The sequence below is a fragment of the Nicotiana tomentosiformis genome, chromosome 8, assembly GCF_000390325.3.
Source record: "Nicotiana tomentosiformis chromosome 8, ASM39032v3, whole genome shotgun sequence".
Classification (NCBI taxonomy): Eukaryota; Viridiplantae; Streptophyta; class Magnoliopsida; order Solanales; family Solanaceae; genus Nicotiana; species Nicotiana tomentosiformis.
The window spans coordinates 108,771,035-108,832,136 of NC_090819.1; the positions used below are offsets into that span (position 1 = coordinate 108,771,035).

The following is a 61,102-nucleotide window of genomic DNA, read 5'->3' on the forward strand; positions in this document are numbered from 1 at the left end:
CGATAGTCCCCGTTATGACTTATGATGAGTAGAGAAGGCTTGAGAGATTTTATAGGCTTCGGCCTCCATCATTTAGTGGTGCTGAGTCGGAGGATGCCTAGGGCTTCTTGGACAAGTGCCAGCGAATGCTTCGCACGGCACGTATTCTGGAGACCAGTGGGGTCTCGTTCACTACTTTTCAATTTTCTGGGGCTGCCTTCAGATGGTGGGAGTCTTATGAGAGGTGTGGGTCGGTTGGTGCAGCACCACTTACATGGCAGGAGTTCTCTGTCCTCTTTTTGGAGAAGTTCGTGTTGCAGTCTCACAGAAAGAAGCTGCATAGATAGTTTGAGCAGCTTCGGCAGGATGGCATATCTGTGACCCAGTACGAGATGAGGTTTTTTGAGTTAGCTCGCCACGCAGTTTTGTTGGTTTCCACTGATAGGGAGAGGATCATGAGGTTCATTGATGGCCTCACGTATCAACTGTGGTTGCATATGACTAGAGAGAGGGTATCTGGTGCCACTTTTGATGAGGTGGTTGACATTACTCAGCAGATAGAGATGGTTTGTAGCCAGGAGCGGGGTGAGAGGGAGGCCAAGAGGCCTTGAGGTTCGGGCAGTTTCGGTGGTGTACCTTCTGGGGGGCAGTCCTACCATAGTATGGGTCGTCCTTATAGGCCCGCTCAGATGACTCGTCCAGCTCATCGTGGCGCATCAGCTAGCCACGGTTCATATAGTGCTCATTTAGGACAGTCTTCATTCAGTGCACTACCAGCGCAGAATTCCCACTATGCCTCGTCCGCTCAGGCTTCTACAGGTAGTTCATCGGGTTATCCAGAGCAGCAATTCCATCACATGAGGGGTTGTTTTGAGTGGGGAGACTTTGGTCATATCAAGAGAGATTGCCCTAGGTTGTTGAGTGGGGCTCCACAACAAACTTCTCGGTCGATGGCAACAGCAACAGTAGTTATGCCACCCACTCAGCCAGCTCATGGTGGGGCCCAAGCAGCTAGAGGTCTCCCTAAAAGGGGGAAGCCGAGCATGGGGCAGTCAGGCCCGATTCTATGCTATCCCTGCCAGACCAGATATTGTTGCCTCTGATGCAGTGATCACAGGCATTGTCTCAGTATACCATAGGGATGCCTCTGCATTATTTGACCCTGGTTCCACTTATTCATATGTATCATCGTATTTTGCTTATTATCTGGATATGCCCCATGAGTCCTTAATTTCATTTGTTCGTATATCTACTTCAGTGGGCGATACTATTATTGTGGACCGTGTATATCGGTTGTGTGTAGTGACTACTGGGATTGGAGACCAGAGCTGATCTCTTATTGCTTAGTATGGTGGACTTCAATGTGATCTTGGGTATGGATTGGTTATCTCCATGTCATGTTGTTCTAGATTGTCACACTAAGACCGTAATGTTGGCGATGTCGGGGTTGCCGAGGATCGAGTGGAGAGGTTCTCTAGACTATATTCCCAGCATAGTGATTTTATATTTGAAGGCCCAACGGATGGTTGGGAAGGGTTGTTTATCTTATTTGGCCTTTGTGAGGGATGTTGGAGTTGATACTCCTGCTATTGATTCTATCCCGGTGGTGCGAGATTTTTCGGATATGTTTCCTGTAGACCTGCCGGGCATGCCGCATAACAGGGATATTGATTTTGGTATTGACTTGGCACCGGGCACTTAGCCCATTTCTATTCCACTGTATCGTATGGCAACGACTGAGTTGAAGGTATTGAAGGAACAACTTCAGGAACTCCTTGATAAGGGGTTTATTAGGCCTTGTGTGTCGTATTGGGGTGCTCCTGTCTTGTTTGTAAAGAAGACAGAAGAATCTATGCGAATGTGTATTGATTATCGTGAGTTGAATAAGGTCACAGTGAATAACAGGTATCCATTGCTACATATTGATGACCTATTTGATTAGCTTTAGGGTGCCAGGGTGTTCTCTAAGATCGACTTACGTTCAGGCTATCATCAGTTGAAAATTCGGGAGCCAGATATCCCGAAGACTACTTTCAGGACTCAGTATGGTCATTACGAGTTCCTTGTGATGTCTTTTGGGCTGACCAACACCCCAACAACATTCATGCACTTGATGAACAGTGTACTTCAGCCCAATCTTGACTCCTTCATTATTGTATTTATTGACGACATTCTAGTGTACTCCCGGATCCAGAAGGATCATGAGCAGCACCTGAGGACTGTGCTCCAGACCTTAAGAGAAGATAAGTGTATGAAAAAATTTCAAAGTGTGATTTCTGGCTAGATTCAGTGGCATTTTTGGACCATGTGGTATCGAGTGAGGGGACAAGGATAGATCCGAAGAAGATTGAAGCAGTGCAGAGTTGGCCCAGACCATCCTCAGCTACAGAGATCCAGAATTTTCTTGGTTTGGCAGGGTATTACCGTCAATTTGTAGAGGGTTTCTCGTTTGTTGCAGCATCTATGACCAGATTGACCCAGAAGGGTGCTCCATTCAGGTGGACCGAGGATTGTGAGGAGAGCTTTCAAAAGCTCAAGACTGTTTTGACTACAGCCCCAGTGTTGGTGTTGCCTACTGGTTCGGGGTCCCATACGGTATATTGTGATGCGTCACGCATTGATCTCGGCAAGGTGTTGATGCAAAATGATAGGATGATTTATTACGTGTCTAGATAACTAAAGGTGCATGAGAAGAACTATCATGTCCACGACCTCGAGTTAGCAGCTATTGTCCATGCCTTGAAGATCTGACGGCACTATTTGTATGGTGTCCCATGTGAGGTTTTCACCGATCACCGAAGTCTACAGCATCTGTTTAAATAGAAGAACCTTAACTTGCGGCACCAGAGATGGTTGGAGTTGCTTAAGAATTATGACATCATTATCCTCTATCATCCCGTAAAGGATAATGTGGTGGCCGATGCCTTGAGTCGCAAGGCGGAGAGTTTGGAGAGTTTAGCATATCTACCAATAGCATCAGAGAGCGCCAATATGATGATCCTCATTTGCTTGTCCTTAAGGGCATGATTCAGTACGGTGGTCCCAGAGATGTTACTATTGGGGATGATGGGGTATTGAGGATGCAGGGTCGGATTTGTGTGCCTGACGTGGATGGGCTACGTGAGTTGATTCTTGAGGAGGCCCACAATTCGCGATATTCCATTTATCCGGGTGTCGCGAAGATGTACCAGGACTTGAGGCAGCACTATTGGTGGAGCAGAATGAAGAAAGATATAGTGGGGTTTGTAGCTCGGTGCCTCAACTGTCAGCAGGTAAAGTATAAGCATCAGAGACCAGGCGGATTGCTTCAGAGGTTAGAGATTGCAGAGTGGAAAGGGAGCGGATCACCATGGATTTTGTAGTTGAGCTCTTATGGACTTCGAGGAAATTTGATGCTATTTGGGTGATTGTGGATCGGCTGACCAAGTCCGCGCACTTCATTCCGATTGGAACTACTTATACTTTGGAGCAGTTGGCTGAGATTTACATCCGAGAGATTTTTTGCCTCCACGGCGTGCCAATGTCCATCATTTCAGATCGAGGCCCACAGTTCATATCGCAGTTTTGGAGAGCCGTGCAGCGAGAGTTGGGTACCCAGGTTGAGTTGAGCATAACATTTCACCCTCACATGGACGGACAGTCCGAGCGCACTATTTAGATATTGGAGGATATGCTACGCACTTGTGTCATTGATTTTGGGGGTTCTTGGGATCAGTTTCTGCCACTCGCGGCTACTACCAATCAAGCATTCAGATGGCTCTGTATGAGGCTTTGTATGGGAGACGGTGTAGATCTCCGGTGGGTTGGTTTGAGCTTGTAGAGTCTAGGCTATTAGATACTGGCTTGGTCCAGGATGCTTTGGACAAGGTTAAGACAATTAAGGAACGGCTTCGCATGGCGCAGTCTAGACAGAAGAGTTATGCCGACAGGAAGGTCCGTGATGTTGCTTACATGGTTGGGGAAAAGGTGTTGCTCAAGGTTTCACCCATGAAGGGTGTTATGAGGTTCGGGAAAAAGGGCAAGTTGAGCCCTCAATATATTGGGCCATTTGAGGTACTTCAGAGGATTGGGGAGGTGGCTTACAAGCTTGCCTTGCCACCTAGTTTGTCGAGTGTGCATCTAGTATTTCATGTTTCTATGCTCCGGAAGTATGTCAGCGATCCCTCTTATGTTTTGGCTTTCAGCACAATTCAGTTGGATGGTGATCTGACTTATGATGTGGAGCCGATGGCCAATTTGGATCGGCAGGTTGAAAGTTGAGGTCAAAGGGCATAACTTCAGTAAAGGTGCAGTGGAGAGGTCAGCCAGTTGAGGAGGCTATTTGGGAGATCGAGCTGGAGATGCGGAGCAGATATCCACACCTATTTGAGACTCCAGGTATGTTTCTAGACTTGTTTGAGGACGAACGTTTGTTTAAGAGGGGGAGGATGTAACGACCCGGCCGGTCGTTTTGAGAGTTGTAGTTATGTTCCCCCATTTACTGCTCATTTTGTACTTTATAGCTGTTATGTGACTTGACGGGGTAGTCGGTTTGGGTCCGGTGTGATTTCAGGATGAAATGAGACACTTAGTCTTAAGATTGAAAGCTTAAGTTAAAATGATTGATCAGATGTTGATCTTTGAGTAAATGACTCTATAACAGAGTTTTGATGGTTCTGTTAGCTCCGTTAGGTGATTTTGGACTTAGCAGCGTGTCCGGATTGTGATTTAGAGATCCGTAGTGGAATTAGGCTTGAAATGGTGAAAGTTAGAATTTTGGGAAAGTTCGACCGGGAGTGAACTTTTTGATATCGGGTCGGATTCTGATTGCGGAAGTTGGAGTAGGTCCGTAATGTCAAATGTGACTTGTGAAAAAATTTGGGATCAATCGGACGTGTTTTGATAGGTTTCGACGTCGTTTGTAGAAATTAGAAGTTCAAAATTCATTAGGCTTGAATCTATGCACGATTCATGTTTTTGGCGTTGTTCGAGGTGATTTGAGGGCTCGACTAAGTTCGTATGATGTTTTGGGACTTGATGGTATGTTTGGTTGAGGTCTCGGGGGCCCCGGGTTGAGTTAGGATGGTTGTCGGATAGATTTGAAGTTAAAGGGAATGCTGGAGGTCACCAGCTTCTGGTGCAATCGCACCTGCGGAGTAGGGATCGCAGGTGCGTTCTCGCATAAGCGAGAAAGGAGCCGTAGAAGCGGCCAGGGAGGAAGTGAGTAGAGGTCGCAGGTGCGAGGTTGTTTTTGCACCTACGATGCCACAGATGCGGTTGGAATTACGTAGAAGCGGAGTTGGGCCGGTCTGGGCAGGGCAGGGCACATGTGCGAGAGGTTAACCGCATCTGCGAGCCCGCAGGTACGAACGAGGCTCCGCAGATGCGGAGTTGAGAGAGAGGCATGTTTCCGCAGAAGAGGGTAGATGGCCTCAGAAGCGTCTCCGCAGGTGCGAAACCTGAAGCGCGGCTGCGGGCCTGGGGGACTTAAGTGATTTCCACATAAGCAGAGGATTTACCGTAGAAGCGGTTCCGCAGGTGCGAATATATGGCCGCAGGTGCGAAAAGCCTGGGCAGATTATTAAAACAAGGGTTCGCGATTTCGGCTTCATTTCAAATATTTCAAGCACGATTTAGGCGATTGTAGAGAGGGTTTTCGAGGGAATTCTTGAGATAAGTCCCTTGTGCTTATTTTTGATCAATAATATTGCTTCCCCATTGATTTTCCCACCTATTTGGTGTGTATTTAAGGTGTAGATTGAGAGTTTGAGGCTAGGGATTTGGAGAGTTTGATTTGGGGATTTGGGTGACGATTTGGTGTCGGATTTTGATAAATTTGGTGTGGTTAGACTCGTGGTTGAGTGGGCTTTCGGGTTTTGTGACTTTTATCGAATTTCGAAACGTGGGCCCGAGGGCCGGCTTTGAGCCGATTTTTGATTCTGATTAATAGCTTAGCATTTTCTTATGGAGTTGATTCCTCTAGCCCGTATTTATTATATCGCATTGTTTATGGATAGATTTGAGGCATTCTTAGGCTGTTTTGCGAGGCAAGGGTGTGTTGGAGTAGGAATTTGCTCGAATTGAGGTAAGTAACCTCATATTACGTGTTATGTATTTGGTTTTGAGCTGACGCACGTGCTAGGTGACGAGTGTGTGGGCGTGCACCGTAAGAATTGCTACTTGGTCAAATTCCGTGGAACCGTGTAGTTGTATAATCTATTGTTATCTGTACATTTTTCATGTATTAGAGCAATTTAACCACAAATCATGTTTAGACTACGTGTTGGCATTGTAAGGACCCACAGAGGTCGTGTACATGTTGAATTATCTGCTAAATTATTATTTTATACTCAGTCACAGTTTATTTGTATATTACATCTCAGTCTCCATTATTCATTTGTATGCATTATATCATTGTTGTCTGGGCTACTTATTGCGATTTCTGAGAGCCCGAGAGACTGGAGAGGTTAATGACTAAGTGAGGCCGAGGGCCTGATTATGAGGTATTGTACTATAGCACGTGAGTTGTCCGTGCAGCACGTGAGTTGCATGTGCAGATCCAGATGTTATACTATATAATGTGAATTGTTCGTGCAGCACGTGAGTTGTTCGTGCGGATCCAGATATTATATTATAGCACATGAGTTGTCCGTGTAGCATGTGAGTTGTCCGTGCGAATTTATAGAACTTGGGCTGAAGGAGACCCTCCGGAGTCTGCACACACCTCCAGTGAGCGCAGGTACCTACTGAGTGCGAGTGTCGAGTGCTGAGTGAATGGGAAGGCTTAGTGACTGTGGCCCTGAGAGGATGCATTTGATTTCATTATTGTTGTACTTAGCTTCCATGTATCATTGTCTTGAAAATTCTGAAAGATATTACACTCTGTTTCACCTGAACTTGTCATGGAATAACTGTTGACCTAATTTATCGAACTTGAGAGCATGCCTACTTTCTTATGTTGAAATCACTGTAATTGAACTATAACTGTGAACTCGTCACTACTTTTAGTTCTTTATTTAGCATTGTTACTTGATAAGTTGGTTATACTCATACTACACCCTGCACTTAGTGTGTAGATTCAGGTATTCCCGGACACAGTGGGTGTTGATTTTCGCGCACAGTTGATCTTCTTGAGATTTCGAGATAGTTGCCGGCGTTTCACAGACCTTGTTTCTCCTTCCCTATCTTTCCACTTATTGTATTTAGATTCATATTATCATAGACACTATTTTTCGGACTTGTGATGTATAGATGCTCATGTACTCAGTGAAACTCCGATGTTGGGAATTTTCGCGTTGTATTTTGGATTTTCTATCTTGTTTATGAGAAGTTGTTATCATTTAAACTGTTTTAAATCTGTTTTCTGTTAAGTGTTGGAGTTATTTCATAAATGTCGGCTTGCCTAGTACCACGATAGGCACCATCACGACATGTTAGGATTTTGGGTCGTGACAATTTTATCCTTAGGCTTAATACCTTGTATTGCTATTACTTGTTATCAGTACTTCTTTCATCTTTTCTTTAGCTGAAGGTCTATCAGAAACAACCTCTCTGCCCTTCCAAGGTAGGGGTAAGGTTGCGTACATCTTACCCTCCCCAAAATCCACTATGTTGTTATTGTTGTTGTTGTATCTTATCTTTAGCCAAGTGATTTGCTAAGACAACTTCATTCCAAGGGATTTTAGGTCTATTTCGTCCTTATTTAACACGTTCACACACCATAGTCTATCAAGTTGATGGTTATGTGCCAACACTATCCCAAAAATAACAACAATAACATATTCAGTGTATTCCCACGGTATGAGGTATGAGAAGAATAATATATATGCATATCTTACCCATACCTCTGTGGAGGTAGAAAAACATTTTCTAGCACCTTACCCTTAACAATCCAAATTAGGATAGAAGAGTACCTTATATAGTCAGCCATCAGCAAAATCGTGTCAAATTGTCCAAATGTTTGATTCTATTGGCCTATTGGGTCATGACATGCCTCTCAAATTATGGCTCATACCATGGCCCAAAAGCCGAAATAAGTTCTCCGCTTTACAATCATTTCCATTTTGGGATGGACTTTCAACCTTAGCCGAAAAAGAGACATTCCAATGAATATCTGCCACGTTTATCCTCGAGATTCCTAAGGCACTTTGTCTTTAACGGCTGTTAACGAACCTACCCACGCTGACTCTGGAAGGAAACCAATACTCGAAATCAAACCGTCCGCTTATCAAGCGCCAAACATCCAACGGTCAGGTAGCATTTTCGAAACTGTTCAGAGAGCTATCCGGTCAATCACAAGTCTCCAACCAATAAAATCCGAAAACGTGTCAGTCAACTCACGCATGACAGCTACTACATCCACCGGATTACCTGCAACAGCCGGTTGCCAACCGCAATCATCTGCCTTTATTCTCTGTTCTTTGGTTTCCCCATTTTCCCTTTTAGGAGCTTCTCTTTTTTGGGAAAATTTCTTTTCCTTCGTTGTGAGAATCATTACAATCATTTCGGGTCTTGCTTGAATCGTTTCGGTATTCGGGTCTGGTAACTTTGTTTCAATTTCAATATAGTTTTGATGATCCTTAAGTTGGTCCATAAAGATCCCTCTTTTAATTAGGTTCCTAAATTATGCCTTCAAATGGGTTGGTGAAAAATTAACCATTTTTGTGCGTTTTAATTATTTTTGATCGGTTGATTTTTAATGATATTAGGCGGTTAAGAAAGTGGGTTTGTTTCTGCTTATTGTGATCTAGGAAGAGCTCAAACGGGTCTCAAATTGGTCAATAAAACTGAAAGATTAAGACTTTTAATATTGCCAAGAGATTGAATCCTCTTATTTCCTTCGATTTGGGGATAAATTGAATTTTGACGGAGTATTCAATTTTTGGGGTTTTTAAGGAATCTTTTTTGGCTCTCAAGATTTGGTTAAGGAAGTAGAGTTGATGATCTTGGGATGCATATGGCTGCGGGCACTGATTTTTCACCGCCATTTGGTATATTAGAAGAGGGCTACAGTAGTCAGGAGAATACATCTTCTGCAAAAGATGAATTGCGAGAGGGATCAGGCGAGCTAAAGCAGACAATTGGTAAACCACCAAGGCACCTATCTGTCGGACGACATTCATTAGGCTCTGTTGCATTTGTAGCAGCGACGGATTTGGTAAGTTATTAGTTAATTAATGCTTTGGTCTTGCAGCTACTGTTTTATCTCCTAGCTGATTTACTTTATGCTACTTTATTATTTAGTGTTTTAGTCTAAGCAAATTTTTTATCTGAAACAACTTCTCTGCCTTCAAGATAGGAGTAAGTTTTGTGTACACACTAACCTCCTGACCCCGCTTGTGTGACTATACTGGGTTTTTTGTTGTTGTTGTTGTATCTAAGTAAAAATTTAGTTAGAGGTTTGTCCGAAGTCCTTTAGTGAAGGCAGTTTATTTTATTTTAAAATCTGGTTATATAGCAATGAATTCTAGTCTGTGTAGTTCAGAGGATGATTCCTTCTTTCTGTCCTATTGAGAGGATGATCCCTGACCATCTCTTGTGGTGTTAGATCAGAGAGATGACCACATCTAGTTCGAGGTTGGCGTAACCTAACTTGATGACACTCTTATAGAGTTTTCCAACCTGAAATGTTTTGTAAAGCATCTTTCTTGCTCGGTGATCAGTCAATGAAATCATTCTGGATTTGCACATGTATATTGGAGCATAACCTTGTTGGCATGAGCTTCAATATATAGATAGCAACTTGCTAGGTGCTTTCGTATAAGTGACCATTCCAGCACTCAAATTCCCCATCCTTTCTTCTCTTCCTTTCTTGTGCAGGACTTTACTTTGCTGCTCTATGACTTCTAGTTTTGCCCCATATTTGTTGTATTTTTTGGGGCCCTTCACCTTGTTGCTCTATGACAAGCCTTGTTCATCGTCTAGTCCCCCCCCCCCCCCCCCGAACTTTTTTTTTTTTTGGGGGGGGAGGGGGGGGGAGCACATCTGTATCAGCATCTGAACTTCTACAAGTTGCAGTAAATTATCCTTTGATGCTGGCTAATAACAGCATTAGTACCTTCTATCAATCTTCCTTCCTGTCAATTAGACTATTACCCTCTTACTTTCAAAAAAATCTACAGTAGCTTAGATTGTGCAACTAATGTTTTTTTCCTCTTACATTTTGCTAGGATCTTGAAATCGGAGTGAAAGTTTCACTGTACCCTTCAGAAGAGAACTCAAATTTTTTGCCAGTATTCCGTTCTGGAAGTTGTGCTGAGAAAGGACCCAAACAGTACATGGAGGATGAACACATCTGTATAGATGATCTACTCAATCATGTTGGTGACATGACAGGTCTAACTTCACCAGGGGCGTTCTATGGGGTGTGTAACTTCTCTACTTGTCTTTTGGATGGTATAGCTGTAATGCCACCTGTTATTAACTCCTGCACTTCATCAGCCTAAATGAACTACTTTTTCTGCTGGATATTCTCTCCTCATTCACTCAGCCTTAGGTCGAAACAACTTCTAGTTTATTTTCTGTCGGATGAAATTAGGAATTAGCTTAAGCATGTCGTAATTCGAGCAAATTACCGAATTTGTTTGATCAGTACGAGTGTTAAGGACTTCAAAATGATCTTGGCTGTGTACTTTTATCAAATCAATCACATTAGCAAATGGAGATATCAGGGGTGACCATTTTGGGCTTTATTTTCTTTTTAGTTATCATGTGGGAAGAGACTGTTGTGGTAAGCAAAAAATGGCCAAGTATATGTTGAGGGAAAAAGCAGAAGGAACACGAAATAGCACAGAATCAGGAGCTTGTTCAGAGCTCACTAAAAAATATTTATTGAACAGTAACATATAAGGCAATGTACAGAATTATTCCTAAGATGATTTTATGAATCTTATGCTATACTGCAATATCTCCATTCATATTTTTAGAACTACAACAGTCTGAGTTTTCATAATCCAGAAAGGACTCGTAAACTCTTCCTTTTGTTGTACACCAAGCAACTAATGTATCAAAATTATTTTATGTTTTAGAACATCGAAAGCTTTTTAGTGCATACTACTTCAAAGAACTCTGAATATTCTGGACTTTTTCCTCATATCTTTTAAATGTATCAAAATTCTAGAAATTCCAGGACAAAAGAAAAGAGAAAGATTCAAGAAAGACAAAACTGACTCAAATTTACACTGCATGTGTACTAAAGCAATCTTCAAATTCTTAATTGTTGGCTAAATCGGCTTTATTGTGTTTATCTAGGATGCATGATAAATGATATGCACATGTAAAACATGTACAGATGCAAACTGTTTGCATTCTTTTAAAGTGAACAACTTTCTAAGCAGGTATTTGATGGCCATGGGGGTACAGATGCAGCACTATTTGTTAGGAATAACATTCTCAAGTTCATACTTGAGGACTCCTGTTTTCCCCTGTGTTTGGAGAGGGCACTCAAGAATGCTTTTCTGAAAGCGGACTATGCCTTTGCTGATGATAGTTCCCTCGACATATCCTCTGGCACTACAGCACTGACAGCTCTAATGTTTGGAAGGTTAGTAAGTCTGCATCTTTATCGTCTTAAAGTTCTTCCATCTGGACTTCTCTTGTTGAAATGAAAGATCCCCCAGTTCTAGTGACTACTGATCTAGTGACTGCTGATGTTTCTGACACTTCTTAGAAAAATGTACTTTCGGAAGGGAAAAATAAGATCAGAATCTCTTTCTTTGTTATTTGTCAAGTTTTTGTTATTTATGGAAATGAATGAGGATATTTCTTGGACCGGCTTGTGAAGTAGAATAAAGGGAACTGCATTGATTTTGTTTCCATATTTAAAGTTCAAAACTATATATATATATATATATATATATATATATATATATATATATATATATATATATGTATATATCCTTCATTCACACTAATTCTAACTTAACCGTCAATATGGGCCTAAATGTGGAAATTAATGCAATATTAGGCTACCATAAATATGCTTCACGAACTAGTGCCAGTGTACAAATTGCTTGGTCTGTTTCGTTTCTTCTAGATTCCTACATCAAGTGCAAATGGCTTAATTTGTCAAGTTTCTTTATCATATGTACTTGATCAAATTTTCATTTCAACAAAGTTCGTTGCTTATTAGTGTATAACACGATTTGATCTTTTGCAGAACCATGATGGTTGCTAATGCAGGTGATTGTCGCGCTGTGCTGGGGAAACGAGGTAAAGCAATTGAGCTGTCCAAGGACCACAAACCAAATAGCACGTCTGAAAGACTTAGAATAGAAAAACTTGGAGGAATCATATATGATGGATACTTAAATGGACAGTTATCTATAGCACGTGCGTTGGGAGATTGGCACATGAAGGGCCCAAAAGGATCTGCCTGCCCATTGAGTGCAGAACCAGAGTTGCAGGAAACGTTGTTGACGGAGGATGATGAGTTCCTTATCATGGGTTGTGATGGTCTTTGGGATGTTATGAGTAGCCAATGTGCCGTTACACTGGCCAGGAAAGAACTGATGCTGCATAATGATCCTGAAAGATGTTCAAGAGAATTGGTCAGGGAAGCCCTCAAGCGCAACACATGCGACAATTTAACAGTAATCGTGATTTGCTTCTCTCCAGATCCTCCACCTCGGATAGAAGTTCCTCAGACTCGAGTTCGTAGAAGCATATCAGCAGAAGGACTGAATCTTCTAAAAGGAGTACTGGAAAGCAACTCATGAGAAAATTCTGGGAAATGATCAGAACGTCCCTCTTATCAATAGCCATTTGGAAAGACAGATCATAACTGGTGAGGGACATTTCTATCGCCCACCCCCACCCTGCAGCAGCAGCTTCCTCATTATGGAAATTCACTCAGGCTTATTGGGAGGTTTTAATTTATCAAAGCCCGTTGTTGTGGATGTGTTGTATCAATATAAGATATACTTACTGTATAAGTTCCAGCTCCTTTTTCTTGCTGTACAGATTCCAGAACCAACTCCTTGTTTATCTCCCTTCTAGTGCATTTACTAAGTATTAACTATTAATAGATTCTTTAACGCTTAAAAAATAAAATGTATTCATTTTTGAATAATATTTTATACTGCACTATAGAGCTTTCTTATGATGCAAAAGCTAATCCAATCTAATAACGGTATGCTGGAATTACTAAACACGTGTAGACTGTCAATGGCTTTGATGCCACAAGTGAAAATACAGAATAATAAATTTTCACATAAGAGACCAAATGCTACCTACATACCAGCCTAATCTGACATGTCCTCAGCAAATGTGCCAGCAACAGTTAGACTTGTTTGGTACGAGAGATAAGAGATAATTAATCTCGGATTAAATTGAGATGAGTTTATTTCACATTTAGTTAGGATAAAATCGTGGTATAACTAATCGTGAGATTAATTATCCCAAGATTGTAGTATTTTTTTTATTCCCTGGGAGAGTGGGATAACTAATCCCGAAATAATTAATCATGAAATAACTTATTTCCCAACTGAACGACTCAAGAGATTAGTTTCCTTACAATGAGTAAATTCCTACGCATTGTATGTCGCCACAGTCATAAATTCAAAATTGGTTGAAGCTTGTCAAACAAGAAGCATTGGTGTCCTATATGTTGGGAATAAACCCCCCACATAAATAATATTCATGGTAATAACAGTGGAACAATAATGTAGTATCGAAATACGGTAATCAACAAAAATAAAAAGAACAGCAAGGACACAGGGATTTTAATGTGGAAAACCCTTCTGAATAAGAGGGAAAAACCACGAGCCCGATAGGAGCAAAGTAATCAACTAATAATGATGAATTTTACACTCAGTAGTCCCGAGTAAAGTACTCCAGGGACCACTACACACTCAAGAGAATAACCTTCTTTTAAGATTCTCACCTCACTACAATATCGCTCACACTCTCTATCTTCCATCACATACTACACCTCCTATGAATACCTCACATTGCTCTCTATGCTCTCAGATATATTTCTCTCTGAGATTGGTATGTTAAATGAGAAGCTGAAGCCTTCCTTTTAGAGGAAGAGTGAGCGTCCACTCCAACCAATCAAATTGATTAGTTTGCAAACTATTGTTGCCAACTTGCCGATTTGCTTTTGTTTCAAATCTAGATTTACTATCAGATTTGGTGTTTCCTTTTTTATTTTTATTTTCTTTTTCTTTTATTTTATTTATGGGGATGGACCCCACAAATCTCCCCCTCCAGACTCATCCTCCTGAAGAGGTAACACCGGACTTCTAACTTGAGTGCATGCCGACAAGTTCTTTGCACAACTCAAACTTGCCCCTTGATACCACCTTGGTCAGCATATCTGCAAGATTCTCACTTGTGGAAATCTTCGGGACATGTAGAGATTCACTCTCTATCTTTTCTCATATCCAATGATATCTCACATCAACGTGTTTGGTCCTTGCATAGTACATGGAGTTCTTGCTTGGGTCTAAGGCACTTTGACTGTCACAATAGACGACATACTCCTTATGATGCAAGCCGAACTCTTGAAGAAATCGTTTTAGCCATATCATCTCCTTACTAGCTTCAGTAGCGGCAATGTACTCCGCTTCAGTTGTAGATAGTACGACACACTTCTGTAACCTCGACTGCCATGATATAACCCCTCCCCCCCCCCCCCCCCGAAAATGAAAACAAATATCCAATAGTTGATTTTTTTGTTATCAATGTCACTTGCCATATCAATATATGTATAGCCCTTCAAGATTGGATCAGATCCTCCAAAGCACAAACAATCTCCTGTGGTACCTCTCAGGTACCTGAGTATCCACTTGACTACTTCCCAATGTTCTTTTCCAGGATTTTCAAGAAACATGTTGACAACACCAACTGCGTGAGTAATATCAGGTCTAGTGCATACCATTACATACATCAAACTTCCGACGGCAGAGGAATAACGAATTTTGGTCATGCTCTCATTTCCCTCCATTATTGTAGGATACATCTTCCTGCTCAACTTTAGATGTCTATCAAGAGGTGTGATGACTGGCTTAGCACTCTTCATGTTGAAGCGTTCCAGTACACGTTTAATGTACTTCTCCTGAAACAACCACAACTTTCTGCTTGTTCGCTCTCGGACTATCTTCATCCCTAGAATTTGTTGTGCTAGGCCCAAGTCCTTTATGTCAAAGGACTTAAACAAGTCTCCCTTCAACGATGCGATCAACTCCTTGTCTTTTCCTACAATTAACATGCCATCCACATACAACAATAAAATAATAAAGTTATTGTCAGAAAATCTTTTGAAGTATACACATGGATCACAATATGTCTTTATGTAAGTTTGACTTTTCATGAATGAGTCAAACTTCTTGTACCACTGCCTTGGTGCATGTTTCAACCCATAAAAACTCTTATTCAATTTGCACACCATGTGTTTCTTTCCAACTACTTCAAATCCTTATGGGTGCTCCATATAAATCTTCTCTTCCAAATCTCCATGAAGAAATGCAGTTTTCACATCCAACTGCTCCACTTCAAGATCTAGGCTAGCTGCTAAGCTCAAAATTATTCGAATAGAAGTCATCTTGACAACATGTAAGAAGATTTCATCAAAATCAATACCTTTCTTCTGTTCGAAGTCTTTTACCACCAATCGAGCTTTGTATCTGACTAGCTTGCCATTTCCATCTTTCTTGAGTTTAAAGACCCAATTGCATTTGAGTGGTCATTTACCCTTTGGAAGTTCAACCAACTTGTACGTGATATTTTTCTGTAGATATTCCATCTCTTCTTGCATGGCTCTCATCCACTGGTTCTTTTCTAGATGAGACAGTACCTCCTTACGACTTTCTGGCTCCCCTTTATTATTGATTAACATACTTTGTGGAATGGTACCTGCATGACCTTACCCTTGGCCTTTATGATCTTCTCGTAGGTTGAAGTTCTTCTTCTTCTTGCGTGGGGTACTCCACTTGCTCGACATTATCATCAAGTTGCTCCCCCTACTTAATAACATCACAAGGTTGCTCCCCATGGCCGGCAACCTCGTCGGTCGTACTTTATGCACTTATGGGATAGTTAGAAGTAGAATGAATGGTAACAAGGTTATGGATTATACCATTCTTTGCCTTCTCTGACTGGTCATCTGCAAATCCAACTTCACTTTCTCGAAAGACTACATCTCTGCTTCTGATGACCTTATTTTTTACAGGATCCCACAATCTGTACCAGAACTTTTCATCTCCATATCTGATGAATATGCAGGGAACGAATTTATCATCCGTCTTTGTTCTCTGCTCCTTTGGTACATGTGCAAAAGCTCTGCAACCGAATACCTTCAAATGTGAGTAGGACACCTCTTTGTTGGTCCAAACTCTCTTTGGAGTGTCAAAATCTAATGGAACTGATGGACTCCTATTGGTCATGTAATAGGCTATCTGAACTGCTTCACCCCATAATGACTTAGGCAGTTTACCATTTTGAGCATACTTTTCACCTTCTCAATAGTGGTGCGATTCATTCTTTCAGCTACACCATTGTGTTGTGGGGTTCCAGGAACTGTCTTTTCATGTCTGATCCCATGACTTGAACAATACTCTTAAAATTCCCTTGAAGTGTACTCACCTCCATTGTCAGTTCGGAGATGCTTTAGCTTTTGGCATGTCTCCCTTTTTACCAGAGCATAAAAATTCTGAAAAACTTAAAACACCTGATCTTTGATTTTCAAAATATAAACCCACAATTTTCGTGAAGCATCATCAATAAAAGTAACAAAATATTTGTTACCGCACATCGATTCAATTTCCATTGGACCACAAACATCATAATATACCAAATCAAGTATATTCAATTTTCTTTCAGACGATGTATGAAATGAGACTCTATGCTGCTTACCAAATAAACAGTAGTCACAAGGTTTTACCGTTGTACCTTTGGCATAAGAGGTAAGTGATTTTCTTGCAAGAATTTGCAATCCCTTCTCGCTCATATGACCCATTCTTTTGTGCCGCAAATCTGCAGAAAATCTCATTTTGTGTCGCGTTCAATTCACCTCGGCATATTTCTGCATTTGTCATGTACAACGTGCCACGAGCAACTCTCTTTGCAAACACCAATGATCCCTTGGTGAGTCTCCACTTTTGATTTGTAAAATAGTTCTCGTGTCCATCTCGGTCTAAAGCAATTTCCGAGATCAAGTTCATCCGCAAATCAGGTACATGTCGCACGTCATTTAGAACCAATGTGCATCCGACATTTGTCTTGATAAAAATGTCACCGATCCCCGAAATCTTTGAGTAACTCGTGTTACCCATTCTCATAGTGCCCAAATTACCTGCTACATATCTGCAAAAAAATTCTCTTACCATTGTGGCATGGTAAGAAGTTATTGTATCAACCACCCATTCCGACTTTAGACCTGCCAAGTGCATGTATTCCTCTTCATCATTTATAAAGAGGACAATATTATCATTATTTTTTATCATGGCGGTTGTGTTGTCATCATTCTTCTAGCCACTGCTTTCACCTTTGCCCTTTCTTAGATTTGGGCAATCTCTTTTGAAGTGATCGGTTGATCGCAATTGTAGTAATTTCTGGCTTTTGATTTAGATTGGTTCTTGGACTTCCCACGACCTCCATATCTACCATAATTGCTTGAACTTCTTTAGTAACTCCTGCCCCTACCTTCGGTGATGAGAGCATGTCCTTGATTTTCAGGCTTCTTTCTCTTCTTCTCATTGAGTAGAAGAGCCGATATGACGTCCTTCAACTCAATAGTGTTTTTGCCCATGCAAGATGGTTGTTGGCATATTATCATACGAAGATGTCAATGAGTTAAAGAGCAAGATGGCTTTATCCTCTTCCTCGATCTTTACTCCGAGGTTGACAAGCTGCGTGATTAATCTATTAAACACATTTAAATGTTACAAAAAAATTGTACCTTCACCCATATGTAGGGCATATAACTGCTTATTCAGGTACATTTTATTTGTCATCATATTGGACCTGTATAGGCTTTCCAACCTTGTCCAAATGCCACATGTAGTATCTTCATCAATGGTGTTATTTATCACATCATCTGATACGTGCAACTTGATTTCACTAGCAGCATTTTCATCCAAGTGAGCCTAATCCTCAGCTTCCACGATATCAGGCTTCTTGGCATCACTATCTAATACCTTGTGTAATCATTGTTGGATGAGCAGATCCCTCAACCTTAGTTGTCATGTTCGAAAATCGCTATCTTTGTTGAATTTTACTATCTCGTATCATACTCCGGGCATATTATTCACCGAGTATAGTACTATCGACCGTGAACAATATTTATGGAAACGAGCAGAACCTGTGCTCTAATACTAGTTGTTGGGAATAACCCCTCTCCCCCCACATAAATAATATTCACGATAATAACAGCGGAACAATAATGTAGTACCTATATACGATAATCAACAAAAATAAGAAGAACAATGACACAAAGATTTTAACGTAGAAACACTCTTTTAAGATTTCCACCTCACTGCAATATCGCTCACACTCTCCATTTTCCCTCACAGACTACACCGCCTGTGAATACCTCACACTGCTCTCTATGCTCTCAAATATATTTCTCTCTGAGATTGGTGTGTTAAATGAGAAGTTGAAGCCTTCCTTTTATAAGAAGAGTGACCGTCCACTCCAACCAATCAAATTGATTAGTTTGTAAATTGTTGTTGCCAACTTGACGATTTGCTTTTGTTCCAAATCTAGATTTGCTATCAGATTTGGTGTTTCCTTTTTTTTTTCTTTTATTTCATTTATGGGGATGGACCCCACACTATCTTAGCTGAGAGTTAGATCCAAATTATCGACGAAATCATGATTAGATTGGGAACAAATTTGTTTGTTTGGATAGTTGCATTAGCTGATGAGACAAAATTAATTAGGTGCACTAATGTCAACATAAGACATAACTTCCATTAAACTAAATTTTAGAAAACCAGGTGGCAATGTGCACACGAGGCACATCATTGTTTGCTGTGGATTTGGATTAGATATCCGAAATCCGAACTGATCCGTTCAAATTCGAATTTCGGATATCCGGATCGGATTCAGATTGGTATAATTTTAATTCGATCCGAAATTCGAAATTATTAGGGGATATATAAACACTAAACTTTAATTTTGGATAGCCAATACTTCCTTTACATCTTCCTCCAAGTTATTACCTTTACAATTGCTGGATTTAGCTACATTGGCACCATAGTACCCTCATAATTGCAGAAACATAATTTTTTCTTGTTGTATTGCCTCTTCTACAAAGAAAATATAAGTATGAGTTTTGCAACTCAAAGGCATAACAACTCGAACCTCTAGAGAAATATTTTCTTAGAGATGCAATGCTCATAAAAGGGATGAAAAACAAAGAGATGTTTGAATTAGCACAAAACACAGAAGAAGTAGATAAGGCATATGCATTAGCTGATTAGATTAATAATTGCCTTAATAATACGTATAATCCGATTCGAAAATTCGAAATATTTATCCGATTCAAATTTTAAAATCTAATCCGATCCAATATTAATTGGGATCAGATTCAGATTGCATTTTATAGAAATCCGATTTTTCAATTCGAAATGTGCTAAATCCGATCGGATTCGATCCATGCACAACCCTAGTCATATACTTCTAAACCATGGAGATGGGTCATGCTGTTGTCATGAAATTAGGGCGGATGCCATATTTTTGTGTAATTGACCATAAAATTCTAACGGTTGCCAAATTTTTATGTAATTAACCACAAAATTATGATTGGTATTTCTGGTGATTGTCAGAATTTTTGGTGCTACAAAATTATGACCAGCATGTTTTAAAATTATGACGCATGGCTATTCTCTCAAAACCTTTCTTAACAATGTCAATATATAAACAATAATTTTCAAAAGGTCCGTCCAACATAATTTCGCTAGGGAAATGCACAAAATTTTCTCTTTGAAACCATGTTTATATTTTGTTCTTGTTATAAAGACCTTTACATACATAGACTAAGCGACGCATAACTGCTTTCATCTCATCTCTCTCCTTCTCCCCCTCTTCCTAATCTATTTAGCTTAGCATATGATAAAAAGTTGAACTCATATATGTCTGGGTTGTTTTTATTTGACAAAGATACATTGGGTTGATTCAAGAAATAACCACATATTGTTTTCGTATTTTGAGATCATTTTCAGAAAGTTTACTAAACCAGAGATGTGTGCTTGAGAGACAAAGATAACTTTAACTTTAGAGAATGAATTCAAAGTCAAAGCTAGGCTAAATTAAACTAAAAAAAGATAAGAAAGTAAAATCAATCATACAGGTAATCAGTGAACTTTTGAACCCATGGTCGTTAGTTATAGAAGAAATTGAAGTACTTATAAAAAATTTATGACCAAGGTCTAAAGTTGTCTGAAAGATTTTTTTTATACAAAGTTCATTGAAAGATTTAGACCCGACTGACCGACAGTCTAAAGTTGTAAAAGAACTATGAAAAATACTTTAGACCTCGATTTAAAAGTTATCCAAAAGTGATAGCAAAATTTTCCATCCTTTCAACTTGTGTAGCTCATGAGTTATATTTGTAAACTTTTAAAAACATGGCAAAAATATAAACATTGGTCTCAAAAGGGGCTATTTGTGCACTTCAGCCAGGAAAATGCAATTGCTAATGGGCAAACTGGGCATTCAAAAAATTGGGGCTCATTTTGTAATTGTCATTTACGTGCAAACTGCAAAGCGAAAGAAGAGAGAGAGTACTCGGGAAGTCCCCCGCCACAATGAAAATGAAAAAACCTCTTTCCCGCCAAAGCAAAAAAACTCACAAAATACACGAATCCACAATTAGTTCGACATCGCAGAAGCCGTCTCCATTGCAGGAATGAAGAATTATAAGCCAGCACCACCGCCGTCGGCGACTCAAAACCCTAAATCCTCAATACATGTGGTGCATATTGGCGGCATTCCGGTGGAGTTCCCATACCAACCCTACGGTACACAGCTCGCTTTCATGAATCGAGTCATTGCCACACTTGATCGAGCACATAGGGAGGGTCGTTCTCACGCGCTGCTAGAATCTCCCACCGGTACTGGAAAGTCGCTGTCCTTGCTTTGCTCAGCTCTTGCTTGGCAACAGAAATTCAAGTCTAAGAGTCTTAATCTTTATTCTCATCTCACCCACTCCAAACCCGATCCTCAAGCCGTTGCTGATCCTATTGGTCATGGCGGCGGTTTTATTCCTGAAACGCAGCCCTCAGGTACTTCATTTCGTTCCGTTATTACTTTGTAAGATAAACAACAATTGAAGTGTAGGACTTGAAGGCAGAGGCGGATTTCGCATTTAATTTTTTTTGCCTCTGCAGGGAACCCGGATACAACATCATCGGCTGCAACTAATGGGGAGAACAAGAAGAAAAATGTGGCGCCTAAAATCTTTTATGCCACGTAAGATTAATATTTTTTCCATAGTTTTTTAGATCAATATCTGGACCCTATGTAAAATTGAACCCTTAGAGGCTTAGCAGGCCATAAGCGATGAACCAAGGCTTTAGCGTGTGAAGTTAACTCATTCTAGAAGCAGCAAACTCTAGGCAAAGTAATTGGCAGAATTTGTGTATTGAAAATCAGGTCATCTTTTTCTTCTTCTTTTCAAATGTGATTCTCCATCACACACACACACACGCACATGCACACTAGGATCAAGTAGGTGATTCAAAAGCTTCACTGACCATTGCGTCTCCAAGGAGGATAAAAACCTTCAAACCATATACTATGTTTTGCTCGCACCAAAAAGTGCTAGGTATAAATACTCAGTCTTCAATTTGTGTACTGCTATGTGTTTATCTGTAAAGCATCTTTGACTCTCACCGGCCACGTCATGCACATAGGTGCCATTCCTAAAAAAATTTCCACTCTATCCACATTGCATCCTCTCCATGTTGCTAGCATATCTTCTAATGTCCTTGGCATTACCCACATTATAATTTCATATGCCTGACTTTGTGGCCTGTCATAATTTAGTATACTTGGACCATTGTGACTCTTTCTGCACTTGGATAATATTCTTAGGAGGACACATGCACAAATTGCTCAAGTGATTCGGGAATACAGAAAGACAAGTTATCGGGTGCAAATGGCTGTGCTGGTGGGTTTCCTTTTTTCCTTTTAGTAAGCTATTATATTCTTTTCCAATCTTAGTTACCATGTAATCATGTTTATGGTTATACCTAAATTCCCATGGCTATCATTAGTCCCTAGTGCTTAGTTCAAGTGGCAAAGGTTGAGGGACTTGTGATTCAGGTCACAGGTTCGAGCCTTACGCCATGCGAACTAAGCTTGGTATATAATTGGAAAAGGGTAGATATGAAGGCTCATTGATCCTAAGGGTCGGCCGCAGACGAATATCTCGGCCAGTAATAAAGAAAAAATGCCCACGGCTATCATAAATTGTATAATGAATCTAATGGAATTAGGTTATTACTCCCTACATGTATATAGATGCAGACAGATACACACGTGTATATGCATACGTGCCTTAGGAATTACACTTGCTAAAATTTTCTTGTATATTCCTACCTATTGCTAATATATACGGTCATATCATGTGAGAATAAATTCTTCATTGGTAATTGAAAAAAAGAAAGAAAATGAACAAAGTTGCATACGCAGGAGGCTTGAAACTGCAACTGTTAAGGCTCCTTTCACTTGCAATTTCCTTTTGGGTGATAAATATGTTGCTAAGAAGTTTCAGAATGTCCCTTTATCTTTGTTTCTTTTATTCCTCAAATTTTTCTCTACGTGTACAAAGTAACCCATTTAGGAGTTTTGTCTACATTTTCCATTATGTTTTGAGGTGGTCTTTATGGCTAAAGGCAGTAATAAACATGTTTTAGCTGCTCTTACAGTATACATACTCTTGTTTTATGAAACAATAAATACCAAATGGAAGATAAGATGCTCAATTTTAATGAGACAATTTGTACATGTTGAACAACGACATGATTGACATTGTTAAGGTGTCCCAAATTGGTTGTAGGAACGAGTTGTAGTCTCTTTATATGGTTCTAAGAAATGCTCAATCCCTTAACACTTAAGCTAGCTTTTTTGATTGAGCTAGGTTCAAGGTTCATTTTTCTTGTCATGATATTAGATATACACCTATCCTTGTTTTTTTCCTAATGTTGGGTCCCCAAGTTATGTTATCCTCAGTTGAAATACACGAAAAGGGAAACTTTTTTGCGGTGCATGGGTCCTTTCCCTTGGATGACTTGAGTAATGGAGAGACAACTGGGCCCTACTGTGGTAGAATCTCGTGAACTGGGCCTACTATGCATCGGGGGGGGGTTAGAATGTCCCAAATTGGTTAAGGAAATTGGTAGTAGTCTCTTTATATAATCTTTGGTAATCCTCACCACTTGAGCTAGCTTTTGTGATTGACTCAAGCCCATGGTTCATTTTTCTTAGCAGTCATGATTGATTCCAGATACAACTTTAAAGTCTTATTTGTTCATATTTTTGTTGTGAAAAAGGAGATATTTGAGGTAGACTAATGAGAGGTATTTGGGGGCAATAACTGGTTTAAGCTAACAACCATAAATTGGCTGGGAAATTAGGATTTGCTGCCAAGAATTATGATTAGTGGCTACATATGAAAAGAATTCAAGTGAAACTATTAGGCAAACAACATGACAAGACGAGGATAATCCACAGTATGTAGGTGTGGTGCAAGGATGCCCTAATAGAGCTCAAAACCATGATCTATTTCATTGAGACGATTAAGCTGCAATCACAGTTAACAAATTTGAAAATGACAATTTTGAGGGAATTGTCAAGTACTTGTGCCTTCGTTGGCAAATATTGCAGATGGAAGTACTAATTAGAAGGACTCCAACTAAATGACTAAGATGCAACAATTAACAATAAATTATAATATAGAGTTTTGGATGTGAAAACTCGGTTCAAGGCACACTATGGAAGTTGTCTTCAAAGGTAGATTCAGTTGCTACCCAGGTGCAAATAGCAAAGTCACGTCCTACTCTCAAGATACAAAGAACCACTTAGGAATCTTTAAAGTATAATAAATCAAAGTACTGGATAACTCTCAAATTGTTTAGCTGCTTTTGTAGGAAATTAGCGTGAATATGAAAGCGACTTTAGAGGAGATTGAAATGATGAAAGGTCAAAGGATGAAGCCATGGAACTCAAAATCGTACGGAAGTCAACCGATAATTTCTTGGGCTGGTGCCTTAAGGTATTTAAAGAGTGAAATATAACCAATGCACCTTTTCATGAATAGATGTGTCTTACGAAGATTGGATCTTCAGTTAATGAACTAATGTGTTGTGCAAAGATTAGATACATATCTTTAGAAAATGTTGTGCCTTTTCAACAATAGGCATATTAAATTTTGAATCACTAACTAAAACCAATAGGTTTTCATATGTCAAAGTATAGAACTATCTTTGCTTTTGCTGACTTGCATGGCTAATATATTCTAGTTTGAAATGAAAGAAGGTTATCCCAGGTATTTCACAAGAAAAAGAGAAGCACTTAAATGGAACCAAACCAAACTGAATCACTTTGATAATCAAAGTAAAGAAGGATCCGGAAGCTCTTGTCGGTCTCCACTGCGTATTATAATTTGGATTATTTCATAATGTTCGATTAATATTTTGATCAAATTAGAGTTTGGGTTAGGATTTGTATGAGATAGATGATCTCGATGAGACTGATATTCCAAATATTTCCTTTTGGATCTTACTGAATTTGTTACCATTTGACAAAATATGCTTTGAAGTTTAATTGTAACATATTACTTCAAAGCGATTGCATCCAAGAATCACTTATTAACCAAACAAGTTTAGTGCCTTCCTAATATCTTATATAGCTACTAGGAGTGTTCAAGTCATAATCAACAATGTGGTATGTCATATATATGTAGTTTATAGATTCATTTTAGTTATGGAGGCTCTGAGCAGGATGATGGATAAAGTTGTTTTCAGTGGCTATCTGAGGGTTTCAATGTAGTAGTTGGGGAACAAGGGTCAATAAGTTGTCTCACATCTTTTGTTTGACAATGACACTTTAATTTTTTGTGATGCAGATAGGTGTCAGTTGGAACACTTGCGACATGTTTTGGTTTGGTTTTAGGTGATGTTAGTTCTCAAAATCAATCTTAGAAAGTGTGAGATCATTCCAGTTGGAGAAGTAGAGGACATTGAGAATCTTGCATCAATCATGAATTGTAAGGTTGGTGTTCTTCCTACTACTTACCTTAGATTATCGTTTGGTGCCTCAAACAAGGATCAAGCAACTTGGAATCTCGTACTACTGAGAGTTAAGAAGAGATTGGCAGGATAGCAAAAGAGATCTTTGTCCAAAGGAGGAAAGGAAGTGCTTATTAAGAGCATTTTTTGGGGTATACCCACTTACTTATGTCTTTGTTTCAGGCACCTGTTAGTGTCATAGAAAAGATGGAAAGACTACAAAGAAACTTTTATAGGATTCAGCAGACGGGGCAGAAAAATTTCACTTGGTAAGGTCGGAGATAGTGATGACTCATAAATGTTGGGGAAGGTTTGGCGTTAAAGATTTGAGGGTTTCAATAAAGCCTTAGGAAAATAGTTACGGAAATTTGGGTTTGAGGAGCATGCTTTTTGGAGAGAGGCGATATCATAAAAGTATGCCATTTGGAGAGAGGTGATAGTACCAAAGTATGGGGTAGTGGAAGGGGCTTGGAGGACAAAAATTGTTACTATGCCTTATGGTTGTGGTTTGTGGAGAAATATTATGAAGGGATAGAAAGAGTTTAGCCAATTTGTATCTTTTCGAGTAAGTGGATGGGAGGAGGGTTAATTTTTGGGGGCACAGGTGGTGTGAGGTCAATTCTTTGAGAATTACATTTTCAAACATTTATAGGATTTCACGTCAAATAAAGATGACATTCCAACAAGTCCAAAGAATACAAGATGAAGAGGTTTTTTAGGATTTGAACTTTAGGAGGAACTTTCAAGATTGGGAAGTGACAGAATTCCAAAACCTTGTAGGCTTGCTTCACGATTAAGCAACATTGCAAGATATCCAGGATACTTGGAGGTGGGGGGAGGGAATCAACATAGTTTTTACTTTTTTCTATCAAATCTTATTATGAAAAGTTGCTAGTCAGAGAGGAGGTTCCTTTTCCACATAGATTGATTTGGAGTCCAAATGTGCTGAGAAAAGTATGCTTCTTTGCTTGGTTAGCTGTTTCGGGGTTATCATGACTGTTGGGAAGTTGAGAAAGAGGAAGGTGACGTACATCAGCTAGTGCTTCATGTGCAAGGGTTCACGTGAGTACGTCGATCATCTTCTTCTGCATGGCCAAGTGGCCTCGAGGTTATGATGGGTAATATTGAGCTAGTTTGGTGTCTCGTGGGTGATGCTAAAAACCATGAAATATGTCATATTCAGCTAGATTCGTGGTAGAAAGAGAAGGAGACATAGGGCTTGGGATGTGGCTCATTTGGCATTTATGTGGGTTCTTCGGAGAGAAAGAAATAGGAGAGCTTTTGAAGAGATAGAGATGGATTTTGTACAATTGAAAAGTAGTCTTTTATCCCTTATGTCTTTTTGGTGCACCCATGAAGTTCCTATTTGTATAGAAGATTGAGTTGTTATTCGTAGAGAATCATATTTTTATGTAGGACTTTACCTTTTGGTATACCCCTTGTATGCGGGTTTTAGTAGTGTTATCAAAGGCGCGCTTAAAACGCGCTTTAGCCCTGAAGTGAGGCTCAAATCATGTTGAGCGCTTAGCCTTGCTTAGCGGGCTCTTCAGTGTTGTCATCAAGGCTCTAAGACATACTTTTCCTTACCAATGAGCATAATCCTGAAGAGGCGATACTAAACAATTGATATTTTATTTTAGAATAAATTTTCTTCAATTTCTTTATCCATATATTTAGTATTCATGCTTATTGATATTAGTCTTGGACTACATATACATATATGCATTTTTTCTCCATTTGCGCCTTTCTTCATTAAAGCCCGCGCTTTATTTGCGCGTTGCGTTTAAAACCCCAATAGACCTTAGAGCTTTTTTGCGCTTTTCGCTTTTGATAACACTAGTTTTATGCCCAAAATTTCTCAATAAAATTTATTACCTTATCAAAAAAATTGTAGCTTACAGAATATAATAATTTAAAACTACCTCCTCCCTATTCCGTTGAAAATGTCTTTCTACTTGCCAATTGTTAAATCCTTAATATCCTACAAGAGAGGGAATCCCGAGAAATATACATGTTAGAGAAAACTAGCCAATTTTTCTGTCACACCCCAACCTTGTGAGTGTGGCCGGTACCCGGTGCCTAAGGCCCGTGCTTACCAATCCTAATACCTGTAATATACTTAACCATATGTGGGATGACGAGGCCTCTGAAGAGTGATTACCTGATCAAAAGACATAACCACCTGCCCGCAGAAAAGGTCCAACATACGTATATATACAACAAGGCCGACAAGGCCAATATAAACACAACGGGTCCACTAAGAAGGCCGACAAAGCCACACAAGACTACTATATATAAGACGACTGTCTACAAGCCTTTAGAGAGTACATCAATATCTGGTCGGGACAGGACCCCGACATATCCAACTATGTCTACAAGCCTCTAGAGAGTACATCAACAACATCTGGTTGGGACAGGACCCCGACATACCCAACTATGTATATATACACAATCACCATACCTATCAGCTTACTAAACAACTTTGGAAGAAGGGAGCGTGGCAACATTCAACTGAGTCAAGTCACCTATTGCAAGGTATCGTGTGAATCTCTATCTGCACCTGCGGGTATGAAACGAACGCCCCAGCAAGGGGTCGTCAGTACGAAAGATGTACTGAATATGTAAGGAAGAGTACAGAAGTCAACCCGAAACTCATAAAAAACCTCTGAAGGCATACACTGTCACAATCCTGGATATATATGCATGTCTGTGGAAATCAAGCCACTAAACGAGGTCATATAATATAGTATCAAGCCACTCTGCGAGGCAAATCATGTCATAACATAGCGTACCCGGCCTCGAAGAGGACTCTGTCGTACCCGGCCTTAATAGGACTCGATAATGTCTTATGTCGTATCATAACGTACCCGGCCTTAAAGAGGACTCGGTCGTACCCGACCTTAATAGGACTCAATAATGTCAAAATAAGCTGTAACGGTGTGCACATATAACTATAAGTGCTGTACCCGACCGACTATAGTGCGGCTCGGTAAGAAAATAGATACACATATATAAGTGTAATGCAAGCAATAACTCTGAAGGGCCTTATGGATCTGATCGGAGTGGCTCAAGGTCGTTATCCTCCGATTATCGTTATGTAATTGTGTCTGTATCAATTGTCCGAGAGTCAACAAAGATCATCAAATTCAAAGGCTATCAAGGCGTGAAATGATCCCGACAAAGAACAATAGGAGTCGTGAACTATATCAATATGAAACAATGAGGTTCACAACCTTTAATCTTGAGAATAGAGTTCTTTTTGAAGTAACGACGTTATGGTTACGTTCTTTGTAGATCATGCCAAAAGAAAGAAAGAGTGAGCCTTAACATACCTTTGTCGTTAATTAACGACTCAACGTATATCTTCCCGAAGACTTCAATCTACATTAAGACAATAAAACTTGTAGTTAATGCCATAGAAGAACTTACAAACATGTTTCTAAGCTAGTAGGTCATTTATAGAAAATCGGAAAAAATTTCCCCTATAAAATTCCACTTCCATCCAAACCAGCATAAAAACAATAAGAACAACATCAACAATAACACACCCAAGCTACCACATTAAGAACCAGCCGAAACCTAGCTCAAAACCCTTCCAAAACAGTACACACGCACAAACAACTCAAACATACTTCCACCTTCACTTTCAATTCATAGTTTTTACATGTTTTCTTCTTCATTTCACTTAATTGATAAATGAATAATTTTAACAACATCAGCCACAACATAATCATATTATATTCCTAATTTCCAGCCATCACAAATCAAATTTATCACCTCAAAACAGCCCAACAAAACAGTAACCATATCTTAGGCTATTTCAATGCTATCTTGTAGTATTTTGCTTTAAACAGCCTCACCAACACTTGTAAAGGCTTAAGCACAAGCAAGGAGATAATTACTTACCTTATATAACAACTACAACTCGAAATCCAGGTTCCCTTAACTCACAACAACCCTTAACGTCATCACAACATCATAGAAGCGCTTTCCGCTACCTTTACGGGCTTGTTGATGTTAGATATAGGTGGTTTACCTTAGAAATCACCCTTAAACCATTGAGAGCTCTTAGAGAGCCTTTAGAGAGATATGTGGGGTGCTCTGGTCGAAAAATGAGAGATAAGGGCTTCCCCCGTTTTTATAACAAAAGGATAAGTTTCCACCGCCTAGGTGGGTCCCATAGGGGCTGCCTGCGCAGTCTCGCGAAAGCGCGAATATCTCTCTACTCCGATGTCGTATCTATGGACGGTTTAATGCGTTGGAAACTAGACTCGTAGATCTTCAATTTGGTGCATGGATCACCCCGTAAATCCAAGTACATTAAGAGAAAAACTCGGTAACATTAGACCCAAATTTTCAGTAAAATTATGAACGTAACTTGCGACAACTTTTTGCCAACTTTTGTTTCATAACGTGCTTGACTTCAAAACTTAGCACACGACTATCATACGATTAAAATACCTCGTAACATCACCTTCTTATGATGTTAAGCACCCTAGTCTCACCTAAAATTATGGGTTATAACATCCCCAACTTGTCGACTTCCGACGAAACTTATTTTCTTCAAATCATTTAACTTCTAAACCTTACAACATGTGCGATGCATGGTTTTATACACTCATGAACTTGAGAATAGTCTTGATCTCTGAGCTTATGTCGACTAAATCATGACACACTTTAACGTGTGAAAATGTGGGATGTAACATCTTCATTAAGGATTTTGGATCGTTTTGCTTCTATGTTTCTTTCAGCTTGATATTGTACTTGTTGTTTGCTTACTATTTATCTTCTTTCAGGCTTCACGAAAACACTACTGTACAAATGTGAATGTACGAGGTGAAGACAACATTGATGAGAAATGGTGATTTTCCATATATTCATAAAATCTGCTTTCCTATCTCTTTTGTCCAATGTTATAATGTTATGGCTGAAATTGCAGCAAGTTAATAGTGAAGGATCGAGAGGCTGGGTGCTCAGAATTCAAGTTAGTTAGTTTGACTTTCAGATGTTTCTATCGTCTATTCTTCTCTTGATTAAAAATTGAGATTTTAATCTAATTTCTGAATAGAAATTCTCATAAAGTCAAAGGTCATCCATCCCTTCAGAAAGGAGGGTGCCACGAGGCTCATGATATTGAAGATCTTGTTAAAGTTGGACAAATTGTTAAAGGTGACAAAGTCTGTGTGTAAAGTTTTCCCATTATTTTCTATGCAAGGAGTGAACTCATCAGCAAGCTATTCTACAATTTTTAGGCTGCTCATACTTTGCAGCGCGCTCCATGGCTGATGATGCGGAATTAGTGTTCTGTCCATACAGCTATATCATCGATCCAGTTGTTAGGAGAGCAATGGAAGTAGATATAACAGGGGCCATCATTATTCTCGATGAAGCCCAGTATGTATAGATATAAACCACTTGTGACATTTGTTGTTTTCCCTGGTGACTTGTTTGTGTAGAAAATAATGGAAAATTTAATTATACATATTAAAATATGCACAAGGAGTTTCGTAAAAACAGATGATTTTGACATAATAGCTGAGCTACAAATGCAGAGTTTTGCCTGCTATGAAATATATTAATTCATCTTTAGGTCTAGGAAATGGTTGTTTTGAACATCAGACAACAACTAATACTCTGTCTGATCCAAATCGATAGATCTATTTTGCTTATCAATTATTTTCAATTTGATCAATTTTTCCGAGTTGAAATTGTACTTATACCGTTTCATCTTTTGAAATAAAGTTCAGATATTGAGAAGTTCTTGAAGAAGTGCTTCAGCAAAAATTCTTTCCAATTCAAAATGATGAAAACAACTGTTAAAAATTGCTAGTAACTGATTGTTTTATTCAACATGAAGTAAAATAAGAGAATTATTTCGAGACAGAATGCTTAAACACGTATTGCATATCAGATAAAGTAGTAATGATTCATCAGAAGAATTGAAAAATGTATGTATTCCATAATCAAAATGAAGTATATACATATCATTGTCTTGACTAGTTTTTCGTATATTTGTTTTGGTTGGTGTCTGTCTGCAGCAATATAGAGGACATTTCTCGTGATGCTGGTAGTGTGGATATTGAGGAGGATACTTTTCTTCGTAAGCATGGACTAGCTTTTCTCCATGCCCTTACTTAATCTTTTTATTTGGGGCCAAATTGAAAGAAGACTTTCTTACATTTTTATTTTAGTTCATCTCTCACAGTTCTTGTTTTCTGGAAGAGTTGCAGATGGAACTGGAGCAACTCACACTATCTGATACTATGACTTACCAACCTTTGGTAGAAATGGTACAGGTAACTACTGCAAATTTTAAGTTCTGTTGACAGCTTATAGAGCTTTCCATCTATTCGTGTATTCATCATTTTTGCAGGACATACTGAATTGGATTGATAGGAAGAAAAATACTTTAGAAAGGCACGACTTCCAACACTATTTCTCATGGTGAGTTATGGTTCGGTTATTGTTCCTGCTTCAGATGTGAAGTAACAGAGAAAAACATATATGTAATGTGAACAGATCAAGTTTGTATTCATCATTATCAAATGTTGGAACATTATATAACAAAAGGAGTATCCATTACTTCTCATAATTAGACTGTTCTTGATAATTGCAAAAGGTAAAGTGATAGACAGGGACTGTTTTCTTGCATTTCCCATGTATTTGGCCAGTATCTTCATTCTTTAAACTTGATGCATACAGTCGTATGGAAATGCTTTAAGATGCTGAGGGACTTTATCACTTTCCATACTGCTGAGGATAACTCCATTTATCATTTTTGATAGGGAAGTATAATTTTTCTATTTTAAATTATACTTTACATTGCTTCATAGAAGCTATAATTTTTTCATGACTTTCTTTATTTAGTATGGAGTCTTAGGAAACTGAAAGGGACATGGAATCAATTACTTGACTTTTGAAAAGCAAGACTCTGTCAGTGTTTAGGTTTCCATTTCCGACCAAACTTTGGTTATGTCATGTTACAGGACATTGTTTTAAATGTTTGGCATGGGTACCCCACATATTCTAATTGTTCAGAGTCTAAGAAAGCTCTTAAGTTTTGGCGCACTTAAACATTTATTACTGCTGAAGCTGAATCAGGAAATTATAATTGTATATGGTGTAAAGCCTTCAAAGTTGATCTTCAACCCAATAAAAATATTTGTATATGCAAAAGAAAAGTACTAAAATTCTACAATTTGAGTACAAATTAGATCTAACCATATTCTCACACAAGGTGAAAGCTATTTCATATACTTATTTGAGACTCTGACTCAAGGTGATTCATGCTCAAACATTACTGCAGGTAACATTGTTTCTGCTGTTAACTAGTTTTCACATTCTACCTGTGCATGTTGTGCGCAAGTGTGTGTGTGTATATATATATATATATATATATATACATACATACATACCTATTTATCTCATCTGCTCCAACTTAATTTGTAGTTGGACGGGTGACAAGGCCTTGAAAGAGCTACAAGAAGCCAATGTGACGAAGCAGTGCTTTCCCATTTTACAAGAATGTGCCTCGAAGGTAAATTCTTGTTGATGCTGGTCTGTTTAGTCTTAAAATAATGATAATGGTTGTTAAGTCCCACATGGGTTGAGGGAATGGGTTGTGACCCCCTTTTTTGGTGTTGGACAATCCTCCCTTGTGAGCTAGCTTTTGAAGTTGAGTTAGGCCCAAGATCAAATTTTCACATGGTTCAGATCTAAGGCACATCGATCCCTGTTGTTGTGATTCTCAATGTCGGGTCCACATGTCATGTTATCCACACTCCAATTGTTCTGTCCTGAGCGTTCTGGGGTACTAATTCCCACATTTGTTGAGGAAATGGGTTGTGGCATCCTTATATGATTTTGCACAATCCTCCACCCATGATCTAGCTTTTAGGGTTGAGTTAGGGCCAAGGTCCATTTCTTCACAGTGGAGATATGAGGACAAGTGTAAGTATTTATATAATTGCACTTGCTCTCACCCTAATCTCTTATCATTTTCCCCCTGAAGGCCATCAAAGCTGCTTCTGAAGCTGAGCCAGAGACAGCTCATTTGAGTGGCATGGCAGCAGCTGTATTAGAGGGTACTGCATCTTATATCTAATTCTAAATGCTAAACTTATCTTTTAAAGGAACTTTATGTACATTGACAATTATGAGTATCATTCAGGACTATTCACCTCACTTCGTTACTTCTTCTCGGGAAACGGGCTTCATGTGTGTGATTATCAGCTAGCTTTACAACGACATGTCAAGAAAAGTCCTGGTAAGTACTGATATATGTGAGAAAGATGCTGCTTATTGTTCCTGTCTTCAGGCGCACTAGGTCTCCCATTTGATCTTATTAAACTAAATTGCACAGATCATTTAACATATTTTGCTGACAAAAATATTTTAAAATATTTACAGATATTTGTTATGAATTGTAACAAGAAATGCTTTGCATGTAATGATGGGCTTTTGTAAGAAGGACGTTTAAGTGTTCTTTCTTCAAAGGAACTTGATCTTCTGAATGCTTTTGCAGGGCATAAAAGGATCTGAGGGTTTATTTAAAACTTTCCTGATTACTAAAACTAGTAGAGATACTTGGTGATTCTGTTCTGTTTCGATCTGGTTCTGTATCAGTTAAAAGAGGTGAAAGCCCTTTAACTCCATCCTTGGAACACACGAGAAGGAAATGAGATAAATATGTTTATGCTCCAGACGTCCCTGACTAATGTGAAGCACCTCAAGCCTCAACCACCACACAAAAGAATAAAAATAGAAAAGAAACAAAGAGGAAAGGATGATTTATTTACTAGTGACATGAATACTGACACTGATGAAATTCTAGAAGATATAGTCACAATGCTCTAATCCTGAGTTAGAGATCTAATTCATTTCTTGATAGTTAATTTTATGCTGCTATCCCTCTATGAATGTGCAGGAACTGCTGTTGGTAGCTGGACGCATTCTTTTAGTTTATGGTGCTTAAATCCAGCGGTTGTGTTCAGAGAAATTGCTGATTCTTGTCTGTCAGTGATTCTAACATCAGGGTATGTGCAATATCACACATCACATGGCAACTTCATTCAAGCATTAATCCTTGTTGGTGTTTGGAAAATTTAGACAATTCCTTTTTGCTTGGGTCCAATTAGAAGCAAACTTAATGACTTATCTAGCAAAACTTTCAGGTCAATGGTGTATGGTTCAGTTTCATGAATATGTACATACGTCAAATGTTTCTTGTCTCTGTTTACTTTGTTTGTTCATGATCTATCCTTGCACATTCTTATTTGTGCCTTCTCCTGCCCTTCACTTGTGATGCCTCAGAAAGACAGTTATGAAAATCTGCTGCTTGAAGTTCCAGTTCCTTATTTGATGTGCTGCATCTTTATTTTTACTAGTATTAGTACCCGCGTGATGCGCGAACACAAATATCAAATTATGATTTGGGTTATTTGGATTATATGCAATTTACCTTAAAATTTAAACTCTCCGGATAAAAATTACATATATCATTAGATATCAATTAAGAAGCATGACATGAAACTGTTTCTCATATCTTGTATTGGATAACATATTTCTTTTTTATATTTGTAACATCCTTGATCTTAGCACTTGCATTTATTCCGTGGTCGATATTAAAGAGTACTAAAAATATCACGTTGTAATTTGTCTTGTTTGAGCATATTATTTTCACAAAATTCTTACTACCACTTTATGTTTTACTTCAAAGTCGAATAAGTCTTGTCCTTCAAAGTCGAATAATTGTCTTTGTTTACTTTGTTTGTTCATGATCTATCCTTGCACATTCTTATTTGTGCCTTCTCCTGCCCTTCACTTGTGATACCTCAGAAAGACAATTATGAAAAGCTGCTGCTTGAAGTTCCAGTTCCTTATTTGATGTGCTGCATCGTTATTTTTATTACAGGACTCTATCACCAATGAATTCATTTTCCTCTGAACTTGGTGTTACTTTCGGTACTTCTCTGGAAGCTCCACATGTTATAGATGTTGAATCACAGGTACTTTAACATTTGTCATTGTTTTGGGATCTGCTGGAGTTCGGACTTTATTTATAGATGAACTCAATGCCAGCCCATGAATTGCAGTTTTGGGCTGCTGTAATCTCGAGAGGACCAAGAAATTATCCGCTGAATGCAAGTTTCAAAAATACAGATTCATATGCTTTTCAGGTATTATGTGATATTTATGCTAAATTTTCATTTGTCAATTTGTATTTCCCTCTGTCTGATGTTGTAGTATTCTTCGTGAAGGATGCCCTTGGCATATCTTTAGAGGAAATATGCAAGATTGTTCCAGGTGGTTGTCTTGTATTCTTTCCTAGCTATAAGCTGATGGAGAAATTAAGCACTCGCTGGAAAGAAACAGGTCAATGGGCCCAACTTAATGCTCGAAAGCCCCTTTTCGTTGGTAAGAAACATTAAGTCCATCCTTTGGACATCAGTAAGATATTAGCAAAACAGGCAGTAAGGGAGTAAGATTATCCGAACTATTCATTGCATGCTTTTCCATTGATGCATTGGAAATTCATCATGCTTGCCAATTGTTGATCTTTACTGGTGCTATTAATTCTTTCTTTGATGTTTGCGTTTAGAGCCAAGAGGGAATCCAGAAGAATTTGAATCAGTTTTGAAGGGTTACTACAGCTCTATTAACCAAAAGGGGAAGCTGATGATGGGAAGAAAGAAAAAGGCAAAAAAGTCAGCTTTTAGCGACAGTAATCCACATGAAGTTTCAGATGAAAACAAGAAAGAGGGAGCTGCTTTTCTTGCTGTTTGTCGAGGAAAGGTACATCAGGGTTAATTCCTCCTGTCAAGTTGTACTAATTTTCTAGTATTTGAACTATCACAAATGGCTGTCTTGCGGAAGTTCAGTCTCACTACTCTGTCGGGTCCAACTGCCCACATGGCCAATTGGCAACACTGAGGTGCAATCTGTAATTACCTAATTTAATGTTCAACTTACAATCTTACTAAGGGAATTCGTCTTTTGCATTTGACATAACTTACAAAATTCCGGTATGACTTGAATACAACTGTTCTTAAAAAGTTAATCAACACTTCGCAAGAGACTAAGAAAAGAGTTGGGACTAACAACAAAGGATTTGTTAGTTGTTAGAGATATAATTAAGTAAATAAAAATTCTCTCTCTAACAACTTAAGCTTTTAGATGAGATGGTTACACACTTCAATAAGTAAAAGATCGTGGGTTCAAATATCATCGACACCCATTATCAGAAAGAATTTCCACGTACTTGGCTCGTGAAAAAGAATCAAACCCGCACGTGAGAGGACGTATTAGAGACATGAGTGCTTCCGGTCTTTCTCAACTCTTAAATTATTTGGAATGTTGAGAAAGGCTTTAATAAGATTTTTTTGATTCATATTAACTCAGTTCAGGTTTATTAATTTGTATAATGGAGGAGTAGCAGCACTTTTATGGCCCATTAACATTGATTTGGAGTTTCTTAGGGGTTATAACCTTTCTGATGCAACATAAAATGGTTCCATCTTGGAGCTTGGCCACCCTTCCCAGCATTAAGCAATATGTTTTGCAATGTTCCTATTATTTTATGTTTTAGATATGTCTTTTGTAAAATAATTTGGTAGTATAAACATGTAGCTTTGCAACCTTAATCTCCTTGCTTAGAAGCCATTACATGGTAGACAGTGAACAACGTAAAGCTATCGAAAACTGAATTTTCCAGGAAAATACTTTCTATGGCCAGACAAGCAAACAGACTTTCATCCTTACAGTTCTGGAATGAATCCTTTGTAGAAAGTGCATTGAAAAAGATTTTAACATTCATGTCAACAATGACTTGCCAAGATACTTCACTGAAGAGTCCTTCCTCTGTGATAATATGGTACTTTTGCAGCAGAATCAGTTAAGATGTTGTTTAGAGTTGCTTTATCTTTATTTATGAATAAGCTCTTAGGAGCACATTGTGTTGTGCATAGTTTATTAGCTTCAAAGTCCATCTTCATTATATTTCTTTCTCCACATCGGAGGCAAAGAAAATGAAACTTTGGCCTTTCATTTTTGTCTGTAAGATTATTCAAGCTTGAAAAGATTCGATATCTGAATATGCAAGTGGTTTCTGCAGGTTTCTGAAGGCATAGACTTTTCCGACGAGAAGGCTCGTGTAGTCGTATCCTTTTTCCTCTCTTTGAATTATGTTACTACTATTTGTCTTCCTGGAATCTGATAAGGACGGCATAAATGCGGACATAAATCCTGATGTTCTTATGTGGATTCTTATAGTGGCAATTCATTTTTATATTGCAATTTGCAAGTATATTTGAGATTGCATGGGCTTTTTGTTCCAGAGTTTTCGGTTGTTGTGGTTATTTTCTTAACTAAATTAGATAGTTGTAGGCATTCCCTTTCCAAACATGTAAGAAATCTCTCTTTATATGAATTTCTACTGATTCATATATGTTTCAGTGACTAATATGGGGCTCATTTTCCATCAGAAATGATATTCAAGTCTCTCTTAAGAAGAAGTTCAATGATATTTATAAGTCATCCAAAAATCTTCTGAGTGGGAGTGAGTGGTATTGTCATCAAGCCTTCAGAGCTCTCAACCAGGCTACAGGTAGGCCATGTCTCTGGTATCTTTCTAAACATCTCCATGTTGAGAGTTCTTTTGTTATCACATATATATCAATTTAAGAGTATAATCCATAACTCAAACAAAATCGTTAGCAAGAGTATACGTCACAGATTCATCAACTTGGTGTTTGTCAGCTTAATCTGTATGATCATCCATAGTTGTTGCAGTTGTGGACAATCATATAATATCAAATACTTGTAATTTCTATTTTATGAATTATTTTGCACTGTTTAAGTATTTTTTCCACTTACAAACTTTGGTCAAATTATTTATTATTATATGTACCTTAAGAAATAATTCATATTAATTAAAAATGATCTTATCCAGTCAATTTATAGCTTAAGGTGAATTAAGAAACACAATTTGTATCTGGATTAATTCATAACTAAAAGTATTGAAATAATAAGCTCATTTTTTCTGGTTTAACAGCTTTAAGGTATTTAAGTTATTTTTACAGAAAAAGTGTTTATCAACACATTTTTACCAAAATGATATTTTCCATTTAATGTTATACAAAAATGCCATCTCTATGAGTAAACTATTTTGCAATTAATTGCTTCGTATAGGGATGTCTTAGTTATTAAAGATTTCCCGAAAAAGTTTATCTATGTTGTGTGATTACTTTGTAATCCACCAAATTCATTGGGTTCTGATATAATTGGTTTTTTGTTTTGTAGGTCGTTGCATACGCCATAGATTTGACTATGGAGCTGTGATCTTTTTAGGTAATTATATTACCCCTTATTTGGTTGCGTAAAGAGAAAAAGACGAGAGAATTTTTCTTTGCTAACTTAGAGAGTACGCACATAAAAGGAACCTCCTTATAATGGTGATTTGGTTACTGGAAAAGAAGAAAAATGGAGGAGGATCCCTAATTGCCATATACAAAATTCTACTCATACTTTGTTCTTAGATATGTATAATGTATCTGGGCAATATTCTAACACTCATCTTCAAGTTGGAGCATATAGATCATGCGCCCCAAATTTGACAAAAGTTTAATTGATTTTGGTCCTTGAGTGCTTTAGTGCACACATTCACCAACTAATCATTTGAACTAACAAAATTTAGTGGAGATAGATTAGAAGTGTGCTTTCTAACCAAGTGACAATAATTTGGATGTTCTTGATCCTCTCATAGAACACTGAGTTAGAACTTAGAAGTGCCATGAATCACAACTTTGACTATTGCAAATCAACTTTGTTTGTCTGACCTTTCTGAACTTCAGCTCTTCACTTACTACTTCAACTGCATAAGCTCATATGTTGCCTATATAGCAAACTAGGCCTCTATGCTCCACCTAGAAAATGATCTTAGTTTTTTACATGTTTAAGAGATCAAACATGGATCACTCTTTGATGCTAACTTGGCCCAATTTGCAGTAGGATAACCAAAACATCACAAATATCTCCTTTCATTATCAAAAAAAAACATCACAAATATCTCCTCGATCCTTGTATTGGATTGCTTGGCCTAGAACACCAGCTTGGTACCACAGCATGTGGATGATTGCATCCCAATGACCATCACAAGAATCCAACAAGAACTGGCTGGTCATGCTAACAACTAAGGACTTCATAAACAACTTATTGTTGTAGCAGCTCTTAACTTATTAAAGGCAACCCCTGTTTTGGAAACTTGACACTAGGTTGGGGTTTTGTTTGTGAACTGTTAGAAGCCAACCATCTTGATCTTATCCAAGATTATAAGGGCATACTTGCTTGATGAGAGCTATCTGAGCTAAACTGAGACATCTCCATGTGCAAACTCATGGAGACTACCTTAGACTATAAAGAAACCGACCAAGTCAACATACAAGACCCCAATTCACATAAGCAACAATGACTGTATTTGCTCTATCTTGTTGGAACACTTGGACCAAACATTTTGGGTGGGATAAGGATCTAACTATTCAGAGCTTCATTCGCTTTGGTACTCTGTATTTCTGTAAAAAAGGAGAATAAGAGAGAAATATCTTATTTAACTGGTGAAGTACATGTACAAGAGAATTCATTATACAGGGATGTTGGCTACGTAAAATAAAGAAAGGTTTCTCAGTTTGGGTTTCTATTTATTGTACAATCATTTGAATATTTCATAAACTGCACCAACACATATTCTAACACTATGGACTTTCTTGACCATTGCTGACTATAGGTTCACATTGCTAGCAGAATCAACATGTGTTGGTTTTTTTAAAAGATGGGGCAACAAAAGGATTGATTGAAAAAGTCTCTCATAAATTTTATAAACCAAGAGGGCTTTAAATAGACAATTTAAAAACAGAATCTGCAGAAAATCTGGAGAATAAATATTCAAATTCAAAAACTTAAACTATCTCAACTAACTTATCCTATTAAATTTAAATTTAAACAAAGACTCCTCCTTCGACCAAACTAATTATTCTGGTAAATCAAATACCAACAGTAACAAATGCAAAATCCAACACTCCTCCTTGCTTTTGTTGCTGCAATAGGCTGATCCTCCTCAATTTCTGCTTTGGCAATTTGTGCTTGTGCATTCTTTCAAGTGTTTTTGAACTTGCATCCCATATGCAATGACTTGTTCTTTCTTTTTTTTTCTTCTTTTTGGTTGTGTGCATAGAAAACAATCTCAACAACTTTGTCTTGTTTGAAGGTTCTTCTGAAGGAGTTTTAATTTGGGTAATGATAAGATTTGCAGGGAGTGGTTGTAAAGATCTTTCTTCTATTACAACATTCCATAAATCATAGGTTTCAAGATACGATTTTATTTTCACTGACCAAATCTGATAATTTTCGTCAGTGAAAGTTTGTGGGGCATTCAATGAGAAACTGTTGCTTGCCATGTTTGAAAATGTGTTTAAAAATTGATATTGGTAAAAAATGATTTGAAAATGGTTCTTTGGAAGAATTCACAGATCCCGTAAGACCAATGAAGCTCTTGATACCATTGTTGGTTATTTTAAAAGATGGGGCAACAAAAGGATTAAAAGTATTGATTGAAAAAGTCTCTTTTAAGTTTTATAAACCAAGAGGGCTTTAAATAGCTAATTTAAAAACAGAATCTGCAGAAAATTTGGAGAATAAATTCAAATTCAAAAACTTAAACTATCTCAACTAACTTATCCTATTAAATTTAAATTTAAACAAAAACTCCTCTTTCAACTAAACTACTTATTGTTCTGGTAAATCAAATATCAGCAGTAACAAATGCAAAATCCAACAACATGTCCTTGTTATAGTTCTCGGAGTTTCTAGGAGAAGAGCTCCTTCCTTTTTGTTGAATTTCTTAATGTCTGGGTACGACACTTTTCTTCTTCATTATTAGGCAAAATATATAGTTTACCCATCAACCTTGTAGTGAAATCCTTGTTACACACCTCTCCTTCACGGGAAACCTTTTACACACTCAACCTTTTAAAACTGTGTCTAAGACACACTACTTTTGACCAGATAGCACTTGCGTGTTTACACACAAAAAAGCGTCTGATGCCCGTAAAACACCCATTTTTTTTCTCCCTTCCCCACAGGAACCCTTCCTCCTCCCTCTGGTCTTCTTCCTCACCTTAGACCACCCTCCCCCTCATCTTCTTCCCCAAATAGAATTTTTGAAAGAACATAAAATTTTAGATCTAAAATTGAGTGATTTTTGTTGGTTTATTGTCTAAATATTGTGAAAATCATTTATTTTTGATAGATTTAAAAGCTTTAACAGTAGTATTGAAAGTTTGGTAAAAAAATCTAGAATCCACCATTGTTGGGGTATCGAAATAAGCTTGTAAATTCAATTGGGTCTTGTTGATTATTGGGTTGTTGAACTCAATTTGTTGCTCGATTATTTTCGGCTAGTTGTTTAGATCTAAGTTGCTCGGACTCTTCACTTTCAGTGCCGCACCCGTGTCGACACGACGTGGGTGTGGGATCCGTGTCGGATCTGGTCAACCGATTTTGGGTACTTTGACCAAAATCAACGGAGAAATTTGGGACAGATACAATGATTTTTGAAAACAAATCAAAAGTTAGGGTGATATGGAAGAAAATGGAATACCTTGTATATATAAATTTCTATGTCAGTCCTTTTCCTTTTATCTCCTTCTAAAATTCTACTCTTGTTCAATATTTTCTCCTTCACGGAATACCTTGTAAGTTCTCCACATAGTGTCTCATAATTTAGACATAACTTTATAACTCTATTTTTAAATAATTGAATTATTTTTAGTTGAATCCCCGCACCCGTATCCATACCTGGATCCGTACCCCCGAATCTTTAAATTTAGATCATGAAGGATCTGACCTCTAGATCCGCACCCGTATCGGACACCCGCACCCGAGTCCGAGCAACTTAGGTTTAGATAGTGTGGTTTAATTTTGGTGTTGTTGGAAACTTTCTCACAAACAACTATGGTGGCAGTAACAATGATGCTTAAGATAGAAAATGGGAAGATGAAGATGGGTTTTAATTGTAATTTCTAATATTTTTTCCTTTTTAAGGTCAATGACACGTGTCACGACCCTATTAGGGCGTGACTTTCACGTTATTTGAAAAATTGGTCAAGCACAAAAGTGGTGTGTCGTAGACACACTTCTGAAAGGTTGAGTGTGTAAAAGATTTTCCGTGAACGAGAGGTGTGTACAAGAGATTACACTGCAAGGTTGATGGGTAAACTGTATATTTTGCCTCATTATTATCTAAATATATATTTTTGACAAATTTAATATTTTTAGAAGAAGTATTTAGTATGTTGTTTGTAAACAAGTGGAAATTGATTTTACCATGTAGAGGTGTTGATCTTTAGTAGATCTTGATGAACAACAACAACAACAAACCCAGAGCAATCCCACACGTGGGGTATGGGGAGGGTAATGTGTACGCAGACCTTACCCTTACCTTATGAAGGAAGAGAGTCTGTTTCCGATAGACCCTCGGCTCAAGAACAATGAAAAAGACACAATAAACAAACATTAACAATGACAAAGAAATAAGATAAAAGAAACAAATAGCACATCATGTAATAGCATAGAAACTAGGAATATGAAGCTATAAGAGAAGTGCAAAAACTACCGGCAATAATGCCACATCGTCTAATTAGCAAGGAACTTGGAATAGGAGAATACAAGATTAGTACTAATACTACTAATACGACTAGAAGAGATTCTCGACTACCTGTCAACCCACAACTCTAATCCTCGACCTCCACACCTCCCTATCGAGGGTCATTAGTAGATCTTGATGAGTCAACAAAAACTTTATGTCATGCAATATAGGAAACTGGTGATGTTACATCATTTTAAGATAGACTATTTTAGGGCTTTGTTGTTTCTTCAGACTGCGAGTATTTCAATCATTCATCAAAAGACATATTGCTAATGAAACAGTGTTATGTTATTCATTATAGATGTTAAGTAAATTTGATCCCTAATATAAACAATTGTATCATGGTACATCCCCAGAGTTAACTAGCCCGTAATATCAGTCATATCTATTATTTAAATATAAAGGTATCTTGTTGTCAGCAATCTCTAAATAGAATTCTCTCTCTCTCCACCTCTCCTTTTCCCCTTTTTTGAGTACTTCTAATTAATTACAGCTTGGTACATTATTTCAAGAAAGAATGCCTCATTGCCTTTATATTGTTTTGAATAATTTGATGATTTTCTCTATCCTTTCTTGTATCAGATTACATTTTCTCTATACAATATCATTTTCATCTTCTTGCATGTAGATGAGCGTTTCTGTGAGGCAAGGAATAGAGCTTATATTTCAAAGTGGTTGCGGAGTTCAATAAGACACTTCGGCAGCTTTGACGAGTCAATAGAAGAACTGAAATCCTTTTTCAGAGATGTCGAAGTACTCATTGACAAACTTTAATTATTATCATGGCAGCTCTTGTTCTCTGCATCAGTCCATTGTCTCTGTTGAAGTTTTCCCAATATTGTTCTCCTTTTTATTCTATAAAGTTATTAATTTAAACCTTTTCTTTTACTTTAAACAGGAGCGTGCTGGCAAGGCAGTCATTTCCGTACAGAATTCTGTTATTGATGTTGAAGAAAATGCTTCTCTAACTAAGAGCGTAAGAACCAGGCAGAAAAATCATAAGTTGAGCACTTATAATGTGAAAGGGCTTAAGGAAGAACAAAATGGTGCATTGATTAGTCAAAAAGCTGCTCTCCTATGTCAATATTCACCTATTAATAAAACGTATAATACATCCTCCACAAAAATGAAAGTTCATGCTCCGCATTTGATGTTAAGTGATGACGAGGATGGTCGCAGAGGTTACATTGATTTGGAATGTGATTCAGAAAAATCACCTAGGTGAAACATGAATCCTTAGTGTGTTGTGTCTGAATTTTATTCCTTTCATTCAGTTGAAAAATGTCTGTATATTGAGCTCTCCACTGGACATTTTACCTCTGCGTTATTTTGTGACACTGAATTTCCAATTTTGCAGGTTTTCTGGAGATCCATTGATCCCCACTGACCTCGACTTAACCATTGTAAAAGAAACTCCTTGTCCTGATGACATTATTCACGTTTCTAGTCCTCAATCCTTCTCCAAGGATGAATATTCTAGCTCAACCATTATTCAAGCATCTGGTGAGCTCTCAGACCACTTGGCAAATCATCCTATAACTCAACAAAATACTGCGTTGGGTTGTAAATCTTCCTGTTTGATGCTTACTCCTGAAAAAGATGTTTGTACCAAAGCAAACAGGATGTCGTGTGATGTTGAATCATCAATTAACTCAAGCGTCAATTCTCATGTGGGTAAAAGGATAAAACGTTTGGATTTGTCATCCATTGTTCATCTCCGTGCAGAAGAATTTGATATTCAGATGACCAACACTCCGATGCATGATAGTTTTACATGTAGATCAAGGAAGATTAAAGATGCATACCAGCGAATTGATTCTGGTTCCAGAATTAGTCCGTTAGACAAGGAACCGGAGAAGTCCAAATTTCCGAGGTCTCCAGTCCTGAATAACTGTGATACATCAGTTGTCCAGTCTAAACTTGCTATGCTGGAAAGACTACAGATATTTTGCTCACTGTGTGAAAATCCACTGGGGCTTCCTGAGAATAATTTATTTGTTATGTGCTCACGAACTTCGTCAACAAAAACTCACTTGAAATCTCTTTGGAAGGGCCAATTAGAAACCCCTGATCCGAGCAGACATAGTATACCTATTCTTGTAGCTAACTTTTCGTCTGTTGATCAACGCATCTATGAAAGAACCAGTGACAGTTTATCTGTACAGGGGATTTGGTGCAAAGAAGATGGTTGTGTTTTCAAAACTATTTTCTGCCCCTTTTGTGTAAATTCCAGACATTGTCTTGGTGTACAGGTCATGGCTTCTGATGCAGCTAATGTCCAGTTACTAAATAAGGTATTAATCTTTCAGCCACTACAGTACAGGTCATGGCTTCTTATTAAGATATTTCCGATTTGCACCATTTGTTTTCTGTGTAGGTGCTGCTTTATTGTGATTGCTTGGTGATAAAAGAGCCTGAAGCGTCAAGAAAGGTCAGTCAGTCCTTTGCTCATTCCTTGGGGACACGTGACCTAGAATGTGTAAAATTGTAGTAGCACAGGCACATGTGAAATACCTTAAGCAGAGTCAAGTATCATGCAATCTCTTGGTTGATAGGTCAAATGCATCATGACTCAGACAATAGTGGTCATGCAGATCAATGGCTAATCCATGATATGCCTGTGAGCTAACATAATCTGAATCATTAACCTCTAATATGTCCTCTATTTGAAAGTGATTGGAGGTGTGAGAGGTTTGACACTGGAGGGCCTACGGAGAGGTAGAGGTAGGCCAAAGAAGAGGTGGGGAGAGGTGATTAGGCAAGATATGGCGCAGTTTCAGCATGACCGAGGACATGACAGGAAGGTATGGAGGTCGAGGATTAGGATAGTAGAGTAGGTAGTCTAGAGTGTTCATAACAGTAGTATTGGCACGCAGTCTCGCTTTCTGTGGGCAGTAGGTTTTTATGACTAACCGTAGCTTTCTTTCATTGTTGATTACCTTAATATCTTGTTTTTATTCTGCTTTTATATGGCTTTTTGGTACTGTCCCTTGTCTATATTTTCATTAATGTGGTGCTTATGTTTTCCTGAGCCGAGGGTCTATTGGAAACAACCTCTCTATCCTCACAAGTTAGGGGTAAGGTATGTGTACACACTATCCTTCCCGGACTCCACGGTGTGAGATAAGACTGGGTATGTTGTTGTTTGTTGAAAGTGATTGGTTCAACGACCAATAGAATATCTGTAAATTGACCATCCAAGTTTCCATTATCTCAGTTCTGTTACGGCACTATTATTGGGATGTCCCTAAAGATCTTGTATGTAGCATATACATTATTTGATTCAGAGTCTTGTGTATTCATCATGTTTCTGCATGTGCATGGCACTTAATTCTGTAGCTGAAATCTATTGTTATTTGATGACTTCTCTAGGCTGGATATAAGCTCTAGATAGAAGAATGCTTTGACTATTTGCCGTGTAAGCAACCAAGCAAAAAACTTAAACCCAAGCCCTAGAGATACTAATCTAACTAGTTACTCTGGAATTAATGAAACATATGTAAGATCTTCAGAGAGTTTCTAGGGGATGATTCCACTGCCAACATGTTGCTTTATGATAAATGATCCATATCCCAAAATTTTAATGTGGTGACGTGTTACTATTTGGTGCTTTCTGATAAATGAACCAACGCCAAAAGTTTCAGTGCCCCACTAGATTTTTTTTTATCCTGTTAAATTTGTACCTTCTTTTCCACTCTCAATTTTAGGAATTATCTCCGTCCACCAATTCAAGCTCTGATAGAGGAGGTATTAATTCCATTGAGAGTTTCTCATTTACTCAGCAGCAGAACCTCGGAGGATGGAGAACTACAAAATCCAAGGCAAGGACATATATTTGGATATAGTTTTTGACATTGTTAACCTAATATATTGATTAAATGCATTTATCATGCAGATGCGGTTACCAAAGAGGAGCATCTCATCTAGTGTACAGACTGATGTAGAATGAGTTGGAGTTCACTAAATACATGATATACTTGCTGCAAAAGTTACGATATTACAAGACAAGCTTCCAAGATAGATGGCAAGTCAAAATGGGTCAGAAGTTGCTGACAATATGATTCTCTACTTGGAGTTTAGCGTGGATGCCTACAAATGAACTGTTTATGCAGTTCGATACAAGATATCATCACTCAGAGATCACTTTTCTAGTCGACGAGTGCACATATTGGACAGATATGGGAAAAATTTTATATGAAATTTTTTATATAATTTGTAAAAAAGGCACAAAAATGAGATGTCCTGTTGATGGCGTTAGTTAATTTTTTTAAAAAAATTTACGAAAAATGGTATGTGCATTTATTATTATTAGTGAATAAAATCTCCCTTAAATAAATGGTGTATATGGATGGCTTACACCATTTATTTCTTGTATCTTAATTCATTCATCCTTATTTATGTATTAAGTTAGTAGCTATGTCAACAATGGTTATCAACGTTATCTCTTTTCAGAATTCCGATGTTATATAACGAAGCAGCAGCGGTTTTTGTCTTGTTGCTCTTGTAATGTAAGTGCACGTGGAGCTTAATTTACGACATTGAGCAGCAAATACTCACTTTTTCAGTATTCCCATCGGCCTTCTTTAAAGTAATGATCAGGAAACCTTCAACTTTTCAAGTGACAGTGAAAATCTTATTCGACTAATATGAATATTATAAATAACACTGGAACCATTGATTTCTAATTTTGATACTTATATAGCCATAATAGTGGAATATAGGAAAATAGAAGACCTATGACAGCTGATTACATGAATTCTCTGTGGGAAGTTCAAAGGCTAATATCAGCTTGCTTACGACAACATTACATGAGAATACAAGTATACATTTTGGTCAGTATATCCAATATTAACTGCCTAAGAAAGGTTCATTGTCATTGATAGGAGTCTACTTGATTCACAATGGCAGACCCGGCTTCTGCAATCGGATCACAGCCAACCAAGTCCCTTCCCCTACTCTAACTTTTTCTATTTGAATCATGGGTTCAAATTCTCAAATGTTGTTACATTGAAATTCCCTAGTTTCAATCCTAAAAAATTGGATACATCATCTGTACAAGCATTTTCCTAATTTCCCTGCCATGACTAAGCCCTCATTTTAGGTTAAACTGTAAATCTGAATAATCTAGTTCACTAGGTTCAAAAAATTAGAGCTGTAACACTAAATCTGGCTGCTGTGGCGATCCAACTTGTATACTAGAACTAGGGGAGCCTGAAGTTTGGACTTTGACATTCAGGTCTGGTGGGATAGGAAGAGATTGCCTATACTGCCCTGAAGATACAGAGGCAGGCCGTGAATCACCAGAAAGCCTCACATTCTGTTCTGTACGAAAATCAAGATTTTTACCTGGTGCTAAATTCCCAGAATGCAATGTAGTCCAGGTTTCCCGTAAACTATTCCCCAGCGACGAGACATGGTCTGAAGGTGAATGATGAGACGAAGTATCTCTTCCAGGAACTGTTCCACTCACTTGACCAGGCCTTGAGGCCTCTTGTAGGCCCGGTTGACCTTTCGGCATGGACAACCTTGCTACCTCCATTTGCGTAGACAAATCATAACCAAGCATACCATTGAAACCATTTCTTGGGTTAAGGAAATGTTTTTGCTGAGCCTGGGAGGTAGATGCAGGAGTTGCACAGGAAAAGCCACCACGACCCTGTGCAAGTTCATTTTGGCTATTCAATATCTTAGCAGCTTCAACAATTTCGCCAGTAGGCCTGCACATGACAGCAGAACTTGGTCCTGGAAGAGATGGTGTAACGGCTCTACCAGAATGGTGATCAGCTGCCAAGCTGTCTGATGATTTGTTCTGAGATGGAAAGGTTGACGGTTGTGTAGATCCTCCACCTTCTCCTACCCATCCAGGACCAAACTTAACTCCAGCAGGTAAAACAGTTTCTAATTTCTTAGTAGCTACTTTCCAGACAACAGACCCAAGATTTGCAGCAAATCTGGCAAGGCTTCTAGCATATGCATGCTGCTCGAAGTGAATACCTACCTGCATTATAGTCAGATAGCATGGTTTGAGAAAGACTAAAGCAAAAATATCACACAATAACAAGAAAATTCATCATATTTCCTTTTGCGGATTTTCTTCTGGACGGGGTGGCTGGGTGGGACAACAACAATGATAACATAATCTGTGAAAAGTGACACTAGACCACTGATTAAGGCAAATCTTCCCCACTGTTTGACTGCATGATCGGAGGATCAGCCGAAAAATGATTTTAAAAAGGACCAGCACGAGAATGTGTTACTACACCTATTATTTTACTGTGCAATTGAATAGTGAATAATGCTTGCCTATCCTATCTAGCGTACAAAAACAAGAACTTTCTTGGGCAGTACTGTTGATATACAAGTAACGCAGAAGTGCAAAGGACTCACTGGACCAACAAACTTCAGATTTGTTTTTCTCCATTTCTCATCAAAATCTAGTAATGGATAAGATAAAAAAGGGTAGCCCCGTGCACTAAGCTCCCACAATAAAGAAACCAGCCAAAACATCCACAACACCATGCACTCCTTGAAAGCAGGGAGAAAACAAGACAACCAAAAAAAGAAAGCAAAGCAACATAGGCTGTTTAGTACATACCGCCATTAACCGCTTTAGGTCTCCATCAGCATTCCACAACAAAGATTCCTCACCACAAGAAGCTGAAGGATGGAGTAGTTCGTACGTGTCACGCCTATTTTCATCAACTAAAAAATGCTTCTTTCCATACTTCATATCAGCCCTCAAAATGGAAGCTGCACGTAACAAAATAATAACTTTTTTCATCAAAACAAAAAAATAAAAGAGACTGCAGAAAAGTGAAAAAGAGTGCAAGATCAAACCTGGAAATTCATTATTCCAATCAATCGAAGATTCAGAATGAGTTTCACCATTGCGAGAGCGAAATGTCGAGGATGTATCAACAGAGCGGAACTTATAAAGCATAGGTCCCTTTCGTAGATTGTAAGAGCTAGATCCATTGACTTTTTCCTCCGCACTTGCAAGAGTGGCACCTGAAGAAAGCTCAGGACCAATACAATCAACGGGTGAACTCTCAACAGAATTTTTTAGGTTTTTGCTTGGGGGCGGAGAACTCTCCTCAGACTTCTTAATATTTTTGCTCGGGGGCCGGCCTCTGCGAACAACCTTAGGTTGCAACTCACCATCCTCCCCTTCATGCCTCAAATTATCAAAATCTCTTTTTGCTAGATCTTGAATAGATCGTGCCTAAAAGCAAAGGTTTAATTGAAATAAGTGAAAATGAAATGACTCTTCAAATTAATCAAATTAACGAGTTCAGGGAAAAGTGGAAGCAAAATTAAAAACAATCAGGAGCAGTCAAAGGCTAAAGCTCACCTGCCGAAAGTAAACAGTATCTGGGGCATTATACTGCATTGCATTTGAACATATTAAGAAGACATCAGCCTGCATGAGCCAAAATCATGCCAGAGGTCAGCATCAAATTCAGTTAACAACTCCAGCAGCAGCACAAGCACAATCCCGCCCCATCAAAAATAAAATATACGAGGAAAATAAAAATTGTGCCAATGAAAGTATCACAGAGTGAGAAATAAGAACAAACCTTAAACACAAAATGGAAAATAAGATACCAGGACTAGACAAACTTTACAAGAATGTCTGAAGGCTGAAGATTCATAATGTATTTGGAACCATTTACATCTCCTTATGTATACCTTTTCTAAATGCATCATAAATTCCGAAATTCGAGACTTACATATGCTTATTGTACACTTACAACTTCTTTATATTGATGCTCTTTGCTTTTTCTTTTTCTTTTTCTTCTTTTGATCTCAATTGCCAATTCTCTACCAGACACAGTAAAATGGACATATCAAAGAGCCACTAAAGACAATAATAGTGTTTCTAATTCACAGCATATCATGTGACCCCAATCACCAGAAAACAATGACATCAAAAGTTTTAAATATAAATTGTAGATAGAGCCCTGAGCTTCTTCAATCAAACACATTTTACCAGAACAGATTACTCATCCATGTAAGTTTCCAAATAAGCAAAAAAAAAAAATCAAGAAACTACCGAGAATGAAAGAGGATCATGAGGAAAAGTCTTGACTTCTCAACCAACTAAAAATAATTATAAGGAAACGAATTCCGTACGAAAGGTTGACAAGGCCAAGAGGAAGACAATGAACTTGTTCAACAGCTTCAGCTTTACTGAAAACAAATCAAACACAAAAGTTTCAATCCTGTAGCTTCTTTTATTTAAGATAATACTATTGACAACTTTTTTTTTGCTACACTATCTACAATTACTGTAGCAGTGTAGCCTTCAGAATTTGGTTGAGACATTAAGATCAAAAAGCAAGTGACTCTAATGTCTATGAAGGTCTTCGTGTAGCCAGACATCTTTTGTACCCACAAATTTTAAACCAATTGCCACTATAATTCTCTTCCCTAAACTTTTACAAATGACTAACAGTGCAAATATTGAACTGATAAATCCAAGAAATTTAGTCCCCCCTTAATTACATTAATTTTCTATGGTGTTCAAAAATTTCTTAAATGATCAACAAATATCAAGATCACCAGGTCAAATCTCACAAACAGAGAACTCTAACCTAAAAGAAGATTGTGCTCAGCTCAATGTGCACAGGTACTTTTTTTTTCTTGGAAATGGAGTCATATGTATGTTTTTTTTTAAAAACAGGCAGCAGAAAACATCAGCGAAAAGGTCAATCTGCAAGTTAGCATATTGAAATATCATAGTCCATAGTTGTCTCCAAAGTAAGCGATTCATCATTAAAGGGGCAAAGTTGAATCCACGAGTACTACAAGCAACCAGAATTCAGCTCGGTAATCTATTACCGACCTCTAACTCTTCCAGGTTTGAGTAGAGTCCTTCATCAAGTTTCTTCCTCAAGGTTCCGAAATCCATAGGATGCTCTATAATCTCATGATAATCAGGTAGCTGCAAAGAAACTACTTCAGTATCTACTGAAAATATCATTAACATCTAATCAAATGTGTCCTTCGCAGAAATGTACCTCGTCCGGATCAACGGGCTCGGAGAATACACCATAAGTGTCCTTTCTGCATTTCATCATAGAAAAAACTAATACATAAGCCTAGTACTGAATTAAAAAGGGTCTGCACTAGTACAAGAAATTAAAGAATATATAAGGACCTAACATATGGAAACAAGAAAAAGAAGAATGAAAAGAAAAAAGAACATACTTTTGAAGTCTGTCAAGAATGAACACTAACAACTTTTTGTCTGGCAAAGGTGTTGTGGGACCAGACACCAGTGGCGACCCTGTCCAAGAATAAATGACACCAATCAGATAAAAAATCAATAACTGGGACTTCCAAACAAAAATCCTCTTTTTTCTTTTAATTAGAAGAGCGAAAAGCCTTTGAATTTGCACCATTTGAAGTGTCCATCGCTTTCAAAAGCTTTTCCCCCTGCAAAAATTAATACATCATGCAGTTGTTAGAACAATAATCAGAAACTTCAATTAAGTGGGGTTACTAAAATATACATCAAGACTCAAACTTGCAGCTAAAAGGGTCTCTAAAAGCTGATAATTGAGCATAACGTCTTCACAAAAATCACGGCAAGTGCAACAGAAGTGAGCTTTTGAAAACGGAGTGCTAAAATGAAGAGGAAAAATAAGGTAGAATCCTAATTAAAAGCCGTAAAAATTGAATTAATCACATTATGAATTTTCAAAAGTAAATGTAAAATCAAAGGAGCAGTGAGTGAGTCAAAATACATGCATACATTTCAGATCTCGAAAGTCAGAGCAAAAAAGGAACGTTGGAAGTTACGCGCCAAATCCAAAAAGTTTTGGATCACATAAAACCTCGAAATTTTCCCACGAAAAACAAAAAAAGAAGAAATATAAATATTCCTCCATTTTTTTTTTCCAAAAATAGAAATACATTGACTGACTCAGTAAATTTTAATTGTTCAAAATATTCATATAAATATAGCAATAAAACCCCTCAACCAATTCACCACCTGATCAGCAACAGCGTCGTCAGATCTGAGATCCACGGCGTCAATTTTCCGTCTTTTAACAGAAGCCTCGTTATCATCGGCGTCGGAATCAGAAAGTGAATTGGCAGAGGACGAATTTTCTTGAAAATGTTGGGGCAAACGGACAACGAGCTTGACTTTCTTCTCTTTACGTTCGTCGTCGTCATCGATGAAGTCCGGTGGCGGAGAATTAGGGTTCCGGCGAGTGGATCGGCGGGGAGGGGTAGAAATGGAAGTTTTATTGTCACGTTTATTGAGATCTGAAAGTGACGGACGGCCTTTCTTCTTCTTTCTCTTCATTTCCGTCGGCACTGTTGCTTCTGCTGTTGCTGTTTCTGCCTTACCCATTTTTCTCTTCTCCTTATTTTCTCTCTCTCTCTTTCTGTTTCTCTCATCAAACGGCTTTCATTATTCTTTTTTCTTAATTTTTTATATTTTATTATTTATTTATTTTTTATACGGAGTAAATTCATACGTCCGGTTAGTATGTTTGGCTGAGCTTCTAACGTCGGCTTCTAACTTATTTTTTAGAAGTGTTTTTTCTAAAATTGTTTTTCAAAAAAATAATTTTGGTAAAAATAAATTTGTGTTTGATTAATTAATTTAAAAAATATTTTTAAGTAGTAATTAGTGTTTGGTCAAGTTTTTAAGAAGTATTTTAAAATATATATTTTTTAAAAGTACTTTTCAAAAAAATACTTTTAGAAATAAGTTATTTTTTTCTGTTTCTAAGAAATTGGTTCTGCTGCTACTCAAAAGTATTTTTTTTTTCAAAAAGATTGATTAAACAATTCAATTTTTTTTAGAAAAATACTTTAAAAAAAATATATTTTTGGCCAAGAAAAAAGCTTAGCACCTATAAAAGAAAACAGAATAATCAAAAAAAAAAGTGAGCAAGGTGTGTAAAGCCTCATATGTTTTTTTGCGGCTAAAGCTAACGCAACATGCTGAATATGTGAAAATATTCAAAAGGTTTGTTCCATGTGCTTATAAGTTATAACTAGATCAATTTTATTGATGACATATTCATCTGATTTAACTTATTGCAAATAGTTGATAAGTAATAAATATTAGTAAGTAATTTTAAGTGTTGAAATTAATTTTATAATTAAACAGTTATGTGTAAAATTGATGAAACTAATAATATATACTTAAAGTTTTTGGTTTAAAAAATTTATTGATAAATTATTCTTTTGGTTAGGGGTGTTCATGATTCGGTTTGGGTCGGTTTTTACCAAGTAAGTCGATTTTTCAAACATTGGAACCAAACCAAACCAATTAAGTCAGTTTTTTATCGATTCGGTTTGATTCGGTTTTTGTTGATTTTTCGATTTTTTCGGTTATTCATCGGGTTTTTTTCTTAAATATGAGACATACACTACCAAACGCATATTTCGGTGACTACATTTTCAATTTAACACTATCAAATCAATTTCTCCTTGAGAAATCTATCATTTATCAAGATATATTGATGATAATTGAATCAAATAGTGATGAATAATTAAAATACTCAATTAAAAATCGATTATTTTTAACATGAAATAAATTTTTGTACTTAGTAAAAGAAAACTACCAATCACACTAGAATGTAAAGGCAAAGAATTATATTATTATAATAATAAAGAACTAGACTAAAAATATAAATGACTAATATGTAGCATAAAATTTTAAAAATTTTATATAAAAATATACATATATATAGGTGTAATAATAAATTTAAATAGCTACTTTTATAATCGGTTTGGTTCGGATTTTTTCGGTTATTTTTGATTAAAACCAAAACCAAACCAAATTTGATCGGTTTTTAAAATTCAAAACCAAAACCAAACCAAACCTAAAAAGTATCGATTTTTTTGGTCGGTTTGGTTCGATTTTTCTGGTTTTTATGAACACCCATACTTTTGGCAAATAGATCAAATTTCCTTAAATTTTTCACAAAAAAATTATAAATCTAAAAGTATCTATGTAATGAAAAGGTTTTGTGATTTTATTTAGGATAGGCACTTTGAGAATTAGAAAAAAATAAAGAATAAAATAGAAAATATAAATTAAAAGTAGTTATAAGATGAAAAATTATAAGTTGGTCACGTCCAATTTATGATTTTTGATTGATTATGATTTATAAGCGCTTTAGTTGTTAATCAAATACGTAGATAAGTCAAAAAGTATTTATAAGCAATTTGACCGGCTTATAAGCTTAATCCAGACACCCTCGAAATCTCATTTTCCTTGCTCAAAATTTTATTAATGTCTTATTTAAATTTCAAAGCATACGTCAGTTTTATTGCAAAACTATGGAACTTCAAATACAATCTCGAATTAGCAAAAGAAGAGGAATACAAGCAGAGGAACGTCAAATACAGTCTCGTTTTAGTCATATTTTATACTTTAATTATTGAACTTTATGTATGTTTGAGTTTAAATGATAGATGATTTGTACTTATTAAATATTTTAATTCCAAGTTAAGAAGATACGTTGGAGCAAAATTAAATGATTTGGAAATTTGACATCTGAATAAAAGTCCAACGAATTAAACCGAGATTGCGCTTGGGGGCCGAGACCAAGTCTGGATATCAAAAAGTGATAAAAAAAATTTAACTCTGAGAAAATTGCACTACCACGCTGCATGGGGCGCCGTGAGCGCGACGCGGCAGTGCAAATCACTGGCTTGTCCCACAAACTTGGTCTCTGAACTTTTCCACTGGCGCGGCGCATGGTGCACCGTATGGCACGCCGTGCCTGTGCAACTTCGCTGATAAGTTTTCTCACTTCAGTTTGGAAAGGGTAGTTCCGTGTAGACCCACTTTTACATGGTATAGATACACCAAAAATATGATTTTGAGAAGACTTTTGACCTACAAAGGATTTGAGGAGCAACTAAGGCAAGAAGATACAAGATTTCGTCAAGATCTCAACCAACAATCGGTGCAATACAGGAGTTTGTATCGAATCATTATGTTGATGTTGCATATGTCTTTAAACCTTTTTTAGATGACTTTTTCCATTGTTATAGAGTAGTTTGCTATAAGGTTTGACGGATATAGTATTTGATTGATATTTGTGGTTTTAACTCTTGTTTAATTCTATGAATATGTTGACAGAGCTTTGAATTGATTGCAATTTTGTTCATCGAATTATTTAATTGAAAGAGAAATATTTTGGTGATCATCTTTGCATTATTTTGGTTGATTTAATTTGTGATTCATCTAAGTAATCGAGAGAGCTTTCTGAATTATTGATTAAACTAATTTAGGAGAATATTCGAGAGACATTTCCCTAAGACTAGTCCATTAATGTGTTCTTGCATATCTTCACAGTGATTTATATTGGTTTATTATGTAGAGTTCAGATTTAATCGAAAGAAGAATCTTGACCTTACATTTAAATTAATTATCGAATGAATTCGTGAAATCATTAGAACCTTCGAAGTGAACTCAACCAGAGTTAGATCCCAAATAGCTATCCTACACCTATCTTGTCGCAACCCTTATTTCTCATATTGTTTACAAACCATTTTATAGCCCGTTTGGCCAAGCTGAAAAAATCAGCTTATTTTGAGAAGTGCTTTTCAAAAAAGTACTTTTGAAAAAAAAAACAGTTTGTGTTTGGCTAATTAATTTGAAAAGCACTTTTGAACAATAATTTGTGTTTGGCCAAGTTTTTCAAAAAGTGCTTTTATGTGTCAAATTATAAATAATGACATAAAGAGATTTGCTTAATAGTTAATATTATATAAGTAGATAAATAATTATAAATATTTATTATTAAAGATAATAATTAAATTTTTTATTTTATTTAAGTAAAATATAAAAATAAAATTAAAAAGTACTTTATTCTTTCAAGATAATTTAAATATATCAAAAAATCATCCAATAAATATGAAAGTTCAACCCAAAAGTTATTTTATATTACTTAATAGTTTAAATTAAGTAAGGTTATTTTGGTATATATAATATTTTGCAAAGTGTATTTTTGGTAGGAAGAAAAGTCAAAACTGCTTCTGCTTCTGCTTCTAGAGAGAAACTACTTTTTTCTGCTTCTTCAAAACTGCTTCTGCTTCTAGCCAAAAATACTTTTTTTTCAAAAAAAAATTTGGCCAAACACCTCAAATTGAGGAAAAAAAGCACTTATTTGAAAGAAAAAAATATATTTTTGGCATGGTGAGAAGCTTGGCCAAACAGGCTATTAGTTCAACTCTCATTCTTTACGATAAGTCTAATTATTAATAATCTTAATTTAGTAGTTAATTGAAATAGTAATAACTTCAACCAAGTTTTGATCATCCTAAATAGCAAATAAGCCAAAAATTACTTGAACATTTTTTAAATCTAATCTCTGTGAAAACGATAATTTTACTATATTTTATTTTGCTAGCGAGCATCAATTTCGTGTTACTTTTTATGCTTGTTACTACAAGCACAAAAAGATTCTTTTAATCGAAAAAGGTGTGCTATAGGAAATGAAGTTTATTGTTCTAACAAACTTAAGCCATCTAAGTATATCAAGGTCTAGTTTATTTTTATTAAGATAAAATTGCCTTAATCTGATACATAACTGATTATTAAGATATTGTGACTAAATTTGACCTTTGAATGATCAAAATAATTTACTTTATCAACATTTGAATATTTATAATCGATATTTATTTTAAAAATAATAAATGTAAAAACTTATTAATATTAATACTTAATAAATATGATATCCATAAAATATTAATTTACGTGGTGTCTATAAGTTATCTCTTTGATAAATTATACTCTTAAAGCTAACAACAATTAGAGCTGGCAATGGTGGTGGTAAGCAATGATGGTTGTAACATGGTGGTTGATGATGGTCATGCTTGGTAGAGGAATATATATTAGGACATAAATTGGGATTGCGGAAGTATATGAATACTTTTAATGGTGTGAGATATTTTAGAAAAATAATACGGACTTTGAAATATAGATGTTAGGTACTCAAATTTCCATTCGCAAACTCCATTCTTTTCGCATTCTTTATTTCGGTTAAAGGTAATGTAATTCTTTATATAGCGAGGCGTTTGATTTATACAATCTGCATTCTGCATGTTTGGGTTAAGTAAAAGTAGCCTTTAGAATGAAGATAAACAAAACAAAGCCCAACAGACCTAGTTTACTCTCATCTCAAGTGATCTTATCACCCCGACCCAATGTCCCCTCTCTCTCTCTCTTTTTTTTTTCTTTTTTCGGAAGTCGTGCTACCTCATTTGTTTGCACTTAATGGAGGTTTGAATCTTAATCATTCAGATATCAGACATTAAGTGCGTTTGTTTTTAATATCTGAATCTTAATAATTCAGATCTTAATCATTAAGTGTGTTTGTTTTGTTACTTCACAACCACTTAATGGGTCTGAATAAGTCTATATGATTAAGATCTATAACAAAGACTTAATTTCATTAAGATGCTATCATCCACATTCACTACTAACTGTCGTCACCGCCTACCATTATCAACTACCACCACCACCACCACCACCATCCTCAACCATAGTCGGCACCACTACCACCACCATCATCCTCAACCACAATCACACACTCACTCACCTCAACTACCATCATCAACCATCCCATCACCATCAACAACCATAGCCGACACTGCCCACCATTATAAATTACCATCACCTTCCTCAATCACCACCACCACTACCTACCATCATTAACTATCACCACTCACGACTACCATCCTCAACCATAATCACTATCGCTACTAATCACCACTAGCTACTACCGAGAATTACCACTATCAACCAAATTCACCACTATCACCACACACTCACCCACCTCAACTACCACCACTAACTATCCCATCACCATCAATAACCATAGCCCACACCGTCCACCATTATAAACTACCATCACCTTCCTCAATCATAACCACCACCACCACCACTACCTACCATCATTAACTATTATCACTCACGACTACCATCCTCAACCATAATAACTATCGCTACCAATCACCACTAGCTACTACCGAGAATCACAACTATCAACCAAATTCACCACCAACCACTATTAATGTGTATCTTATATTTTTAATGTTTAAAAAACAAACCGTCTTAATTATTTAGTATTCAGATCTTAAAATATATCTTAATATTCAGATGTGTATTTAGATTCAGATATCTTAATCTTAATACACATCTTGATATTCAGATATGTATTCATATTCAGACGTCTTAATCTTAAAAAAACAAATGAGGTTTACTAATGGTGTTGACTGTTACACGATTACAGGAGCTCGATTGAAATCGAGGATCATAATGCTAATTCAGGAAAAGCTTTTGAGAATTCAGCTATGGTTAGAGTTTACAGAAGAAGAAGAAGAAGAGAAGAAGAAGAGAAGAGAGAGATTAGGATAGAAGAATATAATTGCATATATAATTGTTATTGTTCACGACAATTGTATTTATATCTATTATAATTGATTGAATTCCCCTTCTATAGATTCTCTAACTAACGACCCTACTGACATATCCTCTAACTAGCAGTAGTTAGTTATTCTAATAACTCAAACTAACTCCAACTAACTCTAACGACAATTTGAATTTCTAACTACTGCTCCTCTGCTCGACTCTTTATTCCAAAAACTGCTCGACTCTTTATTCCAAAAACGTGTATTAGTACTCCCCTCCAATAGAAGATCCTTGCCCACAAGGATCAAACAATGAAAATCTGGTCTGTAAAATAGTAGCAATTTTCCACATAGCAGCATCAGCATGCAATCCTTGCCATTTAACTAAAATCTGTGCGACAACCTTATTACCTCTTTTGATCATCCTTCTTTGCAAAATTAACTCAGGGTCAGGGTAGTAAGGGCTTGCCAAATCAACAACTGAGGGATAAGAGATTTGTGAGGGCAATTCATGGCACATTTTCAGCAAGGAAACATGAACTGTAGGATCAATTTTCACCCCAACAGGTAGCAATAGAGTATAGGCAATTGGACCAATTCTTTTAATAATCTGAAATGAACCATAAAATTTTGTAGCTAATTTGTGTGATGAGTGATTTGAAATGGTTACTTGTTTGTATGGTTGGACCTTCAAATATACCCAGTCTCCAACTTTAAATTGTCTATTACTTCTATGAGAGTCTGCCTGTTGTTTCATCCTAAGATGTGCTCTTCTGAGATGATGTTTAAGTAGCTGTAGTTTGAGCTCCCTATTTATCAATGTGTTGTCAACTTCAGCAGAAGCTGATTCTCCTGGTATATATGGTAAATGCAAGGGGGGTGGTCTGCCATACAATGCTTCATAAGGAGTAGTTTGAATGGCATAATGGAAGGAAATGTTGTACCAATACTCAGCCATTGGTAAGCATGGGAACCAGTTGGTAGCATCCTCACTACAGTACTCCTTGGAGTGTGAATAGCTCCTACCAGAATAAACTCAAGAAAATAACATCTCTATCACTTGTAATAGCATCAAACATCCCATGTAGCTTAACTATTGTGTCAAGAAAAACCTTAGCAACTGACTGAGCAGTGTAGGGATGTTTAAGTGGAATGCAGTGGCCATACTTGCTTAGCCTGTCTACTACTACTAGGATTACTTCACATCCATTTAACTTTGGCAAACCATCAATGAAGTCCATGCTGATCTATGACCAAACTACATCTGGTATAGGTAGTGGTTGCAATAGGCCTGGATAAGCAGCTAAGTCTGATTTGTTCCTTTGACAGACATCACATTTCTGGACAAATTCCTTTATGTCTTTCCTCATATTCTTCCAGTAAAACAATGTCACCAGCCTCCTTAATGTAGCTTCAACACATGAGTGACCACCTTGAGGACCAGCATGCCATGCTGTCATGATTGCCCTTTTCAGTTCTGGAACTTTCCCAATCACCAATCTGCCCTTCCTCCTTAGTTGGTCTTGACTCCAAGTGAACTGTTTATGAGCAACAGGGTTATGTTGAAGTTCTGCAATAAGTTGCTTAAGCTCAGAATCTGAATTCCAACTGGATACTATGTTTTGGAATAGATCAGTATCATGAGGTGATAGTATTAGTGCTAATAGTTCAGCACCAGTGACCCTTGAAATAACATCAACTACTTTGTTTTCCACTCCATTCTTGTATTCTATAGAGTAGTCAAAAGGCATCAATTTTGTTAACCATAGTAGTTGAGAATTAGTGTGCAGTTTATGCTCCATAAGGAACTTTAGAGCCT

The 61,102-nt window shown here is 37.3% G+C and overlaps 4 protein-coding genes across 5 annotated transcripts; 2 read left to right on the plus strand and 2 right to left on the minus strand.

The window, feature by feature from the left end:
* The first annotated feature begins 8,377 nt into the window (after nucleotides 1-8,377).
* Nucleotides 8,378-13,027, plus strand: LOC104116985 (probable protein phosphatase 2C 27). 2 transcript variants are annotated; one of them, XM_009627953.4, is made up of 4 exons: nucleotides 8,383-9,115; nucleotides 10,128-10,322; nucleotides 11,295-11,500; nucleotides 12,116-13,027. In XM_009627953.4, exons 1-4 carry the CDS (start codon nucleotides 8,909-8,911, stop codon nucleotides 12,672-12,674), a joined length of 1,167 nt encoding a protein of 388 aa, XP_009626248.1. In that variant the 5' UTR covers nucleotides 8,383-8,908; the 3' UTR covers nucleotides 12,675-13,027. The 2 variants fall into 2 exon arrangements, with proteins under 2 accessions (XP_018633431.1, XP_009626248.1); XM_018777915.3 differs by lacking the exon at nucleotides 10,128-10,322 and having other exon boundaries at nucleotides 8,378-9,115.
* A 7,625-nt stretch (nucleotides 13,028-20,652) lies between these two features.
* Nucleotides 20,653-47,384, plus strand: LOC104116984 (uncharacterized). The gene is made up of 28 exons (XM_009627952.4): nucleotides 20,653-21,185; nucleotides 21,291-21,372; nucleotides 21,997-22,072; nucleotides 29,990-30,054; nucleotides 30,133-30,177; nucleotides 30,262-30,362; nucleotides 30,446-30,587; nucleotides 31,232-31,293; nucleotides 31,416-31,489; nucleotides 31,567-31,637; nucleotides 32,643-32,730; nucleotides 33,205-33,277; nucleotides 33,364-33,459; nucleotides 34,120-34,228; nucleotides 35,107-35,200; nucleotides 35,288-35,371; nucleotides 35,453-35,609; nucleotides 35,794-35,987; nucleotides 37,306-37,350; nucleotides 37,568-37,596; nucleotides 37,676-37,797; nucleotides 38,493-38,540; nucleotides 43,520-43,644; nucleotides 43,790-44,112; nucleotides 44,249-45,185; nucleotides 45,269-45,322; nucleotides 46,599-46,712; nucleotides 46,787-47,384. The coding sequence occupies exons 1-28, from the start codon at nucleotides 20,810-20,812 to the stop codon at nucleotides 46,838-46,840; spliced, it is 3,840 nt and encodes a 1,279-aa protein (XP_009626247.1). The 5' UTR covers nucleotides 20,653-20,809; the 3' UTR covers nucleotides 46,841-47,384.
* A 263-nt stretch (nucleotides 47,385-47,647) lies between these two features.
* LOC104116983 (uncharacterized) lies at nucleotides 47,648-53,310 on the minus strand. Its single transcript, XM_009627951.4, has 9 exons — nucleotides 52,889-53,310; nucleotides 52,293-52,329; nucleotides 52,102-52,180; nucleotides 51,912-51,957; nucleotides 51,737-51,835; nucleotides 50,243-50,311; nucleotides 49,729-50,113; nucleotides 49,487-49,641; nucleotides 47,648-48,889 (listed from the first exon to the last, which is right to left on the minus strand). The coding sequence occupies exons 1-9, from the start codon at nucleotides 53,252-53,254 to the stop codon at nucleotides 48,038-48,040; spliced, it is 2,088 nt and encodes a 695-aa protein (XP_009626246.1). The 5' UTR covers nucleotides 53,255-53,310; the 3' UTR covers nucleotides 47,648-48,037.
* Nucleotides 53,311-59,548: 6,238 nt separating this feature from the next.
* LOC138897970 (uncharacterized) lies at nucleotides 59,549-60,241 on the minus strand. The gene has a single exon (XM_070183997.1). It carries the CDS (start codon nucleotides 60,239-60,241, stop codon nucleotides 59,549-59,551), a length of 693 nt encoding a protein of 230 aa, XP_070040098.1.
* Nucleotides 60,242-61,102: the final 861 nt, after the last annotated feature.

Excerpts from the sequence above, each read along its gene's own strand:
- LOC104116985 (XM_009627953.4), top strand. The coding sequence starts at position 8,909 with ATGCATATGGCTGCGGGCACTGATTTTTCACCGCCATTTGGTATATTA. Across the intron at positions 10,323-11,294 it reads CACCAGGGGCGTTCTATGGG|GTATTTGATGGCCATGGGGG; the intron begins GTGTGTAACTTC and ends CTTTCTAAGCAG. Across the intron at positions 11,501-12,115 it reads ACAGCTCTAATGTTTGGAAG|AACCATGATGGTTGCTAATG; the intron begins GTTAGTAAGTCT and ends GATCTTTTGCAG.
- LOC104116984 (XM_009627952.4), top strand. The coding sequence starts at position 20,810 with ATGAAGAATTATAAGCCAGCACCACCGCCGTCGGCGACTCAAAACCCT. Across the intron at positions 30,178-30,261 it reads GCTGGGTGCTCAGAATTCAA|AAATTCTCATAAAGTCAAAG; the intron begins GTTAGTTAGTTT and ends ATTTCTGAATAG. Across the intron at positions 31,490-31,566 it reads CTTTGGTAGAAATGGTACAG|GACATACTGAATTGGATTGA; the intron begins GTAACTACTGCA and ends TCATTTTTGCAG.
- LOC138897970 (XM_070183997.1), bottom strand. The coding sequence starts at position 60,241 with ATGGCTGAGTATTGGTACAACATTTCCTTCCATTATGCCATTCAAACT.
- LOC104116983 (XM_009627951.4), bottom strand. The coding sequence starts at position 53,254 with ATGGGTAAGGCAGAAACAGCAACAGCAGAAGCAACAGTGCCGACGGAA. Across the intron at positions 49,642-49,728 it reads TTGGAATAATGAATTTCCAG|CTTCCATTTTGAGGGCTGAT; the intron begins GTTTGATCTTGC and ends TGTTACGTGCAG. Across the intron at positions 48,890-49,486 it reads ACCTAAAGCGGTTAATGGCG|GTAGGTATTCACTTCGAGCA; the intron begins GTATGTACTAAA and ends ACTATAATGCAG.